The sequence below is a fragment of the Myotis myotis genome, unplaced genomic scaffold (assembly GCF_014108235.1).
Source record: "Myotis myotis isolate mMyoMyo1 unplaced genomic scaffold, mMyoMyo1.p scaffold_m19_p_16, whole genome shotgun sequence".
Lineage (NCBI taxonomy): Eukaryota > Metazoa > Chordata > Mammalia > Chiroptera > Vespertilionidae > Myotis > Myotis myotis.
Genome location: NW_023416320.1, coordinates 45,373,976 through 45,446,064, shown reverse-complemented (window position 1 = coordinate 45,446,064; position 72,089 = coordinate 45,373,976). Strand labels below are relative to the sequence as shown.

General features: G+C 41.5%; 1 protein-coding gene, 2 long non-coding RNA genes and 1 pseudogene across 3 annotated transcripts; 1 reads left to right on the top strand and 3 right to left on the bottom strand.

Annotated features, from left to right (window-relative positions):
* Positions 1-31,230: 31,230 nt before the first annotated feature.
* Positions 31,231-34,233, bottom strand: LOC118671004. The gene is made up of 2 exons (XR_004972552.1): positions 34,094-34,233; positions 31,231-31,453 (listed from the first exon to the last, which is right to left on the bottom strand). It is a non-coding gene; the product is annotated as an uncharacterized LOC118671004 (long non-coding RNA).
* A 194-nt stretch (positions 34,234-34,427) lies between these two features.
* On the top strand, positions 34,428-48,580 carry LOC118671005. The gene is made up of 3 exons (XR_004972553.1): positions 34,428-34,552; positions 35,313-35,530; positions 48,100-48,580. It is a non-coding gene; the product is annotated as an uncharacterized LOC118671005 (long non-coding RNA).
* On the bottom strand, positions 44,333-55,536 carry EFCAB1 (EF-hand calcium binding domain 1). Its single transcript, XM_036338711.1, has 6 exons — positions 55,392-55,536; positions 50,300-50,458; positions 49,326-49,430; positions 48,053-48,204; positions 47,675-47,779; positions 44,333-44,458 (listed from the first exon to the last, which is right to left on the bottom strand). The coding sequence occupies exons 1-6, from the start codon at positions 55,447-55,449 to the stop codon at positions 44,399-44,401; spliced, it is 639 nt and encodes a 212-aa protein (XP_036194604.1). The 5' UTR covers positions 55,450-55,536; the 3' UTR covers positions 44,333-44,398.
* A 10,225-nt stretch (positions 55,537-65,761) lies between these two features.
* Positions 65,762-66,136, bottom strand: LOC118671006 (annotated as a pseudogene).
* Between the last annotated feature and the right edge of the window lie 5,953 nt (positions 66,137-72,089).

The window sequence follows — 72,089 nt, the reverse complement described above, 5'->3', positions numbered from 1 at the left end:
GGAGAGAACATGGCAAAAGATCCTGGACAGAAACTGGCCTCAGAACCTAGAGACAGAACCTAGCGAGAGAACATGGCAAAAGATCCTGGACTGAACCTGACTACAGAAATTGGCAAGAGAACCTGACTAGAACCTGGTAACTGAACCTGGCTGGAGAACCTGGACAGAACCTGGCTGGGGAACCTAGCAAGAGAACATGGACACAGAACCTGGCTGGAGATCCTAACCAGAACTTCGCTGGAGATCCAGACCAGAACTTGGCTGGAGATCCTGGCTAGAGATTCTGGCTAGGCTGCTGATCAACTGAACGCTGTCCCCATGTCATTCCTTCTTCGCCAACTCCGTCCACACCTTTGGGGACCCCTGGACCTGCTGGGGTTGGACCCCGGCATAGTTCCTAGCTCCTTTTCATGAAACTGTGCTTCTCTGCTTCAGTGCAGTGCAGCCTGCCAGTGACCCACCAGTACCAACTGTAGTGTGCAAGCCATTATGCTTGGAAGCAGGACCTGAGAGAGCCAAGGTGGTGGTTCCCAAGCCTGTCCTAGCACTTATCATGTCCTGGAGGTAATTGTCTATGTGGCTCTTCACCTAACATGGGCATTCCCAGGTACTCACCTCTCCTTTGTCCTAGTAGCTATGCATGTCCTGTTATTAACTGTACACCTGTATCTCCATCTGCCACATACTGGACCATGCCTCCAGTAATTATGCATTCACTTGAGTTAATTTTTTCACTATTGGTCTCCATCATTGCAACAAATAGTTCTTATTGGCAGCGATCTTATTGCCCTTAAAACTTGCATTCACTATCATTTACATGATGCAATGCATATTTGTCCTGCAGGTGAAGAAAGGAACTTCTGGGCAGGATGGACATGAAGAGTGTCAGGTTCTGTCAGTGTTTGGGGGTGGAGTGCAGACCTAAGAGCTGGGGTTCAGGCATTCATGCCCTGAGGAGTCCCCAGTTCTCTGGTTTCAGGCCTTTGCTACCAATCTGAGCACACCCTGCAAGGAATGAAGAGGGATCCGGGCTGTGTGGTATGGTTATTGCTCGATAGCTGTAAGAAGTAGTAGTGGATCATTTTAAACCATTCCCATTTTAAGCTCCCAAATTTTAAGGCCTACCAGGTAAAGTAAATATAGGCTCCTTGCAAAACTTTAACATGCATGTGTCTATGTGTATAACAGATCAGAAAGTTACTATTATCTTGATCAATACAACATTTCGAGGATTGAGACAACTGGGTTGGGATTCATGGTTTCTAAAATCACTAGTTCTTCTAGTTTATAGGATAAATGTGGTGTAAAAAGCGATGCCCTTCAATTAAATCCTGCGACCCTATTCGTGTTATTTGATGCAATCAGGTTATTCTGGGCCTGCTTCCATATGTATGTGTTGATTACTTTCCCATGGTAATTTCACATTATTTCTTCAGATATCTGAAAACATTTCCTTGATCTCATGCTCTTATAGTTATGATTTGGTAACATTTTAATTTTAGCTAGAAGATGGATATTTCACTAATTTAAAATGGGTTATTGTGAGCCCAGATCCCAATCAGATCCAAAATTTTAAGTGCTCATAAAAACCTGAAACTCTGCAACGCCACCAGATCCCCATATGCAGAGAAAAACAATTTACATTTTTTTGGCACTTGAAGTGAACTTTCACAGGCGTTTCTGCCTGTATTGTTTGTTAAGCCTTCTACCATATTAATGTAGCTTTGGAAGAAAAGGGCTAAGTTAGGTTGAAATGTCACATTCAAAACACTGTGAGTATAAGGAATATATCCCCAGGGCCAAAAATCACCAATAAAAACAAATTATACGAGTTATGTAAACATTGGCCCTTGGGCAAGGAGGTGATGGGTTTTGGTGCAAAGGAAAATCTATCCCATTAAGTTAGAGACATGCAGTCTCTTACACAAGAGGAAGAGAAGCAGTTGGTAACATGTTAGGAATAGATGATTGGTCTAATAGTTAAGGCTTTTCTCCTACTATTTGAAGAGGTATTAAGTCTTTATTTAGAACTAGAAGCCCGATGCATGAAATTCGTGCAAGAGTAGGCCTTCGCAGTGAGGCAGCTGCCTGGGTCCCTCCCTCGCAGCCGTGGCAGCTGCAGCCCTGGCTTTGTCCCGGAAGGATGTCAGGGAGGACATCCGGTCTAATTAGCATAGTATGCTTTTATTATTATAGATTACGCATAAGGAACATTCTAGAGATGTCATTAACTCTCCAAGCTCATCTTTTACTGTTCTTTGGTACTACTCTTCAGAATTATTGGAATACTGAGCTACTGGCAATGCTTTGGGCCAGTTTTCTTATATATCAGCCTTTATATATGCTGCTGCTTTTCTCTCCAGAGAAAACTTTCCCTCTAGTCTCTCTCCTGCAGACTTGCCAGCCCAACGCATTTAAACCTGAAAGCTATTTCCTTTGGGCCTTTCCGGGACCCTTCAATTCTGGGTCAGTTTTCCTTTTCATGAGCTCCCATATACCTTATACTTAGTCCTAAAACACAATACCAGTTACAAGGCCATAAACCAGCTACAAAGAAAATCTCCCATTTTGCTATGCCAGCTTTTGTGACTGCCTGGCTCATCTCCATCCAGGATTAATTGTTCCATTATGTTGGCCTTAGGGACATTCTTAAGCACATTTTCAGTATTCCTAGGAAAACTTTCCTGCCACCTGTTTACAAAACTGTTGACAGCAATGAACTGATAATCTATACAGGGAATGTACAGTTTATTACAATTATGAGTGTATAAATAGCTTAGAATTTAGAATTAATATTTAAATGTGCTGAAAATTGTTGAGGAAAAATGCAGTGTTCTCATTTGGGGTGGTTGCTGTAAGGTAGTAATAGAATGAAACTTTCTTAATAGGCCTGGCAGTGGCCTCTGGTATCAAGCCACTAGGCAGAGGAATTCCCCAATTCTAAGACATGAAAAAATGTAGGTGACTTTTATGCAAGGTCAGTAGGTTATATCCACTGACTCCCCTGTATTTTCTGGCTCTAGAAGATTCTAGAGAGAAACATAAGTGGAGACCAGGGAATGCAGAAACAGGGCAATGATCCATCCAGAGATACTGGGTTTTATCTCTGATGCTCCATTGACTGTCGCTGCTCCTTCCCAGCCTTCTTAAGCTTGTAGTGCAGCCAATTCTTCTACTATAGCAGGTGCCTCACAGGCATTACGTAGGAGTCAGTGCGGTAACATAATGTGAATAAACGTTGGGTCTTCAGAGGATAAAAAGCTACAAAAATTCAAGGTATTTCTATAATTACATGGCCTAATGCTAAATTGAGACTCTACAGCTGTCTCTCTGTATTTATTCTTGGGGAATTAATATGTTGTGTTAAACTAAAGAAAGAGGGAAAAGCTAGAGCACTCAGCACATGTTCCTGAGGAGTGACTTATAAAGCATGTAATGCATTTAGAGAAAAACTCACTGTTTAATACAAATATTTTTTTTTTATTTAGGCTCAATTAGTTTACAAAATTACCTTTTTGTGGAGGTCTTTGAATAAATCCAGTTATGTTTCCTTATTAATTAGTGACCTGAAGTTAAAATGACTGCATAGTTTTTAGGGACAAGTCTATTTTATTATGCTTCCTCCACTTCATTCTTTTCTAAAAGCCAAACTCCTTGAACAGATGTGACTCAGATTTCTCCAAAATCTAAATAAGTGACCCCTGGAGAAAGAGAAAATTATAGCATGGAAAGTTTTCAGGGGAAAAAATACTTTGTTTTCAGAAATTTATACATGAAGAAAAATGAGATAAATGGGAGTTATGATGAAAATATTTATGCAACTTGAACTATAATATTCTCTTCCTAGTAATACTACAGTCATTCTGCTTTATCCATTTGGAAATTTTACTTTTGTAATTTTGGCCATCAGAAACTACAATATGTGCTCATTTGTTTATGACATGAAACTCTGCTTTACTTTGTATTTTAAAAAATTTAAATCTTTCTTCACACTCTATTCCTGTATCCATGACTACATGAGATGATTTTTAAAAAGCACCAGTATTTCTGAAAGCTGTAAAGTGTTTTAAATTACCCACCTAGGGAGAAATTATAATTATTGTTTCAATATGATTTGAAGCTTAAACTACTTAATATTTGGAAGTAGATTTTTTAAATCTATCAATTCCTTAAAAGATTTAGGCTTTATTTTCTCAATCCCGAACATTTAATTTTAAACTTTAGTCAAAACCATATACTCCATAATCTGTGAAAGATAACAGCTTATAAAAATTTCTAAGGAAAACAGGAATACAGAAGACAAGTAAGTGCTGAGGAAACCTTTGACTAATTTGCACTGAAATGCTTCAGATGATTTGAATTAACATGCTTCTGTCCTGCCTATTATCATTGAATATCAACCCATAAAGAAACAAAGATAGTGGGTGTAATTAAGAAACAGGAGCTCAGAAAAAAAAATAGCTCCTGAAAACAGGGGTGGGACATTCTATTTCCCTCTGTTTTTCAACATTTGTTCTGGGACAATTATAAAATATTTGCTGGGATGTAAAGTTGGAGGGACGGTAGGGAAATAAAAGAAAGGGGTACATATGCAAGAAGGGAGGAACTAGCACACATAAGAAAAATGAGCAAGACAGTTTTAGATCAAGCTGCTTGTTCTGGGTCTCACTGACCTTGGCAATTCTCAAAGGGTCATATTTTATATAGATGAACTGTCTTCAATTTCTTCTGCATCTTAGGAACATGCAAATGTTTTTTTCTCATGCTTTATCACTACATTCCTTATATCCTCAAAGTTTTATTATATTAAAAATGTTTTTTTGGTGTATTTATTTGAATCCATCTTGACATGGTATTTTTTTTCTTTTTTCTTTTTGCTTAAAGTATTACAAAGGGTATTACATATGTGTCCTTTTTTTCCCCCCCACCCTTGACAATCCCCTGGCCTCACCTACCCCCCAGTGTCTTATGTCCATTGGTTATACTTATATGCATGCATACAAGTCCTCCGGTTGACATGGTATTTTTCATTCTTAAAAATAATACATTTTGTTGTTTTGCCTGAACTTTTGAACCTCTAGTCTCTAACATGATACTGAAATTTTCCTGACATATTCCCCAACCACACTATATTTTAGAGGTAGAATAACATAATTAATTGAGTTTATGAGACATATGAAGTCATCCTCTTTAAATATCACTATTAACCACGATAGAGCACCCTCAATGCCATTTTATTGGTGAATTCTAATTTGAGGTCATCCTGGTAGATTACTCCACATCTGTACCAGGCAAACATTGCAAGTGATGTCATTTTCTTGACTTCATTTTCCCATTCTTTTAGAGTTTTATTAGTTTAGAAAAATACCTTCAGATGTAGTTAAAGATAAAGCAGGAAGATGGAAACACATCCTGCTTAGAACTTTTCTCAAGTAATTACAGATGAGAGATTGGGCAGCTCTTTAGCAAGTTCAAATGTCCGTAGGCACGCTGATCACTAGCTATATTGCCCCTGAAGCTGTAGGTGATGTGATTTTTCAATGTGTGGGAAATCCTACTTAATTTTCATGCTGCATATGATGGTAACACTTTGTCTCACAGTGAATTCCTCAAGATGTAATATATGTTTTTAGATGAGCTCAGACCACTGCTTTAATATCTTTAAGATCTTTGGCAGTAAGACAAAAATTAGTAAAGACTAATTGAGCTGCAAATACGAGAAAACACCTACAATAAAGAAATTTATGATTTCACAAAAAACAAGTTCAGAATTAAGGCATGTTTCAGATTGGTTGCTTTAACAGCTTCTGGTGTCTTAAGAACCAGGTGTCCTTTCCTTCTACCTTCTATGTTGGCCTTACCCTCAGGCTCTGAGACCAAGATGGTTGCAGATCTTCCAGGTATTACTTTCAGACCAAGAATGTCCAAAGTGGGAAATGGCCATATATTTCCAGCCTCTTTTCAAGAAGTCTAAAAAACTTTTCTTAGAAGCTTCCCATTATATATTATATTAGTGAGCCGGTGCACAGATTCATACACATCAAAAGGAAATTAATTAGAAGGTGGCTGGAGGGGCAGGACTGGGTGAGACATGCCGGACATGCCCTGGAGCCAACCTCCTGCAGTCCCTCCCCGGCATCTGCGGAGTGAGCAGGATCCCTCTGGCAGGTGGGGTCCCTCGGCCTGGTCTGTGGGGATCAGGCCGAAACTGGCTCTCCGACATCCCTTGAGGAGTCCCAGAGTGCAAGAGGGCACTCTGCAAAATTGCTGTCGTACAGGGTGTGGAACGTAAATGCAAGTGTGCAGCAAACCAGATTCGGGTCGACAGTGCCCCAGCAACAACATAACTCACGCCGGAAGGTGGAATTGTGCTGCCCCGTGAGGATTGGGCTCCCTCCTCTCTGGTTTCGGGGTGCATCATCTGAGAACCACCGCTGCCAAGTCACTACAGCTCAGCAGCTCCTGCATTGAATGTCTACTGCCTGGTGGTCAGTGCACATCATAGTGACCAGTCGGATGGTTGGACACTTAGCATATTAGCCATATATATATATATATATATATATATATATATATATATATATATATATATATAGGTTGCTTGGTCAAAAATGGATCACTTGCCTTGCTGAACCACTGGTATGATAAATATGACTGTTATTACTGACTTAAACTGGTCACCATTTATACCTAGATTTGGGTAGAGGGTGAGTAAACATACTCATATTGGTTGACATTTGAACTAAATATGGATGTTGCCTTCTGAGAATAAATGAAAAGGTAGGCAACCAGGAGTGTCTGCTAAACCTCACGCCATTTTGAGGAACATTTCAAAGAGAAATTAGTTTTCTAAATCCCCAAATTAAAACCACAGAAGGACTATCATATTGAAAAATAATAATTATGTCTTGCTTTTTTCTTTCCTTGCTTATATATGATGACTGTTCTTTATAGGTATCCATTGAGATGTCAGCATTTTCATATACAAAATAACTCATCATCAGTTAATAATGACTTATCTGAATAGAAAAGAAGCTACATGCCTCTCATTTACAAAACCATATTTATTTCTCATAAATTTCTCTGACATAGATACTAAGCCATTTTCCATGTAGACAAATCAAAACCTAAAGAGAATAAAGTCTTAAAGAAAGTCAAATGACCAGTCAGTAGGAATTCAAATTCAGTTTCTGGGTATTTTGAAGGCCTTAAATGAAATGAGTTAATGAGATCTTGGGTTTAAGTTTTTCATATAATATACTGCTCTCAAATTGAATTCCAGGAGAAATATTACGTTAATCTGCTTTACCAATCAGTTAAGATAGGATATAGTTCTAATTCTATCTTCTTATGGAGCAGTAACTTTTTTCCTTAGAGCTTATGAAGTTGGGCATTAAGCTTTTTCCTGCACATAATGATATGTGTCTATCCTTTTAAATGTGAGCATTTTAGAGTAGCTCTAGAGTAATCCAGAATTTGCTTCAATAATTAGATTAACGAGTGATTTCAGATTTTACTAGTGAAAAAATACTGGTACAAACTAGGCTGGACACTCAACAGATACCTCTGAGGGGTCAAATGGAAGTCATTGCTTTTTTTTAGCAATGTAATTAAGACATGTAAAAACAAGAATATGTATAAGAGTTGTCATGCTATGTGCTGAATGCCTAAGTAATAATAGCAAAAACTTACAATGGCATAGAACTTTAGAATTTAAGGTACCTCAATAAACTTCGTTCATCCTCATGGATGTTCTAGGACAGCTGTTATTACTCATTTTCCAGATGAGAGAACTCAGGTTCCAAGAGTGAGTGATTTACATGGCTGCAGAGTTATTTGAAACTGGGACATGAGCCACATCTTCCAGCACCTAGTCCAGAGGTTTTTCCATTCCATCATGCTGCTGAGCCTAGAGTGGGCACAGCTTATAGTTTCAGTGATTCCTGGAGCCACTTGCTGCAGCTCTACAGAACTTAGCTGGAGATCTCTCCCCATTGAATGCTCAGGGACTTCAGCCCCTGTGAGAGTGTTTACACAACAGAAATGGACAGAAATGTGTAGATGCTCCAAACCAGAGACTCACCATTCCTTTGTTCCTCAAAAAATTCTTGTTTTCCTGGCCGGTGTGGCTCAGCTGGCTGGGTGTCATCCCATGCACCGAAAAGTTGCCAATTTGGTTCCGGTGTCAGGGCACATGCGAGGGTTGTAGGCTCGGTCCCCAGTGGGGGGTGTGCAGGAGGCAGGCGATTGGTGTTGCTCTCCCGTGTTGGTGTTTCTCTCTTCTCCCTTTCTCTCTCTCTAAAAATCAATAAACTATTTTTTAAAAACCTTATTGTTAAACATTTACCAGAATACCACTGGCTAAAACTATGTCTGCATATATTTGCTAATTCAACTGGACATAAGTAATCCATTTCCTCTTTACTGATCAATATTATTTTGCAGGGTGAGCTTTGTATGTGTATAGAAAATAAAATTCCCAGTGTTTCCAATTTACCTCTCTTGGCGGTTGTGTTTGCAATTTGCACAAGTGGGCACATAAGATGTGCACAAAGCATTCATCTTCATTTTAAAAGTAGGTAGTATAAGCATGTTTTATTTAAAGAGCATGTTTCTTCTGAGCAGATTCAAACAATCTCTGGATTTTATTCTTGTGAATATTTTTATAAGTATTACCCTCTTTTCCTTTAAAAAAAAATAAAAAACAAACTGAAACAACACAACTGCATTGAATTCTTCAGTATTTAACATTCTAGGCCAGTAAACTAAAGGAAAACATAGGCAGCAGAACTGCAGGTGGGATTCTCACGGAGCAAGATGCTAGTTTGGTTGGAATAAGTGGAACTCCTCCAGATTTACTATCTTGAGTCTTTATCACAGTCGAGGCTTCCTCTGTCCAGTTGGGATTGCTACACAATGTAGGTGACACCAAACTTGCCCTCTGTGCCCCTACTAGCTGACTGCCTTATTGCAAATCCACACACTTGCTAGTTAAGGCTCAATAATCTCTTAAAACGTGTACTTTGGAGGGAGTAACCAGTTCAGCCAGTGCCACCACTAGAGCATCTGTGCAAATTCTCAAGACAGGTGCATTTTGGTTGGGAGAACTGGTGCGGATGCCTGGTGCGGAGCTGTAGGTGGCAGCAGAGGAGGCACTGCAGCCCCAGAAACACGGGCCAGGAGAATTGGGCAACAACTGTGATAAGCATTACTACCCTTTCCTTTTAATAAATGGTAGACAAACAGAAGCAACACACATGTGTTGAGTTCTTTGATATTTCACGTTTTGTAGGCAGCTGAACTGAAGGAGGGACTCTGCTGCCTGTACATCTCTTCTGCTACCTGTTACCCTGTCAACCGCCACGAAATCCCTGTGGACAGAGGCTGTACCTTATTCACTTGTGTGTCTTGATTTTTTAGCATAGAACCTGACCCACTGCAATACCAGTAATAATAATATTATCAATCCTAATAACATTAGAGACAGGAAAAACAACATTCTTGATAGACGCCAAGAACCATGCTAAGTTGTTTTATAACATGACCTCATTTTACTCATCACAGTCACCCTGGGAATTAGGCCTTATTATCCCTGTTGTGTAGATTAGGAAACAGAGGTTCTCAGAGGATATGACACTTGTTCAAGGCTGAGAAATTACTAATGGATGAAGTCTAGGTTAGCACCCAGGCCCTCCTAGTTAGGGACTAGGAGTTCTAAATAAATGCATAGTTTTGCCATGGAAATAATGCTCGTTGAATATCTTTGAGTAACTCTTCCTTTCTCAGTTATTATCTGAACACACAGACTTTATTTATGCAGGCTGTGCATTTTATGCTTCTTCTTTCCTTTAAGGTTGATCTTGACACAAAGAATAAAATAAACAAGAGTCCAATATGCCTATTCTCCAAACCCCCTATTGAAGGCAGCATCAAGGGCAAATACCAGACAGAAAGTAAGGGTGTTCTCCCACACTGAAAGCCGCTGGTAATGCCAAACTGGTGACATCCAGGGTCTGTTGAGCTACATTGCTGCCTTTCTGCTACATTTGACTGTACTGTATCCACCAGCCCTTCCTTCCTCAGGCTTCAGACTTCTGCAGAAGGCCCCACAGCTTGGCTTTGAAGTCAGACGGACTCTTTCCCCACTCCATAACCTGTTCCTGGGTATGCAGGGTACCTTTCCCACTCTGAGCCTCGGTCTCCCTACTCAGTGTGAGAAAGCAGTGGGACCTGCTGCCCGGGCTTGCTGCCAGTTCCATGAAGTGATGCTCCCGAGTGTTTAGTACCGTGCAGCGTCAGGTACCACTCGCCCATTTCCCATTCCAGGGTCACTTGTCAAATAAGAAACAGGGCTTGTTGTAGTCTGAGCCAGCCCTCTAAGGTCTCCGACTGCAGAGGCCCACAGGGCCATCCTTAGCCTCTCACCTCTGTTCCGAAGCAGCGGAACCCACGTTGTAGTAAAGAGGCAGAGACATTGGTGGCAGTTGTTGCCTTTGTGAAACCTGAGACTCCAACTGTAGTATCTAGGGAGTAAGCATCTTCTTCAAATTTATTACTAAGTCCCAAGTCTAATAATGAGCATCTACCTTTCTGTCTTTCCAACGAAGACTCCCAGCCAGCCAGGGGTGGGAGGATGTCTTATTCATTTCCAATGGCATACAGTAGGCATTCAGTAAATGTTAGCTGAGCAAATAAGTTATCACGTAATCACTCTTTAGTTCCGTAGAACCATATGAAATGTAGAAACCTCGGAAGAATGCTACCATTGCATTACTTCCTCTGAGACAGGAATCACCAAACTTTTTTTTTAAGGGACAGATAGTACATTTTTAGGGTTTGCAGATTATACTCCATTACAAATACTCAGCTCTGCCATTGAAGTGCAAAAGCAGCCATGGCTACACATAAATGCATAAGCATGGCTGTGCTCCAATAAAACTCAGTTTGCAAAAACAGGTGGCGGGTCAGGTTGGGTGCAGTAGTTGTAGCTTCCTACTCCTGCTTTAAGGGTTGGCAAAGATCTCACATTCTTTAAATTCAGAGCCATAGCAAATTTGCATAACAAATGTTTTCCAAACATAAAGGCTTCAAGCAACTATGCCTATCCTGGTTGGCAGGCTCAGCATATCATTCATTCATTCATTCATTCATTCATCTCATTATATTGGATTCTACTATGGTGAAGCACTTTTCTAGTTTCAAAAAAGAAACAATTCCAGAAATACAACTTTATTTTCATAATTAGTCCTGAGATACTTGGCCCCAGAAGTATGTTACTCATTTTCCCACTTTGTCTCCTCTGGCTTTGGGAAATTTCTTGAATGGCTTTTGCGCTATTCCTTATCCACCTGGCATCATCTATATCTCATTCTCAATTTAGCATGACCTCAATAATTCTGCTCACTGCAACTTTGTTTCTTTGCTTTGGGAACATGTTATGAGCTTTCTTGGACAAATCTCCTCTAAGATTGGAGCTAGAGCCAGGGATAGGAGCTTGTATTCTTTCACTGCCCCTTTGGGTTGATCTTCAGCTGAGCTCATGAGAAGAAGCTGACCACTAAGATTGGTGGTGGTCTCTTCTGAAAAAGCAAAGTGTGTGTGTGTGTGTGTGATTTTTAAAAATATATGATTAAAGTATTGTAAGAATATTTAAACAATAATTGGAATTATGAGGTATGTATCATCTATATATATAAAAGCCCAGCCATTGGAATGGCGGAACAGCCAGTCGTTATGATGCACACTGCGGCAGCCAACTGGCCTGATCCAGCCCCGATTGCCCCCGCCCCTCAACCTCCCTTAGCCCCTCCCCCTGGCCGGCCCACCTGACCGATGGCCAACCTACGGTCCCTGCCCCCTGATGGCTGGCCCCCCAAAAGGCCTTGATTGCTGGTTAGCCTGAGGGACCCCACCCAGGCACGAATTCAAGCACTGGGCCTCTAGTCATTATATATTTAGACAAGAATATAATTTAAAATGGATGAACTTGGACTATATTTTTTCATGCACAATGATACTGGAATGGAAGCATCTAAATCATTTTTAAGCATTGGCACTTTGGTAAATCATCTTTTGGTAATTATCGCCAAAGAAATTTATTTCTGGCGGAAACCAAGATGGCGGCATATGTTAACGCCGGAGATTGCTGCCTCGACCAACCACTTCAAAAAACAACTAAAAGTCGGAACAGACATCATCCAGAACCACAGGAAGGCTGGCTGAGTGGAAATTCTACAACTAGGAGGAAAGAGATTATCATACCCAGACTCAGAGGAGGCGCAGTGCTGAAGTGAAATACTAAGGTGCGGAGTGCACGTGGAGCTGGCTGGAGGCGGAGGGCGTGGTTGTTGTTTTCAATCGGGAGGGAGTTTCACACTCTGAGCTCCAGATCCGGGCGAGTCTCTAGGGACCCAGACTCAAACGGGAGAAGCGGGACTGTCCGGCTTCGGTTGGAACTTGAAGGCAGCTTTCTCTCCGAGGTTTGCAGCGGTTGCTGGGACTCTGTGAGGCAGAGCGCCTAGGGACAGAACTGAGAGCAGCCATAACTGCTTGCTCTGGCCCGCCCTGTAGATCCCCGGGGACCCGCCCTGCCCAAGCCCTGCGCAGAGCCATTTACCGTATAGCCTCAGGCAAATGCTAGATTAACACCGCGCTAGAGATCCAGCACAGAAGCTCTCCCACTGCAGACACAGCAGACTCTCATAGCTAGTTAGCCTGGAGGTCAAATCACCCCCGGTATTGCCGACAACAATCAAGGCTTAACTACAACAAGACTGCGCACAAAGACCACTAGGGGGTGCACCAAGAAAGCATAAAAAATGCGGAGACAAAGAAACAGGAAAAAACTGTCAATGGAGGATATTGAGTTCAGAACCACACTTTTAAGGTCTCTTAAGAACTGTCTAGAAGCCGCCGATAAATGTAGTGAGATCCTCAAGAAATCTAATGAGACCCTCGATGTTATGATAAAGAACCAACTAGAAATTAAGCATACACGGACTGAAATAATGAATACTATACAGACTCCCAACAGCAGACCAGAGGAGCGCAAGAATCAAGGCAAAGATTTGAAATGCGAAGAAGCAAAAAACACCCAACCAGAAAAGCAAAATGAAAAAAGAATCCGAAAATACGAAGATAGTGTAAGGAGCCTCTGGGACAGCTTCAAGCATACCAACATCAGAATTATAGGGGTGCCAGAAGATGAGAGAGAGCAAGATATTGAAAACCTATTTGAAGAAATAATGACAGAAAACTTCCCCCACCTGGTGAAAGAAATAGACTTCCAAGTCCAGGAAGCGCAGAGAACCCCAAACAAAAGGAATCCAAAGAGGACCACACCAAGACACATCATAATTAAAATGCCAAGAGCAAAAGACAAAGTGATAATCTTAAAAGTAGCAAGAGAAAGAAACTCAGTTACCTACAAGGGAATACCCATATGACTGTCAGCTGATTTCTCAACAGAAACTTTGCAGGCCAGAAGGGAGTGGCAAGAAATATTCAAAGTGATGAATGCCAAGAACCTACAACCAAGATTACTTTATCCAGCAAAGCTATCATTCAGAATTGAAGGTCAGATAAAGAGCTTCACAGATAAGGAAAAGCTAAAGGAGTTCATCACCACCAAACCAGCATTATATGAAATGCTGAAAGGTATCCTTTAAGAAGAGGAAGAAGAAGAAAAAGGTAAAGATACAAATTATGAACAACAAACATGCATCTATCAACAAGTGAATCTAAGAATCAAGTGAATAAATAACCTGGTGATCATAATAGAATCAGGGACATAGAAAGGGAATGGACTGACTATTCTTGGGGGGGAAAGGGGTGTGGGAGATGCGGGAAGAGACTGGACAAAACTCGTGCACCTATGGATGAGGACATTGGGTGGGGAGTGAGGGCGGAGGGTGGGGCAGGAACTGGGAGGAGGGGAGTTATGGGGGGAAAAAAGAGGAACAAATGTACTAATCTGAACAATAAAGATTTAATTAAAAAAAAGAAATTTATTTCTTAATTGGAGTTATTTATTTCTGTAAACAAACCAAAAAAATCCCTTGCCACCTCCTTAGGAAAAATGTTTTGGCAAATATAAGTCTTAAGATTGCCTAGAATTTTCATACACACAGAGGAAAACTAATAAAGACACTTAGTCAATGGTGTAATGGTAAATGTTTAGCAATTAGCTTTCTAGAAAAAATGTTTGCATATACATACATACATATATATATATATTTATATATATATGTATATATAATTTTATTATCATCCATCCTGTTATATATATGCACATAATTTATAAATAATAAATATGCATTACTCTTTATCATAAATTCCATTTAATTATCAAGCAATGCTTTTGTTGAGTTTTGCTGAAATCTTATTTCTGTAGCCAACCTAGCATTGCAGCAGATGTACAAATGCAATTCTGACATGCCTATGGGTTGATATTTTCATAATGAGGGTAGCAAGTAAGGTGAAAGTGAAACAATGAAAATGGATTCTGGAATTGCACTTGTTCAATGATGGCAGTGACTTTTTTTGCTAAATTGATAATAGAATTTGAAAACTGGAAGAATATTTTCTTTTGTTGTGCTATTTTATAATGTAACAGCTATATATACAACACACTTTTAAATGTAATTTGTATTCTAAATATTTGCTTCATCATTTTCTTCAGCCTGGTCAATCAATAAAACAATAAATCAAGGCCTGGTTTACTGCTGACTTCTGTGGCATAAATACTCCCATTGTGGCCCATTTCATGCTACCAATGATATATAATTAAGCACAGAGTTAGGACTAGATGCACCTTACTTCGCTATTATATAGTACTTCCACCATAAAGATATGATTGATGTAAAAATTCTCAAGAATATAGGACACAATAAAATGAAGTAAAATATATAGAAAGTGATGGTATTTGAGTTCTTATTACTTTTGCATTTAGTATAATTTATTAAGTTGTAAGTTTATATAATGTAATATTTCATAATGGTAAAGTTTAACAATTCCTAAAAATTTGACAAGTGTTTTTTGTAAGCTACTATAAATTTTCTGAAAATTTAATATGTTTCTATAGTGAGTCACTATAAGCTTGTTCCAGCTCTTGGCAAAACATATATTTTCCACTGATATTGTTAATTACCCAGTTGAGTTTGGCAAATGACTCAACAATTAAAATTAAATATAAATACAGTTTTTAAAAAGCCCTTTAAGAAGTTATAATGTTTTATTTGTAAAACATTGACAGTGACTCTTAACAAGATCAGTTTCTTATATTCTTTTCATGGAATTACCTTTGAACTCATAATGTATGTGGTGACTTTTATTGAAATATATCAAAATAGGTATACATATTGTAATAGTGAGCCAATTAATTGACCTAATTATTAATAGTAGATATTGTGAAATGAATATTGACATAAAACGCAGATTATAAATTTCATGGGTGTGGGCTGTGCCTAAATTCTTATACAATAACATGAATTATTCTTGGCAATTTGTATCTAAGATCATTATAGTCTATCATTATGATAATGTGTCATCAAGATTTAAACCACTTAATACAGGTAAAGTAATCATGAGATTAATATATTAAGAACTTGGACTCAAGTAGCAATTATTGAGTAAATACCAAAGTCAATGGATAAACATAGATATGAATACAATAAAGAAAATGTTATCTTAATGAGAAATCTTTAGGTCCATTGGTTGCTTTCAAATTTTTCTAAGGGATTCTCTAATTATTCAGGTTAAATTAACACAATATATTTCTTTAAATATTCATTTCTTTTTGTTTTACATTCCTATAAGAGATTTGCTACTTAATTAGGATGACTGTGTGTGTCTGTGTGCAAAAGGCCCAGTTCATGTCACTGCTGGTTTGCACAGGTGTGACTTTCCAGAAATAGGAAGTAATGAGAGAATAAATAGTGTATGAAGGAGATGAACCCCAATAACTATTGAGGGGGGATAGACAAAGGGGAACCCCAACTCTGGGCAGAGACTTCCCCACAAATTGGACAGGCTTTTCACAAAATTCTTCTGGGACCAGGCCAGGTGTGGCGGCCATGGGCGCCACCAGCATGCTGGGAAGCAGTTCAGCAGCTCCTCAGCTTGTGCCTAGAGCAGGGATGGGGGAGTAACTGCTCACAAACTGGCCACATCAGGCAATCTGTACAAGTGTCCTCGGTAGTCATATTTAAATATTTATCTTATGTTTTAAAAAACAAGTATAAATATTCTCTCCCTAATTTAAATCTCATTTCCCATATGTGACCTATTGGATTTAACCTCACCAGTAGGGTAGAATGCACTGCTTAAGTTTCTCTGGGCTGGTTGGCCTGTCAGGAGGAACTGGGAGCCCAGTAGTTGGGTTCTAACAGAATTCTTCCTGAACCTGAATGAGCAGGAACAACAACTCTGTAGTTGAGGTGCTGTCATTCACACTTTACGATCCCAGGCCTCAAAGACACAGGTAGACTCTATGGACAATAAACATAATTAATGAATTCATAGGGGACCGGGCCCATCCCTTCTTGGCATTGTTAAACCTGCAGCTTCAATCACTGTGAAAAGCTCGATCGCTCAGTTCCCAGGCCATAAGAGCAGTTCCCAGATTTAGCCTACCACAGTGAATCCTGCAGTTTCCTTTAATTGGTCTGTATATATGAATAATACGTACTCCAGTTATTATCATAGGAGGTGTGACACTTGGAACCTTTTTGTAGGAAGAGGGTCCAATTTCAGAACCAGTGACTGTTGGAAAATGATCCTGATTGCTAACCTCTTCACAACCCCTTCCCCACCAGCGTGAAACAAAACACACCATAAAAACAAAATTATCACACGCAAATGTTGGCCCTGGGGATGCAAGCAGGGTTACTGCAATCTTGGAGTATCCATTTCACAGGGCACTTGCCACATTTCAACAAATTTCATTCAATGACTGACATTATTACTGTCACATGGCTATAATACAAATAATAGCCAATACTAGATACTCTTTTAAGTACTTTTACTCATTTACTCCTCAAAACAACCCTAGCAAGTCAACACTACCTTCCCAAGTCAGAGATCTGACTGTCTGTAACCACAGGAAGGGTGAGCTCTGTGCTGTGCTCCAGTGAGTTGTGACACAGAGTTTGGAGATGCAGCATCCGACAGCCTCAGTGGCCGTCTACATGTAACAGAGTAATGAGTGCCAATGCACCTTTCACACGTCTGAAGAGGAGCGAGGAGGAGAGGGCCTTCCAGAGAAAGCAGTGTGAGCAGAGGCCTCAAGTTCTGCAAGACTGCAAAGGAACGCTAGCAGTTGTCACTCCATAGGTTTATCTTTTTCATTATTGTGATGAGAACAAATAACATGAGATCTACCCTCTTCAACTTCTAGCTGTACAGTACAGTATTGTTAACTATGAACACAATGCTGTAGGATCTATTCATTTTGCATAACTAAAATTTTATACCCAATAAAAAACTCACTATTCCCCCTCCCACAACCCAGGGCAACGGCCATTCCACTTTCTAAGAGTTTGACTACTTTAGACATCTCATAGAAGTGGACTAAGGCAATATTTTCATGTTGTGACTGGCTTATCTCACTTAGCATAATGTGCCCAAGAGTCATCCATGTGGTTGCCTAGGGCAGAATCTTCTTTTTTAAGGGTGAATAATATTCCACTGTATACACAACTTCTCTATTTTTTTTAAAATATTTTATTGATTTTTTACAGAGAAGAAGGTAGAGGGATAGAAAGTCAGAAACATCGATGAGAGAGATCGATCAGCTGCCTCCTGCACGCCCCACAGTGGGGACGTGCCTGCAACCAAGGTACATGCCCTTGACCGGAATCGAACCCGGGACCCTTGAATCCGCAGGCCGACGCTCTATCCACTGAGCCAAACCGGTTCGGCTTCTCTATCTATTGATGAATATTTGGTTTGTTTCCACAATTAAAAATAGAATTGCGATGTGATGTAGCAATTCCACTCCTGGTTATTTATTCAGAAGAACTGATATCAGGATCTTGAAAAGATAATGCATCCCTATGTTCACTGCAACTTTTGCACCTGCATTTGGGGAAGGTAGATTGGCCTCTTCAGTGTCTTGCAAAGTGCTCAGCCACAAGAGCTGCCACAAATACTTTGGAGGGTGTGTCACTTCAAAGCATCATGCTAGAACTTTGACACACACACACACAAATGTTTGAAAGCCAAGTGGATTTTGCCAAGGTTTTAGAGCTGGGATTTTAGGGAAGGATTATCTACTACATTATTCAAAGGCATCTCTGGTGTCTGGGCCTCACCCGAGGCCATGAGCCTTGCAGGACAGTGTCAGGAGCCAAGGTTACGTGTGAATTCCAGCTCTCACGTAGGGCTGCCTCTAACAAATTCTCCTGCATTGTAAACATTAGGGATAGGAACATGAGACATCAACATTCTCTGTAGGGCTCTTCTCCTGAAGAGATGCATGACATGATTGCATTTCGCAGAGGAAAGAAATGCATACGGCAAAACATCTCCCTGAGCTTACCTGGCCTTATATTCCTTTCTTTTGTTATTCTTTTTCTTGGTAAACTGATTTTCATAGAAATGAGAAATTTATTCTCTTGACTTTGAATTTGTCAAATGGGATGTTACATTCATTTGACAGTCCCAAAGGAAAAGAAGTGACATATTTGGTATTAAAACATTGCTTAAACTTCATTATCTGGAGATTTTTCTTCCAGCACCTTTTCCTCAGTTCTGGGTATATGAAATCCTGATGCTTTGACTGGGAACTGGAACAGATCTTGCAAGGGTTTGCTAGGGTGTAGAAATATTTCGGACTCATGAGAGGAGCAGACTAAACTTCATGCTATGATCTCCCACAGAGCAGAAGCCACCATCTCTGAGAAACCACCATTAGGAGCAAACTGGGCTCCTGCATGCTCTGACAATGTGACAGTGTAATTTTGGCCAGCAGTGGGGAGCGGGGTGGGTGTGCTCCAGGGCCACAAAGGAGGCTCAGATGGCTGTGGGTCTTCCCTGGGTGCCATTAGGAAGTGAGTTCACTCTGTGATTTCTCCTCGGACCTCAGACTTCCTGGCGATCAGAGCTGCCGGTTAACCTGGGAGAGCTGACTGAATATGAAAATGAGAAACATCACCACACACCAACCACACTGCGCAAGGCTCCTGTTACAGAGCTGCCAGCGGGAAGTCACCGTATGAGGTTTCAGCCTCCTGCTTCCCACAGTGGGTCTGAGACTTCTCCACAGCCCCCGTTTCTTATCTTTATATATTTGGGGAGGGGTGGGATGGTAGAAGGGTGTGTGTTCCATAGAGTGCGGGGAGTGAAGGCCAGGGCTGGCACTAGGACTAGACCCTATGGCCCAGGGAGAGGGTGGTCGTGGGTGGGGTGGGGTGGGGTGGGCCAGGACATGCCTAGGTCCTGCTGGTGGTCGTGGGGGCTGAGTGTGGGTGGCAGCTGCCTCCTGGCTCTTCCAGAGAGTCATGTGTCTGGGTCTCTGACTACTGAAAGCAACTAGCAACACGCCCAGACTCGCTTGTGTACTTGCCTCTGAGGATAATGACAGCGTTGCTGAAGGTGCCGAGCCCTGCTCTGAACTCAGAGCTCCGCAGGGGCAGGTGAGCAGGTGCATGGGGCTGGGGAAGGTGCGTCTTTGTGACCCTGAGGGTCCAGGAGGCATGTGGCTGCTCTCAGGTTCCATTCAAACTTCTAACTAGCAGCCAGCATGGGCCATTAGACAGCCCTCTGAGGATGTATAAAATAAAATTAAACTTGAGTCCTGAATAGTCTATATCTGTCTGGCTCTGAGAGAATATCCTTGGATTTATTTATTATTTGAGCACCTCATAAGAAAAATAGTATAAAATATAAGCAAATAAAGTGTGAATGTCCTCTAAAACATATGTATTCAATACAATTTATTAAAAATATGATTCTACACAAATATCTTTGTATTTGGAAATCACATGTTAGTTCTTAGCCTGTTCTCTGGCGTTTCAGTATAATGTAGAGTCCAAGTGGTTCACAGCAAACACTCAAGGCCTTTGGTAGTTTGAAATGGACGATCTAGCCCCCAAATCCGACGGGAGACAGGTGTCCTTCATCCTATTGGCAGACCAAATGGCCTGTGATAGTCTGCGACTACAAAACCAAATGGCATAGTACAGGGCCTTTCTTTCCACATGTACTTTTCATGCCAAAATTTAGATCACTCAAGCTCTGTAATGAGTTTTTAGCCAAAGGGTGTACAGATGCAACATACTTTAATATAATGGCTTTTAAAAATCTTATTTTATTTTGTGCATTTATAACATTTTTATGAGAAGGAAGTTTATAGGCCTCACAGAAGTCAAAGGGTTCACCCACAAAGACAGGCTAAGAGCCCCCAGTCAGGGGGCTGACCAGAACGGACACCAGTCACCACCATTCCTTAGGTCACTACCTCCTCTCAGCCTTCGCCTCCTCCCCCAACCCAGGGAGCCTCAGCCTGGACACCTGGCCCCTCAGAGGACATGCTCTCCCACTTCAGCTCACCCTGCGACTGGCAGTGGGAACTGTCCCTTTCTGTTATGAGAATCTGTGTGCATGCAGGAGTGCGGATTGGTCTTTGGTCCTAATGATCACTTGTCTGACTATGTGGGTCACACTTCTTGGAGGCTGAGCAGCCTTTAAGAACAGCGCCCGCTGGGCTCACACAGCCAGCCTGGTGGGCTGGGCCTTATGGTGCAGCGTCTTTTTCAGTCCTTCTGTATTGAGCTCTTCAGAAACCTGTAGCCCAGTCTCACCCACTGTGATAGTGCTGCCTGCGGAAGCCTAAGCTGCCCCGTTTTTGTTTTAGTATTTTTTGGGTGTGGAAAGTGCAAAGACAAATGTAAAATACAGTATTTGTTCAAAAAAATGTGTCAGGAAAATCAAGTATTAATTAACTTTGTGGGGTAGAATCAGGGATCCAAGCTTTTCTTTGCACGAAGGGCATCAACCCTCCACCCCCCAAATATAGTGGCCTTTCCCACCCACAGGCCTGCACCTAGCTCTCAGCTATGCTGTAGGGAACACACCTTGACTAGGATGAGAGAGGAAGGCCACTTTGCTAGGAGGTGCTTGCAAATGTAGATTCAAGACTCCTCTGGTTCCATTTGTGCATTCAGACCCGAGGCCACTGTTTTACGAAGAAGTTGGAGCAGTAGATCTGAAGACAGCAAGCTGTGAGTCAGAGATCTTCTGTGCTCTTTATTTGCTGAATTACCCTAGACCCGTTATTGGCCCCCGTTTCTTTATCTATAAAATGGGGTAATAACAGACATTTCCCTGCAGTCCCATTCGCATCAGCTGGCTGCGAGGCCTGAGAGTCATCGGGGTCTGGCTTTCCCGTTGACAGGATGAGACTTTAATCTACATGGTCTCCACTCGTCCTGACCTTACAAGATGGCACTTAGTGAGTTCTTGGTGTTTCAGTATTAAAATAGAGATTTAAATGCTGTTTCACGATCCTTTTCAGATGTGTGACATTCTGTTCTTAGTAAAGGGCTATGATGGGCCGTCCTCTGCTTTGGCTGGGACCAAGTCAGTCATGGCAGTTTGCTCACTGCTACGTCTCTCTGTTAATATTTTGACTGTTATTTAACATGTTAAACTGTTTGCTTATTTTTAATTGGCATTATTCCAGAGCCCTTGAGTTGTGGAGGTCTTTCTGAAATTCATGCTCTTCCTCCTCAGCTAAGAAGCCAGTTCTTTGACTTCATTCCTGTCTGGGTTATCTTTCCCATCTCCACGTGGAAGGAGGAGCAATGTATTGATTCTGGGAAGTCCCTCACCAATCAACATTTTTAACATGTTGCCTTGGAGGTGGCATCCCATAGGAACTTAGCACGTGCTCTCTCCCCCTCCCACTCCCTCTGAAGTCTCCTCCTGATGGCAGTTCGTGGCTTTGTTCAAACAGAGTCTGTGCCAGCAGAAGCAAGTGTGGTTTTCCTCATTATTATGGGGTTTTTTCACTTACTCTTTTTTCAAACGGAGAGCCCTTCAAACTGCAAATATTATGGGTGATAGTCTTTCCATGGTTTGGTGGAAGTGCAATGAGAAGACAAAGGAAAATGTGATTTAAGAACAAAATAGTGAAAATCTTTGTCATGAGGAATATTTCCTTACTTCTGTTTTCTTTCCAGGTCTCTTTCCAGGCAGGTTGCTTATTAAAGATACAGGTGTGTGTGTGTGTGTGTGTGTGTGTGTGTGTGTGTGTGTGTGTATGTGCATTCACACATGTGCACACATATGCATAGAAAACAAAGCAACTGAAACTTTGAGGGACTCCGCTTCGAGGAAATCTCTTTGCTATGGTTGATGCAGAGATAAAAGAACCCCCAGTCGTCTCTCAACTTAAGTGTGTGTGTTTTTCTTCGTTTACAGAAGTCTAAATATTCAGCAGTTTGTTGGTGATAATGATGCAGTCACTTTTTTAAAAAAAATTCTTTGAACTTTTTAAAGCCCTTTTGTGTTTTCCTGACTGTTACTCATAAGGCTGGGATAGGAAAAATGCAGGCAGGCTGGTGCCTGCTTCTGGGTACTCAAGTTTGAGCAATAGTATACCACACAAATCCAGCTCGTTTTTTACATCTATATTTTCCTGGTAGTGGTGGCAAGAAGTGGAACAGGTTTTCTGGGTACATCTTGTTCTCCAGTCAAGTAAATGATGTCCTCGCAGCCTTGTAAGTTGGAATTGAGTTCCTGACACAGGCTCTGTGTCCGGATGGGAGCTTCTTGTCTGTGTGAAAACAGTCCAGCAGGGCACTGGGCTCCAGGCGGCCCAGATCACTGTTCTAAACGGGCCCAGCCGCTGCCGCATCTACCTGAGAGCTGTGAGAAAGGGCTGCTGCCGCCACAGTGACTCTCTTGCTCCAGACGTCAAATCGACTCTGGGCTCTGATGTCTCACTTAGAACACGTGGTGCAATGCTCCTGGAAGAAGCTGCTGCTGCTTTTGAAGTGTCCTTGTGGCCAGGCCTGGCGGGCAAATGGCCAAGAGATGCTATCTGTCTAACATCTGCTATCATCTCTGCTGTGTGGGAGCTAATTAATGGCTGCGTTGGAATAATTAGGACTTTGCGCCATGGCACAACAGAAGCACACTTCGCTCCATTAAAACAAACATAATTACTGCACTGCACATATTAAAAGCCCCTTTTATCACTTCAGAACCTGCAGCATTTGGGAAGGTTTCCACGCAAAGTGTTTTCTCGGGTTCCACGGAATCAGCCCTCCCCTGGATGAGGGTCCCTCCTGGGGTGGGGACGGCATGCCAAGGGAAGCTGGACTTCATATCTTCCTCTGTGCTCCCTGACACTTCCGTCAGACCTCCGTTGTAGCATTCGTTCACTCTTCTACTTGGTCGCATATGGATTCTGTTTATCCTAAGCTGCTGGGTTTCTCAGGGCCAGAATTGTAACCTTGTCCACAGGCATTTCTCTCATGCAGACTCTGGAACCAAAGTCTCCTGACCTCTTTGAGCCTCAGTTTATTTATCCATTAGTTACCACATCTGCCCCCATCCACTTCCAGGATGGTTGTAAAAGGCAAATGAAGCCATAGATATAAAGTGATTGTAAAGTATTAAAATGACACACGAATCATAAAAAGCCTGCAGTGAGCTGGTTAAGGCACGGATACTCTTTAACCAGATCTGCAAATCATTTGGTTCAGTATGTGGCTCCTCATCAAGAAGTGACTGCATCATCACTACCACCAAACTGCTGAATATGTAGACTTCTGTAAGCTAAAGATACTTTTGAGAAATACATTTTGTTTTCATGGTAGCCAGGATAGCTCTAAAGAATGACAGTCCTGTTTACTAGAAACTCTAGCCTTCAGCTTCCTGAGAGATCGTTCCTTTAGAGCAGTGATCAGTGTGGTCTTTTTATCAATCAAATAGTCAATATTTATGGAACACCTATAACATGCCAGTTGATGCCAAAATATGAATGTGTAAGGGGAGAGTGGTGAATACAAGGCTTTCAAGTCTCTTAAATCTACAAAACTGACAAATTGATGTCAAAGACAAAAAAATATTGAGGGTTCAAAGGATGAGAAGATAATTCTTGCATACCTCTCTTATTTTCAATTTTTGGATTTTCTTGAAGAATATAGGTTGGGGATGTGCCATAAAAGTACAACTTGATATATACCTTCAAGAACAGATAGACTCTTAGCTGACAGAGGAAAGATGCATGAACTCATAAGCCAATTCATTGAAAGCACTGATGTGAATCATATTTTGGTATTTGCCTAAATATACCCAACCAGCTATTTCTTTCCCATGTGGCTGTGCACCCCATAGTATGTGTGAAGAGTATTCATGTTAACTGTCATTTGTAGGAATACCCAAGATTAACCAGAGATAAAAGTCTTCAAGGAACTGCATTGCACTGTGAGTAAAAGGGGAAATGGGAGATAAATTCTTCACAAATATCATCAGCTCCTCAATGAAGAAGTGTTTTGTTCTCCCATTTAGAATTTTAAGCTTGTAGAGAAGGGCCCAGATAGATTTGGTTTTCCTTAGATCTTAGCGGCACTCCTGGTGTGCTCTAACTTCCCAAGGATCCAGGCAACTTTCTTCTTCTTTTATTTTTTTTTATTTGAGAGAGAGAAAGATCAATCAGTTGCCTCCTGCTGGGGATGGATCCTGCAGTCCAGGCGTGTGCCCTGATGGGGAATTGAACTGGACCTTTTAGTGCACAGGACGACGCTCAACCAACTGAGCCTTATCAGCCAGGGCCAGTCAACTTTCTATCCTCTGCAAATTGGATTTACAGACCTTTCCCAGGCTGCCAATAGAAACTTTGCACAAGGGGAGAGGTTAACAGTTATTTATTGACATAGGTTGCAGATGAATAAGGTGTATTTTGTCCCTTAAAGAGCTCATCTTTTGAAGAATATAGAGATACACTAATAGGAAGTTGTACTATCAAGGACTGTATATAGCAATGGAATGACAGGAGGTTATGCTAACATCTCACCAATGACCACCAGAGAGAGTTTCTTGAAAGAGATAAGGCCAGAACTAAGTTTGGTGTGTATGAGAGTTACTCATAGGAAAAAAATAAAACAGAGAATGCTAGGAAGAGGGAATAAGGTACTGTCAATTCAAGTTGATAATTTGGGAGAAAAATGTAGGGATTATGGTAGTAGAAGTGTTTATGACATGAAAGATAAAGTGAAACGAGACTGGGGTTTGAGAGGTAGAAATTTACAAGATGGTGTTAAAAGTTTAAAATAATAAAGATGAAGATTTTGGAGGAAAATATGTTCCTGTAATGGCTAGGTCTGTGGTGTGGCATGCTTCTTGAGAGGGTAAGTTACCATGAAACTAGTAAAGGATGGATAGTCTACACAAGCATTTGTTATTCATGAGGGTAGAAGATCTTAATTCTGAGAATGTTTGGGAAAATTTTAGAGTCCATGAGTTTGGTTTGAAAACTACATGTATCTGTCACTTTAATGGGGAATTATTATATGCCAGACAAGGCAATGAAATGAATTATGGTCCCTGGACTCAGTGAAATCAACATTGATAAATGAGTGCAATGCCATATGATGCTATGAGAGGTCTGGACAATGGGCTCTGGGCCAGACTTCTTGGCAGAGAATGGAAAAATTTAGAGTGGAGGTGAATTTGATGTGAAGGGAGAGTAGGAATTTGTCAGGCAGGAAAATGTGAAAGGAAGGCTGAAAGAGGTGTGGAGGTGTGAGAGGCCTTGGGCCAGTCGGGTATGTGAGCGTAATGGCAAAAGTGACTGGAAGAAACTCCAGAAGTCCTTTATCATATTAAGATGTTCTAGTCTGTGCTAAGAATCTAGGCAACCTTTCAGAAACACCAAAAGTGCTATAACTTCTAACTGGCATGGACATTGTCCATTTCTAGGAATGTAACAGATACCTGTGGGGGAAGAAAGACTTTTCTCAGTCAGCATAATTTACCAGACAATATCTTATCCTATTGACCTGCACATTCACAGCTTCTAAAAGTTAAAATTTTGTGGCTAGCCATGTGCTAAATACTTATGAGTTTTGAAATCCTCAACACTACTTTACCTACAAGCATTATCCTGGTGTAATTCGTCAGTTGTCTACTCTTTCAGGGGATCATCTTAGAAAACAGAATATATATAATAAGTTAATTTTTAAGCTTCACAACGTTATTGATTTAACAGACTGTCATAACTTGTTCTAGCATTACCAATATAATAATCTCTCTTTGAATGAAATCAAACTTACAGTACATGTCAATTGGAGTCTACTTTTGTTCCCATTTAGAAGGTGTATTCCATGTAATACACTCACATGTATAGAATTCATGTAGAGGCATGGAATCAGCTCTTACTCTTCTGTAAGCGAAGAAATACTTATCACAGTAACTATTCCAGGGTGGAGGTGTCCGTGGTTGACTCCTTTTTGTTCTCCAAGAGGCCATTTTCAATTTTGTTTGGTGATCAATGAACAGGATGCTATTGAAGCCCATGAAATGATGGGTAGAATAAAAACACTGACACTTGCACTTGATTTCATAATTTATGCCATAGGCCAGTGGTCGGCAAACTCATTAGTCAACAGAGCCAAATATCAATTGTACAACGATTGAAATTTCTTTTGAGAGCCAAATTTTTTAAACTTAAACTATATAGGTAGGTACATTGTTATTAACTTAATTAGGATACTCCTAAGCTGGCCTTTGCTAAAAACGTCCTCAATCTGATTGAGGTACGTTCGCTGAGGTCAACCACTTCCAACTCTCCCATCCACACTCATCTTGTAGACTTGTTTCAGGTAGACGAGTGTGGATGGGAGAGTTGGAAGGAGTCGACCTCAGCGAACATACCTGAAAACAGTGTACCTTCCCCGTGCTGCATATCCGGCGGCCCGCCTGAGCCGTGTCTCCCCTTGCCTGACTGACTGACCGACCGACATCCCCCACTTCTTCTAATGCCACTTCTTCAAAATAGACTCGCCCAGGCTGAAAACCGACTTGTGCGCGCGGGCCACAAAGTTTCAATCGCACTGTATGTGCGCACCCACACATGGTATTTTGTGGAAGAGCCACACTCAAGGGGCCAAAGAGCCGCATGTGGCTCACGAGCTGCGGTTTGCCGACCACTGCCATAGGCCATTAGGGCTGCATTAGACATTGGAGAATTAACTCAGCCCCTCACTTTATGTTGTTGAGTACTAATGAAGTCACAATAACTTTCTAAAAACATTACCCTGAGTACACAATGCTTTTCAGATCCAACACAAAAAAAGTTTTTCCAATAATACCTTGGGATTCATTCATTTAGAAACTATTTATTAAATGTCTATATGTACAAGGCCAGGGAAGACATTAGGGAGGTCTTATGCATTCATGGATTTGCATTCTGGTAGAAGAAAATAAAAAGCATTAAATGCGTAGGAATTATTTTTAAAAGCATCATGTGGGAGCCAGGGCCAACCCTCCCTCTATGGATAAACATAAAAAAAAAACACCCTATCTTCCCTCATTAGCACTGAGATGGTTTAATAGAATAAATTGCAATGATAGTGCTGTTGCATATATCTGCTATAGTTTTGATAGGTTAACTGAGAGCTATGGCTCCCATTTTCTCACAGGAAAACTGATAGAAATATTAAATATTCTTTGAGGATTGACACCTTTTGGAGGAAGCAGAGTGTTAGATTAAAGTGTGTGTTAGAGCTCAGCCAGTGTGACTCAGTGGTTGAGTGTCCACTTACGAGCCAGGAGGTCATGGTTGGGTTTGATTCCTGGTCAGGGCACATGCCTGGGTAGCCGGCTAGGTGTGTAGGAGGCAGCCGATCAAAGCAATGATTCTCTCTCATCATTGCTGTTTCTATCTCTCTCTACCTCTTCCTTCCCCTCTGAAATCAAATATCTACACTAATAAAAGAGAAACATGGTAATTGGCGTACAGCCACTACCCTTCCCATTGGCTAATCCCCCTGTCACTCACAGAGTAGGGCCGAGATATGCAAATTAACTGGCAGCCAAGATGGTGGCCGGCAGCCAGGCAGCTGATGCGAACAGGGAGGCTTGCTTGCTTCAGTGACGGAGAACTCCAATGGTTCCCCGCCTGACTTGCCGGCCTCTCAGCTGCAACTTTAAGCAACTATGTTGCAAATAAAGAAGCTAAAAAAACCCCAGGAACCTGCTTTACTCAGCAGAGCTTCAGCCAGCCGGACCACAACATTGTATCAAATACAGACGGTAAACAAAGGCCAGAAACCTGTTTTCAGCAGCCGAGGCCTCAGAGCTAAAGCTGGCCCAGAATAAAAAAAGAAAAAAAGGAGCGGTTGGGAGCTTCAGTCCCAGCCTGAAAACAGCCCTCAGCCCCTCAGCCAGACTGGCCAGGCACCCCAGTGGGGACCCCACCCTGAAGGGTGTGTGACCAGCTGCAAACAGCCATCATCCCCTCACCCAGACTGGCCAGGCACCCCAGTGGGGACCCCCACCCTGATCCAGGACACCCTTCAGGGCAAACCAGCCAGCCCCACCCGTGCACCAGGCCTCTATCTTATATAGTAAAAGGGTAATATGCCTCCCAGCACCGGGATCAGCATGACAGGGGGCAGCGCCCAAACCCCCTGATTGCCCTGCAGCTCTGCGTGTAACAGGGGGCGGGGCCCCAACCCCCCCGCCCCCCACGGGCCCTGCTCTGTGTGTGACGGGGTAGAGCCATAACCTCCCCATTGGCCCTGCCCTGAGTATGAGAGTGGCGGCGCCCCAACCCCCTGATCGGCCCTGCTCTGTGGGTGTTAGAGGGCAGTGCTCCAACCCCCCCCCCCCACGGGCCCTGCTCTGTGTGTGATGGGGTAGAGCCATAACCTCCCCATCTGCCCTGCCCTGAGTGTGACAGGGGGCGGTGCCCCAACCCCCCTATCGGCCCTACTCTGTGAGTGACAGGGGGGAGCTCCCCAACCCCCTGATTGACCCTGCTCTGTGCATGACAGGGTATGGAGCCCCAACCCCCCTGATTGGCCCTGCTCTGTGCATGACAGGGGGTGGCGCCGCAACCTCCCCATCGACCCTGCCTTGAGTGTGACAGGGGACGGTGCCCCAACCCCCCAATCGGCCCTACCCTGAGCGTGACTGAGGGTAGCATCACAACCTCCCAATCTGCCCTGCTCTGTGCATGACAGGGGAAGGTGCCCCAACTCCCCAATCGGCCCTGCTCTGAGCCCAACCAGGGGCTGCACCTAGGGATTGGGCCTGCCTTCTGCCACCCGGGAGCAGGCCTAAGCCAGCAGGTCGTTATCTCCCGAGGGGTCCCAGACTGCGAGAGGGCACAGGCCGGTCTGAGGGACCCCCCCTTCCCCCGAGTGCACAAATTTTTGTGCACCGGGCCTCTAGTCTATATAATAAAGAGCCAGGGTCATAAGGACCAAAGGCTCGACCAGACCAGAAGTCAGTGCTGGTAGAAGACATTGACTGGGGTGTCTGCAGGCACCCCGACCCAGCACTGACTGCCTAGGGGGCTGCGGATCAGGTCCACAGAGAGGCCTGCAGAGAGAGAGGCAGGGTCTGATCCGTAGCCTCTGTGGCAGAAGTTTATCAGAACTTGCTTCTCTTTCTCTCCCTGTGCCTCCATTTCTCTCCAGGCCTCCACTGGGGCTGTAGCCCTGCCTTTCTGATCAGGCCCCGTTGATAGGCCCAGAGATGCTGACTGACAGAGAAACTGACCAATCAGAACCAAATTGGCCAGCTGAGGAGGGCAGTTGGGGGTGAGATCAGGCCTGCAGGGGAGGGCAGTTGGCAACCAGGCTGGCAGGGGAGGGAAGTTGGGGGTGAGGTTAGGCTGGCAAGGGAGAGCAGTTAGGAGTGATCAGGCAGGTAGAGAGGTTAGGGGCGATCAGGCAGGCAGGAAGAGGGGTTAGGGGAAATCAGGCAGGCAGGCAGGTGAGTGGTTAGAAGCCAGCAGTCCCAGATTGGCAGTAGGACACCCCCCGAGGGGCCCCTGATTGGAGTGGGTGCAGGCTGGACTGAGGGAACTCCCACTCCATGCATGAATTTTGTGCACTGGGCCTCTAGTATATATTATACTTATGTGTGTTATAAGTATGGGTCCCAGTCTAACTTTCTGATTTCATGTAAAAATCAGAAGAGAAGAGACACCTCCCAGAGAAGCTGAAAGTTCTTTCAACAAAGAACCTCTGAGCACTGACAGTGTGTATGAAACTGTGGATACTTACAATTTGCCAAGAGAACTCAAACAGCATTTGGAATGCTGGGGCTTTGAGCACGGAGGTGGAATGCTTACATAATCATTCTGCCCAAGGATGGCTGAAGTAGAAGGAAACAGATGGCTAGAGTGGGGGGCAGGAGGGCAGTGCTGAGTTGGAACCAACAAACTCCCCGTGTCCACCATGGCCTCTGGAGACAGGAGCGTCCTCCCAGGGGTCCGGGGCCTGCATGGGTGGGGCCGGTGGGGCAAGTCCCACCATCACCACTGCCCTGGCACAGTCTCACCTCCTCTGACTGCACCTCACTTCTGGAGTCAGAGCAGCTCGCATGTGTCATCAAAGCCCCAGAAGGGGAGACTCCACCAAACCACGCCCTCTCTCTCATCCCCTCCTGCTGAAAACTGTAATCTTGCAGGCAGACAATGAAGATAGGACAACTATTCAGAAAAGCTCGTGGCTTTGGAGACTCAGGACATGTCCCAACTGCACCTGCAGGTTTTCTTTTCCTGGGCCGATGGGCACTGGCTGCGCTGCACCTGCCGCAGGCCAGCGCCTTGCCTTTCAGTCACATACCTGGAGCTGGGCGTGCAGGCCCTGGCCTGCTCCACATCCTGCTCTGCCCGTGATGATATCTTCTGCACCCCACTAGCTTCTCAGCAGGCCTGCACAGCCAGGCGGCTGCTCTTACCTCTGCCATTTGATTTTCTGTAATTATGTGGCTATAAAAAGAGAGAGAAGCCCCAGCTTCGTTTCCTCTTGCTCCCTGCTACAGTCCATGATAAGACCTGGCTTTCCTTTATCCAATCTGATGCCTGTCGATTTCTTTCCTTATTTTCCTTACGGTTTTTAAAGAAGCACACAGATCTGGTATATATGGGCTCAAGTTGTGTGACATCTTGGATGAAAATGAAACCAATCATTTGTGGAAATAGTGGCTAGGTCTTTTCTACCAAAAGCAACATGAACTTTTCGTAAAAACCAGTGCTATTGACTGTTTTACCTTGAACATTTTAATGATATTTTCCAAGCTCTAAATGACATTTACAGGGATGTTTGTTCCGAAAGACAAGAGAGATACACTAAGAAAGAAGTAGCAGTACAAAACTCATAAGCAGTGAGCACACATGACAGGAGCAGGGGGTGTCTTCTCATGGTCTGCCTCCTTTGAGCTCTGTCAACAAGGGTTTCATATTGCTACTGTGATCTGTTGTTCAGTGCTGTAACAATGAGAAGATATTGCTATTAATGATGAAGCACTTTAATGCCACTAACTTATCTGACCAAAACAGTGATTGAAATACTCAGAGACGAAGTTTAACATCTTACTTCCTGCTTTTTCACTGGAACTTTTTACTTAGGCATTTGTCTGTGCTTCAAACTCTGTTTTGTGCAGGCCTGAAGGAAAGCTGTCCCCGCAGGGATGCTTGGCAGTTGGCCACTGTCAGTGGAGGTTGGTGGTGCAGGGAGGGAGTGCACTTCAGGTGAAGGGGGAGGGAGCAGAGCCCATAAGAGCCTGTTTATTCAAATACCCTTTCTCCTGACAACCTCTCACCCAGGGATGTGTGTGTGTGTGTGTGTGTGTGTGTGTGTGTGTGTGTGTGGCTGGGCCACATAACAGGGGCAGTGTAGGCTCACCAGGCAGGAAGAGGTGAAAATAAACAAGAAAATGTGTATCTTAGGGGAAGAGATATTTTCTTTAGAGATTAAATCAAGGCATGGGTACACAGCAAGCCACCAATTACTGAGGATGAGGGCCATACTGTTCAGAACCCAAAGGATGCCAGTGATTGTGTGGGTATAATGACATGCCACTGGGGTTTCTGGCATGGCTTCGGTACTCGCCGTGTTGCTCCTGAAGTTTCTGTGACTGTGCCCATGTATGTGAATGCATGTGTGAATGAGAGGCTGCTAGGAACACCTCATTTTCATGTGAATATTGGGGTAAAATCTCTTTTAAATATTCGATTTACTGGCAGGCCCTTATAACATTATCAGTTCCATTCCTCCCCAGTGTGTAAGCTCATGGTCTCCTCAGCCATGCAGGTCTGCTGCTTCCTTCGGCCGTCTTCACATATTCTAATGAGGAAAATGAGGCATCCTATTGGTGGACTTCCAGTCTAGCAAGACCTTTCCTTATTAGGTTTTCCCGATTATTTCACCAAATTATTTCTGGCTGCAATAAAGACCATTTCCAATTTTCAAATTTGTTTTTCCTTTGGGTGTGGCTACATTAGGTTAACATTTAAATGAAAACAGCTCCCCATTTGTTGTTGTTGTTGTTGATCATTGTTCTTTTAGGACTGAGGCCAATTAAATCAAACCCGAGTTTTCATTTCTTCAGACCAATTAAGTGATTTCTTTAGCAATGTGTGATGTATGTAAAGTTTGTGCTGCTCTCAGAGAGTCCGGGCTGGTTGGTCTGCAGAACGTCTCAAGTCGAATTTCTCACAAACACGTGTCACTGTAGGACCCAGTGAAATGGGGGCTCCAACCCAGCAGGGCTGGTGGGGCTCGAGACTCCGCATTCTAAGCAGCGCCCCCTGGGCTGGTACTGCTCTCCAGGCAGGGCAGTGCTGCAGCTGCTCCGCGGCCAAATAAGCCATCAGTCCGTCTGGGTTTGCCTTCTAGAGAAGGGAACTAATTCTCTGTTGAAGCATGGAGCCTCCATACAGTGTCCCCCTATCCTGAAGATGAGGTGGACACTGTGCTCTCCTATCACGCCTGACCACCTCCACCAGCTACTTGTCATTGATGTCACAATCCGAAGGAAAGGATGAACCCCAATCAGGTAAACCCACTCCCGACAGCTTTCTTATCCTCCCCCCACCCAGGTTCATCCAGCTGGGCCATGTGCCATTGGAATGGGATGCCCTGGGACACCACTGTGATTAAGGTGGCCCCTTCCTGCTCCCTACAGAGCCCTAAGCCTGCTTTGTTTATTATTATTCCTGGAGCCTGTGCTTAGCTGTTTCCCGCCCCTGTCCATCAGGACTGGTGTTTTCCTAAAATGCATCGCATTGTTGTTTTGCTGTCCTATGCACCTGGCAATTCCTAGATAAGGGTGAGGCTCATGCTGTTCTGCCTCTTTTCGCACCATTTCATCCTCATCCCTCTTGCTTCTCCTCTTCTTTCCTCTCTTGACCAATTTCCCTCTTTATTTCCCTCACATTCATCCAGCTTGAGGTTGTCCAGGAAAGGACAGCTGTGGGTGCTTCTCTATGGGCTCCTAGAGTGATTACAGTTGTAGTCCCTATCGTAGCAGGACTTTCATTGTTTATTTTTCAAGGTTATGGTTTCTTCTAGAGAAAAAATTAAGGAATCAACCTAGGAGGACCAGGTGGAGTTTGCGTGGCCTAGTTGTCTCAGCTGTTGGCTTGAGCCAGCCAGTTTGCTCACTGCACCTGCAGCCTTCATTATGGAAGAGTTACTTCACCAGTTGACCTTAAGGACCCAGTCAGTGTTCAGGAGCAGCCTTCGGCCTGAAAGATGTAGGCAAAGTCCCCAGAGTCATATATCTATTGCCTGTGATCCCCAGACTGTGTCCAGCTCACCTTTATTATCTGAGCCCTAATTGGGGTCTATAGCTTCTGTGAAGTGATTAGAAATGATCAACAAAGCAAGAGATCCTCTCCTTCAGGCAGGAGTAGAAGCTGAAACTATGCGCACATGTCTAGAGACTCATCTGCAAAACTGCAAGTAAGTGCAAAACAGGTGGGACTGAGGAGTTAAGACAAGAGTGTCAGAGCGGGAAAGTCCCACTGGGTGTAAATTTGAGTTCATGTGGGGACACACACACACACACACACACACACACACACTTAAATTAAGACCAGACCAAAAAATGCTTTAAAACTCACGTAGCAGTAGATCACCATTGAGTGGTTAGGGATAGATCTAGGAAAGGATTCCTTCAAAGTAGCCCGTGCTCTTCCATCACACTTTTTGTAAGGAGAAGGCCCTAGATGCTCAACCAATCGGGATTTCCATCTGATCAAGAGTCAGCAGCCTGTGAAAGCAGAGCATTCATTCCTAGCTATTCCTCGCTGAGCATTTTTGCAGGGAAGGTGTTTTGCCTGGTCTAATGAGGACTCTGAGTCATCTCCTCCCGGCAGCTGAACTGCACCTGTCTTGGCTCCTTCCAGGCATACCCGCGTAGGACGCTGATCCTTGGAGGCGTTCCAGCTCTGCTCAGGAATGGCAGCAGACCGGCTGCCAGTGGCACGGAGTGCTGTCTGAATGCTGCAAGGGAGCATGATATCCCAGCTCTTCTTGAGAAGGCGACACTGAATAAGAAAACAGGTCCAAAATCCAGAAAGGTAGCCAAAACACACAAACCTTTACAGAGTTAATCAGCTGCCTGTCATAATTATAAGAGCTCAGACCCCATTCTATGTGCTTACGATATCTATTCGCTTAAGTCTTCACAACCTTATGCGGTAGATATGCTGATGACCCCCACCGTGCAGAGGCACAGAGTGGTCAAGGCACCTGTCTGGCGCCACACAGGCAGGTGGTGAGACCAGAGCACCAGTCCCACCTGGCTGCAGAGCCCACCTTTCACCCTGGCCATGCTGCCTCTCCAGTGCAAAGGCTTATGGGGGTGCTGTGTGCGCATGGCTTCTGAGGAAGGGCATCCCTTTCCCGGCATGGTGCTAAGGAGTTCTTGCTCAATAAACTTTCCAGAATATGCATGCACTTGACAGTGATGGGTGTAGCTCTGAGGGCTGGGGTTGGACAAAGCAAAAGTCTTGGGGGCCCTCCAGCTCAGAAAGGCAGTGGTAGCCTTGCTGAGGCACAGGGGCAAGGGGGACTGGGGGTCAAGGGCTGCCCCTACCCACCTGGAGCTGGGAGACAAAAGAATTTCACCACCACTGGTTTCTTCTGTTCAAGGAACAAAAAGACTCAACACCCCCCACTCTCTCTGGGTTTTGGGGTCCCGCCTTAAATTGTTCTATATTATGATTTTATACTATAACTTTTGAAACCCCAAACCCCAGCACCCCGCAACACAGGGCCCTCCCCTTTCAGTATTTGAAGGGATTTAATATCCTTGCATTCTTCTCCATGAATCAACAGGTCCTGACAGGGCATGTGGTTGGAGCAGCCGCCTGCGTGCCTCGGGCAGACTGAAGCAGGCCAAGAATGAAAGGGGGCGGCACAGGGCGGCCAGCATCCAGTCACCTGAGAAAGAAGGAATTCAACCTGGAATAATCCCTCACACTCTTCACATGGGTGCATCTCTCGCCACCCCACCCAGATGCTCTCTGCCCTCCAGGAGCTCCAAAGGCCTAAAGGTCAGAGGAAAGATCCAAGCAAATATGTAGAGCCACCCCCAGCAAGTGGCTTCACGGGGCATCTGGACCTGGTGATAAGCTTGGACAGCCACCTCTTCTCTCGTTCTGGTAGCTTCCTCTGTCTAGTCCTCAGCTCTCCCTCCACACATCCTTTTCCTTTGGCTTCTCACCAGATGTAGTTGTCTGGGCTGTGCCATCACCTCATTGCCTTGGGTTACTGTTTTGAAGGGGTCAGATTATTCTTGCTGTCTTCTTTAATGTTTGTTTTGGACCGTTCTTCATGACCTAGCACTTCCTTTTCTGCCTCACTAGATCTTTTCCTCGTGTCACCATCAGTCATAGCACAGTCCCTCACCCTCAGGTCCCTTCTTCCCTTGACCACAGCCATTGCCCTAGCAACTACTATAACCCTGAGTTAAATTTATAAAATAGAAAATTTCATCGTTCCCATATCCTGATCCCTCCATTCTCTAATAGTCTTTTTCTGAATGAGGGGGTGAGGGAAGGCAGGAAGTCCCCTTGGCCGAGTATTGGGAGCTTGGAAAAGACACATGGGTCTCTTTCTCCTGTTTCTAGCTGAACATGATAGTTGTTTAGTTAAAAACTTCCTCTGATTACAGGTCATGAGAGGGACTAAGAGGCCCTTTATCAAAGAACCTCTGAGCACTGACAGTGTGTATGAAACTGTGGGTACCTAGGATGTGCCAAGAGAACTCAAACAGCATTTGGAATTCTGGGGCTTTTGAGCACGGAGGTGGAATGCTTACATAATCATTCTGCCCAAGGATGGCTGAAGTAGAAGGAAGCAGATGGCCAGAGTGGGGGGCAGGAGGGCAGAGCTGAGTTGGAACCAACAAACTCCCCGTGTCCACCATGGCCTCTGGAGACAGGAGCGTCCTCCCAGGGGTCCGGGGCCTGCATGGGTGGGGCCGGTGGGGCAAGTCCCACCATCACCACTGCCCTGGCACAGTCTCACCTCCTCTGACTGCACCTCACTTCTGGAGTCAGAGCAGCTCGCATGTGTCATCAAAGCCCCAGAAGGGGAGACTCCACCAAACCACGCCCTCTCTCTCATCCCCTCCTGCTGAAAACTGTAATCTTGCAGGCAGACAATGAAGATAGGACAACTATTCAGAAAAGCTCGTGGCTTTGGAGACTCAGGACATGTCCCAACTGCACCTGCAGGTTTTCTTTTCCTGGGCCGATGGGCACTGGCTGCGCTGCACCTGCCGCAGGCCAGCGCCTTGCCTTTCAGTCACATACCTGGAGCTGGGCGTGCAGGCCCTGGCCTGCTCCACATCCTGCTCTGCCCGTGATGATATCTTCTGCACCCCACTAGCTTCTCAGCAGGCCTGCACAGCCGGGTGGCTGCTCTTAAATCCACCATTTGGTTTTCTGTAATTATATGTAAAGGGAGAGAAAAGCACGCCACCCTTATCTCACCTACTTAGCTGTTTTCTTTTCTTCTTCTTCTTCTTCGTTTTTTTAAGTGTTTTTACTGATGAGAGAGAGAGAGAGAGAGAGAGAGAGAGAGAGAGAGAGAGAGAGAGAGAGAAACATAGATGAGAGAGAAATATCAATCCATTGCCTGTTGCCTGCCCCCTACTGGAGATGAAGCCTGAAACCTGGGCATGTGTCCTGACTTGGATTTGAACTGGTGACCTCTAAGGGCATGGGAAGATGCTCAGCTAACTGAGCCACACTGGACACAGCTTAGCTGTTTGCTTTTTAAAAATTCATGCCATAAAACTTTGCCCCTACTCAGTTAATCTTTTTCTTTATTTCACATCCTCTTGACCTCCTTTTCTCTCCTGGTTCTCCTTTTCCTCCTCTTCTACCCACTTCCCTCCTCCTCCTCTTCCTCCTCCTCCCCCTCCTCCTCCTCCTCCTCCTCCTCCTCCTCCTCCTCCTCCTCCTCCTCCTCCTTCTCCTCCTCCTCCTCCTCTTCTTCCTCCTCCTCTTCCTCCTCCTTCTCTCCTTCCTCCTCCCCACTCAAGACAACAGCACATCTGATATCTTAGATTGTGTGCTCCTTGCATGGAGAGATTATGTCTTCTTCTGCATATTGCTCTTGTCATTTACTGTACAGCCTGCAGATGTTGGATGTATTGGCATGTGCACAACATACATAAATCCACACATGATGATTTTTAGGGTTCTTAGAAATGAAAAGCGTGAGCCCGCTTCCTAATGACGATTCTCAGGGCTGCTGCATCTTTTCTACACTTACATGAATCAGAATAGAGCACTGAGTCGTATTTAGAAATCCCAAGAGGCAAGCAGCCTGTTTTGTACTTGGTCAAATTTACACTGTCCAGTTTAAGAACATAGCAAGTAAACCAAGGTATGAATTTGGTCAGATGGATCTCACATGACTTGGATTCAAGTTAGTTTATTGAATGGGATTTTAGACTTTTATACTTTCTTACAAACCATGCATTTCATTAATTTCTCTTTATTATTTCAGCACCTTAGAGCCAGAATAACAGACACATTAAGTCTTGAATGTGGTTAATCAGGACCACAGTCGTCAGTCCTATGGTTCCAATTGCTTTAGAATTGTTGGTATTTTCCCAGAAGGAGAAATTCAAGGAGCTCTAATGTGTCTGTTAAATGGGATAAACTACCATTTGTATGTGACTTTGAGATGACGGGGAAGTGTGTGTGTGTGTGTGTGTGTGTGTGTGTGTGTGTGTGTGTGTGATGACGGGGAAGTGTGTGTGTGTGTGTGTGTGCGTGTGTGATGACGGGGAAGTGTGTGTGTGTGTGTGTGTGTGTGTGTGATGACGGGGAAGTGTGTGTGTGTGTGTGTGTGTGTGTGTGATGATGGGGAAGTGTGTGTGTGTGTGTGTGTGTGTGTGATGACGGGGAAGTGTGTGTGTGTGTGTGTGTGTGTGTGTGTAATGACGGGGAAGTGTGTGTGTGTGTGTGTGTGTGTGTGTGTGTGTGTGATGACGGGGAAGTGTGTGTGTGTGTGTGTGTGTGTGTGATGACGGGGAAGTGTGTGTGTGTGTGTGTGTGTGTGAGATGACGGGGAAGTGTGTGTGTGTGTGTGTGTGATGACAGGGAAGTGTGTGTGTGTGTGTGTGTGTGTGTGTGTGTGTGAATTACTAGAAGTCATTTCACTAACACTAACTCTATAAGAGTGTAATTTTCATGAAAATTCTAGTTATGCTTACATTGGAGTTTTATCCTAGCTTTTTGAGAGTCATTTCTGTTAGATTATTAAAGATATTTTTGAGATATCCTTCTACTTCCTTTCACTGGCTGAGTAACTTAGGCATTAGCATATATTTAGTCACATGAAAGGGCCCAGAAGCCAAGGTTTTTATTTCCAGGTTGTTGGTGTCCTTATTTAATCATTACTTAGGAGCTGCTATTGAGAATGCAAGCATACTCCAAGACGGCACACATTTCCCTGGCTATTAAGCTATGTATTTATATCAGAGTTTACAAAATAGTATCATGGACATTATCTCATTCAATTCTTGCAAAAATCCTGTGAGATGAAGGCAGGGAATAGGTATTATTCCCATTTTACATGAAGTGTAATTTTTGGAATGTTTTATAGACTATAAATAGGGTCACCATACATTATGCTTTTGTCTGGGACAACCCAAGTTATGCTGTTCTCGTGTAATTTTTAGCATCAACTTCTCTCAGTATTATGTTTGGATGACAGATACTATGGTCCCTAACAATCTATAAATCACTTTTCACTTGTATTAGGCTTTCAAAATTCATGTAGTCTGTGCAAGGCAATATGATAGCTCATGACAATAAGAGACAATCAGAGATACAACCTGGTTAAGGGCCTGGGCTGCAAGCCCAAGACACAACTCTACTAGTTGTACATCCTTAGGCTAATTACTGTCACTGAGTAAGTGCCAGGTAATCATTTCTTGTGTTTGCTGCTTGATCACATGGCTTCTTCTCATTGGCGGCATCTTCTTGTTCAGATAGAAGTCTTTCTCTGAACAAATGCCCAGGTGCCCAAAGAAACATCCCTTGTCCTTTTTTATGAGGAGTCCAGCCCTTTTCACTCCTTCCTGAATGACCTCTGCCATCCTCCTCATAAACCAGTAGTGACCTCAGCTTCTGTGGTTGGTTGACACACTTTTGTCCCTGTGCTGACCTTAGAGTCATAGGGTCTGACAGCCTGGCTACTATTCACAAACATCTGGACTCTTGGCAAGGCAAGGTTCCAGCCTAAGTTTCAGATTGATATTGGTACCAAACATGGATGCATTTACTTCCAAACTGGACACTTCAAGAAAAAAAAATTCCAAAATTCCAAGGTATTTCAGATGACAAGAGTGCCCTGAAGAGAGTTGGCCATGGTCTCACTCACATGCATACACATTACATAGCACCACCAGGTAGTCTTGAAGGTACAATTTGAAGATTCTTCAGGAGCCTGGAGCTTTAAATTACTCCAAACCTCAGGGGGTATGCATAGCAAGAAGAATAAATATTGCTTTAGAAAAAGGTTTCTAACATTAGAACTAGATGAGGTCTGCTCTTGGCTTTGCTCTTTACCAGTGTGGGACATTGAGGAAGTCTCTTAATTTTCCTAAACTCCAATTTTCTCAACCTGTGTATGGAACTGTTAATATTTATGTTTGCCTCTTAGGATAGATGTGATAAATGAGTGAAATAATGAATGTAATATTTAGCATAATCCAAGAACAAAGGTGTTCATTGAATTTTTGTGTAATGTATTGTAGGGATTATGGGGATTGTTTTACTCTACTTTCTGATTCTACTGTTATATCTGAAAGATTCATTAAGGAATACTTGACCAAATGGTTTTAATTAATCTTCTGGATTGGCCTGTGCTGTGGGACTAACTCCTTCTACCAGGAGGTAGTGACTCCAATTCTTGATGTCACTTGCAGAGAGAACTTGTAAGTCCTCTGCTGAAGTGCATGCCATTCTCCATCTTTAGGTCCCCTGTTGCCTGGTTTTAAGCTGTGGTGTCCCTTGGGACACACAAAGACTTTAGAGATGGGGATAGGAGATAGGAAGGAGCAACTCGGGTTAAGGCAAGACAGACTGCGTTTCACACAATTTATTCAATGCCCTTTAAGTTGACAAACTTCTCACCCAGGGAACTCTCTGTGAGTCTGGTTGGACCACATAATAGAGCCAGTGTGGGATGACCAGGCAGGAGAAGGTGAAAATAAACAAGAGGATGTGTGTCTTAGAGGAAGAAATATATTCTTGACAGATTAGGTAGGAGGCATGAGGTACACAGAAAGCCACAAATTACCAGTGAGGGAACTGAGAGCAATGAACTACTGCAGAAGGTAATGGCACTCTGATAAAGACATTTCCAATGTAGGAGCATGCTTTGCTTCACACAGAATATTCCACCGTTAGACTGCTTTCCTCTGTTGCTCCCCCTGTGAAACTGAGCAAGTTTCCTTCAGATACATCTCATGAGAAGGGGGCTTTGATTGGCGTGGCTGTATTCAGGTGGCTCCTCCTTCAATGGTAACTGAGGCTGGAAATACTTCAAGAGATCATTTGCTTTACTCTAACAGAAAGGGTGGCTGCAAAATCAGAAAAGGTAAATATTTTACTTCTACCTCTTTTTGAACTATTACCCACCAATCTTGACAATTTGATGAACTGTAATTAACACATACATGGATTATAGTTTTATTTTATTGTGTATCTTTCATAGTCTCTCCATGTCAAATGCAATTCCCACCCTTTCTTTGCCATACTTGGTGAGAAATAATCATCAGTTCTGGATGACTATGGGGGAATTAGAGGCTTATTCTGTGAGGAAATGGACCCAGTTAGATTAAATGCACTAGGAAAAATGGACAACCTAAGGAACAGCACAGAGAAACATCTTATAGACATTACTATCCTTTTAGTTTCACAGTATATTTAATTTCCTTTAATAATATTCTTTAACTACAAATTATATATCTTTTTTGAGGGGAGAAGAAGGCAGGAGAGGGACTGTCACAGTGAATCTAAACAGTGATAACTGTCACACAGCATAGAGTCTTACCATATAATATGAACAAGGTGAGGGCAGAGCAACTGACCTAGAATATTTTAACCCTCATGGCTTAGCACAAAGCAGGAACTTAGTGAATGTTTTGGGTGATTTTATAATGCAAGCAATTGCTGGTTTGGCTTCTTACAAGTGCAATCTTGTACCCAAAGATATTTACAGGTTAAGAATGCAGGACTACCCGAATGCAGTGGCAGTTTTAAAATCCTGTCGTTTAAAAAAAGTACTTGATTGTCTCCCAAACAGAATCTCTCCAAGCTGCTTGCGGGGCGATGCTCTGCTCTCCCAGAGGGGCCTGGCCTGCTTTCTGCTCCTCTTTGCAGAGCACGGGGAGGAGACGGGGAAGCCAAAGCGTTGAGAAGTCAGTGAGAGGAAGGTTACACTCAATCTTCCAAACTACACTTGTTCATCCATCGTCCTAATGAGTCACCCTGAAGGCAGGCAAACATGGGGCTGAGAAACACTGTCTGTACCTCGCGGGATAAGGACTCAGGACAAGACTGGCGGCAGAGCTCAGAGTAAGAGGGAAGAAATCTCGTCTTCAAAGGTCCTCTGTACTCAGGTGACCCTGCTATTAAGTTGAGTAAAATTTCAGTGTTAAAATCACTTATGAGTTCTACAGTAGTGAAATGAAGGGCTCCAGAAATCTAGGTATACTAGCAGAGGGAATGATTTGGGCAGATTATGATGAGGAATAACTGAGGGGTGTGAACAGAGCCTATGAGACCTTACGGTCAAGTACTAACATCATCTTAGGTTTCACTTAAATTATTTAGAATTCTTTTAAGACTTTTTTTTTTTTAGTTTTAAATAATATGTAATAAAACAGGGTTATTCACTTGGAAATTGATTTTTTAATCAAACTACAATAAAAAGTTTAGGTACAGCTGTATAAGATTAGTTCTTTAAATGATACATTAAAATCATGGCCAATTATGGTGCATGATGTTAGCAAAGAAGTTCAAAGAATGTGCTCTGCATGGAAAGGAATCGGCCTCTCATGCATTGAGCACAGTAGGCCTTTCTGGAGGGTAATCTGGTAACATGTACTACAAATCTCAAGATCACAGTGGCCTCTAACTCAACATTCCTCTATTTACAAACTTACCCCAAGTAAGTAACCAATAATGCATGTGAGAAGATTTGTCTATAAGAATAGTTCATTTCAGAAATTATTTATAATAGCAAAAATGTGTGAACCAACACATGTCAGTGGCAGGGAAGTGGTTGAGTGAGTCTGTAGTGATGGGACACCAGGCAGCCATTACAAGTGAGGCTGTAGACAAACATCTAATGACCTGAGAAAATGTTCATGAGATCGTGGTGCACAAAACCAGCAGCTTCCAAAAGAGCATTTTCAATGTGATCACCTAAAAACATACAGGGTGCCTTAAGAGAACCTGAAAGAATCTATCTCAGAATATTAATGAATAATTTAAATTTATTTGTTGAATTTCCTAAACTTCTGAAGTATTCTTCAGTTAATCTCTGTTACTTTATAATCAGAAAAATACAATTACAAAATGAAAAGCATTGTGTATTGCATTATTTATACGTACTCAAGATAGAAAAATTGTGTCAAAGTCCATCTCAATAACAATCTAAAATTTTAGGAAAATACTTGGACAGTGAAATGTCTTTATTTCTTGGAATTGCTTATTCCACTTATTTGTAACTGTCCATTTTTTTTTAATACAATGTACTCGTTTGCTTCATCTTACATAGTAAAAGGTATTTAATATCCCCAAAGCTTCTAAATATTTACATATTGACAGAAGAGATATTAGCTGCTTGGGCATGTTTACTAAAGAGATAGACAACAACTCAAAGAGCATAACTAAGCCCGTCTTTTCATGCTTCCACCCAACGCCCACAGGCACCTGCTGGAAGTGGGGGGCAGAGGGGAAGTCAGGTCCCCTTATAAGGGAGTATGCAAGGGGAATCCAAGGCAGTGACGGGGACAGAGTAGAGCTGACGTAGGAAGCAGAGGGAGCCAGAACAGGCTTGCCAACTGAGTGTACAGGGGAAGGGGGCAACCAAGATGACTCCAGAAATAAACTGAAAGCTGTGCCCATGCATCATTCATTAAACTCAAGAAACAGCACTTTCCTCTTCCCCGGCTTGCCAAGAGTTTGGATTTATCTTATTGTACTTTGTACTTTTCAACCCACAGTATTTATTGAGAGCCGTTCTGTGCAGAGGACTGTACTGTTATGACAGTACATGGGTATGATGACCCCCAGCCCTCAGATACTTACAATCTAGTCAGGTTGAATGACAAAGCCTCAAACAATAATAAAGATCATATTAAAATATGCAACATGTTTCTTTCATTTCTTTAAATCTCCCCCAGTGCCTAGCAGAATGGTATTTAAATGTTAAATTCCAATGTCTTTCAATACCATCTTAATTATTTACTGTTCCAAAAACATTCAGTAATTTCTATGATTTTTAATTTTATTATATCTAGCATTTTTCTGACATGAAAAATATTTGCCTTAATAATTGCCTTATATAATTCAAGATTATATAATTTGACTATTCATTTCATTAATACAAACTTTTCTGATAGTTACATGCTTCAACATATGTCTAGGTATAAAATACCTCTAGCAATGTTAAACCCAAACCCAACAACATCTAATAAGAAACTTGTCTTACATCCCTTTTACTTGGTTCTTACACCAAAGTTGAATGATATGTGTAAGTGAACAACATTCCCTACCCAAACACACAATTCAATATCATCTTTCTAAGTAGAAAAAATATATATACAATACATATACACCTCCTTTTTTATACTCATTTGAGGCAACACAGACAGTGTTAGTTATTCACATATCAATGAATTCATTTGGATCTTTGAATACGTGGGCTTCAAATTCCATTTGGCTCTGTAAAATAAAAGTGCTAAAATTAGTACAGGCTTACGAAAAAAGGCAGAACAAAACAAGATATTCCGTATGTCTCCTTTGAAGAGACACAAGATAACAACATCAAGAACTTGTGATGGTCATGCATTTTCTGTTCACTTACAGATGGTGACAGTACAGATTATATTCCAAGTACAATACTTAGTGTGGGGCTACAAGATGAGCAAGACTACACGACCCAGATCTTCAGGAGCCTCCAGTCTAGTGGCAGAAACCATCCAGAAACTGATGAGCTTAATTCACTGAAGTGAGGGCTGCAATAAAGTAAACACACGGTAGACTCTGGGAGGCCAGGAGGACTAATTATGTCACAGCCAGTCGGTAACAGGTAGCAGACATGCTTCCTAGAGCAAGAGAAGCTGAACAAACAGTTGGGCATAGGGAGGGAATGTAGTCTATCTAGTAAGACAAAAACCCAAAAGCTGGATGCTTGGGATTAATAGGGAGAGTGTGGTGTGGTGACCTCAGCAAGAGCAGCTTCAAGTGTGGAGAGGAAGAAGTAATGGTAGTGTAGGTTGCAAATATGGACAATTCTTTCAAGACATTTGACTTTGAAAAACAAAGCCATTGGACAGAAAATAAAAGTAGTTGTGTAATTAAGGTAAGATCTCTCTTTTCCTTTCCTTCCTTGCTTCCTTCCTCTTTCTTTTGCTCCCTCCTTTCCTCCCTCCCTCCTTCCTTTCTACTTCTTTTTTTCTATTCCTTTCTTTTCCAAATGGGACAGGTTTAGACCTGTTTAAATCCTGATAAGAAAGTTTTAATAGTGAGGGAAGAGGCTGAAGATATAGGGTAAAAATAAAGCTTAATGATGAAGTAGTTCTTGAGAAGATGTAAGGGTCTAGATAGATCCAAAACTTCCCATCAGGCACTTCTGAGGTCTATCCATTCAGCCATCCATCCATCCACTGAACATGGTACCTACCATGTACTATGCACAGTATATGGGGCAATATGGTAGAAACAAGACCAAGTTCCCATCCTCAGGGAGCTTATATCTATATGGTGACACACACAGTAAGTATTTGAGTATATATAGTCTATGTAATGACAAGAACTATGAAGTAAGATTACAGAATAAAGGAGGAGGGTAGTTAAGATGGCCGATGGTATTTGAGCATAATGAGGAAATGGCACTTGAATAGAGACTGAATGAGATGACAGTCTGAGGCATGTGAAGGTCTGTGGAAAGGACCTTGTAACTGACCTTTGAGCTCGGCGTGTCAGCATTTTGAAAAACCCTAACTTAACTCTGGTGCCATGTCACATATAGAAATTTTTGATATTTGCAACCATAGTAAAACAAAGACTTATATTTTTGATATTTATTTTATATATTTAAATGCCATTTAACAAAGAAAAATCAACCAAAATAATGAGTTCGCGTGTCACCTCTGACACACGTGTCATAAGTTCGCCATCACTGTTCTAGACAGAGGCTATAGTAACTGGAAAAGGAACTAGGGAGGAATAGCAAGGTAGCTGGGGTAGGTCCAGGGGTAAAAAAGATTGAGGGAGAGTGGGAGAAGTGGTTCGAGAGAGAGAAAGGGGCCACTGTATAAGACTTCAGAATCCATTTGTGTTTTTAAATATACTGGATATTGTGAAGAATAGTCAGTATGGGGACAACAGTGGAAGCAAGAAGGCTAATGATCTAGGGTATGTGACAGATGCTGGCAACAATTTATGTTTGTGGTCAACAGACCTGTTGAAAAGAGGTTATATTCAAGGGTGCATTTTTAAGGAACAGCTAAAGGTGCAATTGGAGAAAAATTAAGGATTACTCCTAAGGTTTTGATTGATTAACTGAATATATGGGGTATCATTTATTGAGACAGAGAAGACGGGGAGGGGCAAATTTGGGGGGAAAACCAATAATTTATTGAGATTATCTATTGGATATGTTGAGTAGGCACCTGGAGATACAGACTAGAGACTGGGGGAAGGTGTATTGTAATATTTATATACCAAATCATTCTACCTGCTTAAAATTTTCCAATGAATCCTCAGGCACTCAAGACAAAATCCAAACTCCAAGCTCCCTTGGGATTGGCCCTTCTATGCATCTCCAGCATCATCACTCATCACCAGTTTCATACCACACCAAATACTCTTTGAATACAGATTCATTTCTCTCTCTTGTGCGTGTCATGCCTTCTCTTTGCTTAGATTATTCATTATTCGTCCCCATTTTGACCTAGCTGACTATTGTGTCCTTGAAGCCTAGCCTTCCTTGTCCCACCAGCCATTTACCAGTCATTTGATACAGCTGGTTTTGATGCGCTCTTTGTGAGCACCACAATATTCTATACATATCTCTATGGACTCTAGAACCAGGGGACCCAGGGTACTTCATAATTGTTGCATGAACTTGGACAAGTGGGCTAAACTCTTCAAACCTCAGTTTCCTCATCTGTAAAATGAGAATAATAATACTACCTACTTCATAGGGTTGATAAGGGAATTAAATGAGGTGATGTGGATGATAGTGCTTATAACAGTGGATGGCATAGATGAAACCCGTATAAGTCATTAACTATTATTATAATACTTATCATACTGTAGAGTAATTATTTTCATGTTGACGTTCCTCCTAAAAAATATGTACCCTTGAGCACTTCAATTAAGCCTTTCATATGTGCTTCTGGTCCACTGTAAGCTTCAATAATTGTTTCTACATAAATGAATGAGTTAATGAGTTAAACAATAGCATTCGGCCACAATAGTACTATAAAATGAACCATCAAGTTCTTCTTCAGTGGGCTTTCTCTATCTATAAGCTATTCTCTGTGGCTGAAGGTTATTTGTTTTATCCATCACTCACCAAACCAAGAAGACTTGGTTGTTGATCCTACATTATATTTTGGTCACTGTTCAGTAAAAAATAATACCTTTCTTCCTTTTTTAAATACCTACCCTAGGATGTGTTTTTTTGATTTTATAGAGAGGGAGAGAGAGAGAAAGAGAGAGGGAGAGAGAGAGAGAGAGAGAGAGAGAGAGAGAGAGAGAGAGAGAGAGAAGTGATAGAGAAACATTGATCAGTTGCCTCCTTCACATGCTCCAACCAAGGATGGGACCCATAATCCAAGTATGTGCCCTGACTGGGAATCAAACCTGCAGCCTTTTAGTGCCTGAATGGTGCTCAAATCCCCTGGCCAGTGTAACAATATCTTTCTTTACCTTTGGATCAGGTAGACATGGTCCAAAAGCTTCCAGTAGAAGAGTTTCTTCTCTCACAGCTTGTTCATAGTCTGAGAAGGACAGTTTCCCATCATGGTCATGATCCTAGGAGTGACCAGCCGTATATGCGTCAACATGTAAAATACTTATTGCAGATACAACTGTCTTTTCATGGTCAAGTGTTAGTGGAAAAAAGGTATTAGAGAAATGAGACTAGTTAAATTGTAATGAACTATCAATATTATAAAAAAAGAGCATAATCTAGGTGTTTGATTTCACCAAGCAGAAAACTGATAGTTACTATCATTTGAATTATTATTTTTATCCCACAATTAGCCTTTAACTTTTAATATAAAACTGTAAATTATACATATTTACCATTTTCTTAAGTGTTATTTCAACCAAATCTTTGATTCCTTCATCAGGGTCTTCTTCAGATGGCTGTTTAAGAAGGCTGTTCTTCAACATGTGGAACATTTCCTCCTTTGAAATGAATCCATCACCATTCAAATCAAACACTTCAAAGCAATCTTTTAAAAAATAGCCAATTAGGAATTTGATACTATCCTTAAGGTAACATTTGTTCTGAAAAAGTTTTCAAGACCAAGGTCTATATTGATGTTCTTATCAATGCCACAGGCCTTAACACAATCTAATCTCCATAATAAATGCTTAATGTTCACTTGTTGAATATATGCAACAATCCTTAGAAAAAATTTCATTACAATCAGCTATGGAGAAGCATGACAAGAGACAATAAGTTGGCATAATACTCCCCAGGTATTATGTTGAGTGAAATAAGCCAATCAGAAAAAGACAAGTATCACATCATCTCACTTATAGGTGGAATCTAATGAACTGATGAACAAAAAAGACCCAGAGACATAGAAACATGCAACAGACTGAAGATCCTCAAAGGGAAGCGGGGGGGGGGGGGGGGGGGTTGGGGGGGAGGGGGAGGAGTAGGGGGGAGTGATTAATCAAATAACTTATATGCATATTATGCAAATATGCATAATACATGGTCACAGACATAGTGTGGTGAATGCCTGGCGGTGGGGGGGATTGAATTGTGGAGGGGGTCAATGGGGGAAAAACAAGGGACATCTGTAATACTTTCAACAATAAATATAAATTTAAAAAAGAAAATTAAGGTAAAAAAGAAGCAATAAGTTGAAATTTTTCATCTTGAAACTCGTGGAAAACTGACTGACATATAATTCTTTTATTTTTATTTAAAAAATTTAATGTTGACATAATTCTTAAACAGATTTCATCAAAATTAAGAATTAACTAAGAATCAGAGCACTAGAATCAATATCCCCTACTTTTATGGTTATAATTCAAGTACTTAAATATGCAAAAACATAATCTTAAGACCTTTAATGTAAATGTACATATACATTATTAGCACCTATAACATGTGCTTATCTAGTCTTGCTTGACATGAATTACTCTTCAAAATCTCTTGATTTTTCTTTTAATGAATTTTTTTCAACCTTTAGCATTGACTTGGGAATTCCAACCAACCAACCAACCAACCAACCAACAGACAACCTACTTCACTGGCTGGGTTGGAAGAAATTGATTTAAAATGTTTTAGATATGTTAGGCATAATGTGCAAACCAGTAGGATAACCTGAAATCTTACATTTCATTTTTTCTTCCAAAGTTCCTCGAAGAAACAGTGATAATCCATATACCCACTCTGATACACTTACACAACCATCATTGTCTTTATCAAAACCTCGGAATACTAAAAAGAAAAAGAAGGGCAATGTAATACTTGTGGTGCATTTTTACTCTCAGTAATCTACATTGGTACTACTCACTTTTAAAATTTAAACAAAACTTCAGGATCATATGGTCCAACATTCCCATTTGACAAAGGAAGAAACTAACTTTCACATTTTCTCCTCATATTTTGTGGGAACAAAGTAAATTCTGAATATCTAAATATGTTAATAACTAATTATTAACATATAACTGTTGATATATTAAATGTGTTGCTATATTAACATAAAATATATAATTTTGTACCTTTGATACTCAACAAATGTAATGCTTTATTACATGGTAGACGGGACTATATCTTGATTCTTATTGAAATACTTTCAATGATGTAAAGAAACTTAAATGTCCTTTTAAAACTATTCTTCTTATTATTATATTTATTAAGTAAAAATAGAAATAATTTAGGTTTTCTGTTTTAAAGTAAGGGAAACCTAATTATTCAAGCTGACTCTGTCCACTTCTTAAATACACAAAATAGAGTGGATACTATTTCCATCCCTATGATCTTTTTCTTTTTAAAAAAATTTAATTTATTGGGGTTACATTGGTTAACACAATTACATAGTTGTAAGGTATATAATTCTGTAATACATTATCTACATATTGTATTGTGTGTTCAAACCCCAACTCATGTCTTTTTCCATCACCATTTATCCCCCCCTTAGCCCCCCTCACTCTCATTTCCCTTTCCTATGATATTTTTCTTGAATATAAAGATTTAAATTTTATATTTGAATGAAATTGGGAATATAGAACATTAAGGTTTTACAAACAGTAAGTCCAACTCAATAATTTTTTTTCAGTTATGGCTGGATTTGTATTTCTCCTTACCTCTGTCCATAATCATGTCATCTGTCATTCCAAATGTCACATGCAAGAAGTTTCTAAATGCATTACGATCCAGTCCATTGACCACACCTTGTCGCTCTATTATATCTCCCACCAAGTTATAATAAAGTTTTATAAGACACTTCACTTCAAATTTATTAACTGTGGAAAAATAAAGTTAAGATATAACAAAAATGTGTTTTAATCTTTAATTTCTAACTTAAATTTTGCATTAATGAATTTATAGACTAACATTTTAAAGCCATCAGATATGTAGCTGGCAGCAATCCTATGGTATTTTTTTAATCCTTATCCGAGGCTATGTTTTTACTGATTTTAGAGAGGGGGAAGAGAGAGAGAGAGGAGAGAGAGAGAGAGAGAGAGAGAGAGAGAGAGAGAGAGAGAGAGAGAGAGAGAAAGAGAGAGAGAGAGAGAGAGAGAGAGAGAGAGAGAGAGAGAGAGAGAGAATTGCCTCCCCTACACATCCCCATCAGGGATCCAACTGCAACCTAGGTATGTGGTATGTGCCCTGACCTGGAATCATCCCCAACCTTGTAGATTACAGGGGGTTATGGGTATGTTCCAACCAACTGAGCTACCCAGCCAGGGCAGAAGACATATCTGTTTTGAGATTCATGACCCTTAAGTTAACAGAGGATGGCTACTACAGAGGATTCTCCACTAAAATGAGAGAAAAAGCCTTCCCTCCAATATCCAACAGGTGCAAGTTCAGTCACACTTAGGAAAAAAGAAGACAGTATCAGTCAAGTTACCTGAATAATGATCATGGGGTCCAATTCTAAACTTTAAAAGGCAGTAGGGATATGATTCAAAGTAAGTACGGTAATGTTTAAGAATGCTAACTTTCCTTGCATTTTGATTACAGGCAATCATGAGACTTGTAATTTAGCATTCCCCTGGAAATAGATACCAGGCTCCTGAAAGTCAGGAGCCAATTTTTATTTCATATTAGCCTTAGTAAATCCATAATTGAGATTTTGGAAACTAAAATCACCCATTTTCCAATAAAAAAGTGTTTAAACATATTTTAGCACTCTTGTAGCTCTTATTGCAGATGAAATGAAATTAACATGCAATTATTCAGCAGTACTTTGAATGAAGGCAATTTATATTGAAAGGATACACACACATTCACATTTGTCAACACACATCATTGTATAAAGGGTGGTGTTTTTAAAGAGTGAGATAATTATTTGTGTTCCAATTCCCATTTCAGATATGTTAAGTGGAAGGGTTATTGCCTAGCATTAAGAACAAAAAAGTGAGTCCTAACCAATTTGGCTCAATGGATAGAGCATCAGCCTGCGGACTGAAGGGTCCCAGGTTCGATTCCGGTCAAGGGCATGTACCTTGGTTGTGGGCACATCCCCAGTGGGGGGTGTGCAGGAGGCAGCTGATTGATGTTTCTCTCTCATCGATGTTTCTAACTCTCTATCCCTCTCCCTTCCTCTCTGTAAAAAATCAATAAAAAAATATATTTTTTAAAAAAAGAATAAAAAAGTGAGTTTAAATATGAATTATAGGTAGAAGATGGGGATGAGTTTATTTCAAAACAAGACAGAGTATTTTTTAAAACAAGGACAAAACCTGCATGCATGTAAAAGAAGACAGAACATAGAAATGGAGAAATCACATCTAATCCTACAGGTCAGGACAGGCCTGAGTATGATTTCTGGTTTGGGATACCAAAATGTAAGAGGGATATTAAAAACCTTGAAAAACAAATGATATAGTCAATAAATTAAATAATAGACAAGAGTATAATGATTATAATTTTTAAAAGAGCTGTTAGTTGCAGTAGGAAATGGTATACCAGTTTGTCAAAAAGTTAAACACAGAAATTCTGTGTAATCCAGTGATTCACTTCTGGGTATATACCCAGAGAACTGAAAGCAGGGCCTCAAATATTTGTACACCAAGCATGTCAAACTCAAAGGCTGCCATGGGCCAAATAAACAAGGTTTAAGTTTATGTGGGCAGCAAAAAAAAAAGCTTCAATTTTCATAGAAACATAGGTTTATTTCAATAGAGACATGCTGAATAAAAAGGGCTGAAATAAATGAGTAATCGTTCACATAAAATAATGAAACATTTTAATAAAAATTAATATTTTTTTCTTGAACATTAACTTAACAGACACTGAATAACTGCACAAATTATTAAGCGTAATGCAAATAAACCTATTTTTCTTGTTCTCTGAAAGTGAAATATTTCCTGTTGCGCACATCAAACAAGTCAGTCCAAAACTAATGATGTGGCAATCATCTGCTAAAATATTTGCTTCTAGTATTAGTGGAGAGAATGGTGTGCCTGCACATAAGGCGCATAAGGGAAATGAATGCAACATGATTACAGTAATCAGGCATTAGCGAACGTTGTAGTTCGTTATTAATAACTAGAGGCCCAGTGCATGAAATTCGTGCACTGGTAGAGTCCCTAGCAGCTGCCGGCCGGGGCCTGACCTCCCTTCCCCTGGTTGGCTCTGCCCCCTGGTCGAATTCCCAGACAATTCATGGTTGAGGGGACAATTTGTATACTATGCTTTTATTATATAGGATTATGTATAACAGAATATTGTAAAAATTAAGTTACAAAATTTTTATTAAAATATTTCTTACATACCATTATATTGGCTGGGCCACAAAAAATATTCATTGTGGGCCACATGTGGCTCCCAGGCCTCGAGTTTGATATGATTGTTGCACACCAAAGATCATAGCAACATTATTCACAGTAGCCAAAAGTGGAAGCAATCAAGTGTCCACTGGTGAATGAATGGATAAAAAATATAGTAAATGCATACTATGGGTGATTATTTGGTTTTATAAAGGAAGGAAATTTTGGCACATGCTATAGCATGGATGAAACTTGAAAACTTTATGATGAGTGAAATAAGCCAAACACAAAAGAACAAATACTATATGATTTCACTTATATGATATACCTAGAGTGATGAAATTAATAGAGACAGAAAGTAGAATGGTAGTTGCCAGGGGTTTGGGGAAGTGGAAAATGGGGAGTTATACTATAATGGGTATAGAGTTTCAGTTGGGAAAGATAAAAATGTTCTGGAGTTTAATGGTGGTAACGGTTGTGCAACAATTTGAATAAATTGAATACACAGAGCTGTACAATTAAAATAGTAAAATTTAACCACAATTTTAAAATATTCTCAAAGTAAAAAGGCTGTTGGCTAGTTGGGAAAGAAAAGACTGCTTAAAGAATGACTATACAACATCCCCTTCACTCAGCATTTTATGTTTCATCTTTTCCATCTCGGCTGAAATAAAGATTAAAGAATATTAGCTTAATTTATTACCCAAGGATACAGGATTAGCCATAAGAAAACTTTTCTTGCTGAAATGTTTCTTAAGTTCTAGAATACAATACTAAATACAGTTAAGAAAAATTCAAGGATGGGCTTTCATTTTTTGGGGTTGGTTTGATTGTTCTTCAGATCATATCTGTAAAGTCGCAGATTAACTATATGACCACTGAAGATACTTTCTTCTCTGATTCCACAAAATTTATCCATTTAATCCTAATGGGATTATCATCTGCCAACTGAAAGGAAATATAACTTTAGGTGAAAGGTCCTCTGTTTAAAGGAATTTAATGTCAAGGACTTGAAACTCTTTCTATAGAATTTAACTAGTAATCATCCAAGTTTTTCAGGCTCACTTTAAAATGTTTATATAAGTACAAAACGCAAAAGAGTGTATCCTGCCATGTGTTTCTTTATCTTTTAATACACTCACCTCTTAATTATTCACAGAATGTCTGTTTGCAAACGTACTGAACAGGAAGCAAATTAAATTCAGCATTGTATATTGAAATTATTGCATTTTCTATTCAAAGTGTTTACCAGATGTTTTAGAGGGTGTGGTCTTCTCCCAGAAATGGAAGTATTTTAAGAAAAACAACAACAGAACAAACTCTCATCATATTATAATAACCATAATAATGCCTTAAATGACAGGATGACTATTTTTCTAAGAAGTTTAAGATGCTTATACACACTCTAATTTTCATTTACAGCACCACTCCACTAAGAGAGCCTTTCTTACTACTCATTGCATTAAGTACACATACAATTAAAAGAAACGAGATCCTGTAATCTCTAGAACTACATAAAAACACGTTTGTTCCTCCTTCTTTGCACAGTGGGAGTGGTCTTGGGATTATGTCTTCTTCTATTTCCACAGGTGGCCAGTAGTTTTGCAATCAGCATACAATTCATAAGCTTGCTCATTGGACAACACTGTCTTCACCTAAACCATGTCCTTATCTTCCTGGCCCAGGTACAGTTCTGTTTTTCAGTCTGAATATAATTCTAAAGTTACCTAGGAAATTCTAGGACCGCCTTTTAGAATGTGCCATTGGAGCAGATACCTTTAATAAGCGCTCATCTTGTCACTGGCAAAGTACCCTGCAACCCCACCAGCAACTGGAAAGTGGAAGCCTGGAGCTGGGAACAGATTCTTTACCATGTGTTTAGCTTCGGTGAGCTCTTTGGGCCCACTTCCCTTCCAGCTCTGACATAGGTTTGCTTCCTAAGGGTGTTCAGTCCTTGATAACCAGTTTCCCTTATGGATCTCTTGGTAAGTATCCGGTATTGAACCCTGTCATTTCACTTGCTCTAGAAAGGTAGAATGCAGGTGTATGTTGCTTGTGATACTTTTCTCGACTCCCTGGTTTTTAATAGTCACTTTACACCTATGACCGAGTCTAAAACCACATGTGTCTCCTGGGTATATAAATCACGTTTCTGTAATGTAAGGGTAAATTAAGAAGAGCGCTTGAGAAGCAAGTAAGTGTACTTGTGGGAGTGCAATCCTAGATGCCTGGACACCTGGATAGCGATCCTTAAGTTGATTGGCAGGCGTGGAGCCTGCTCCGAAAAGCTAACATCCAGGTATTCCCGTCCAGGCTTCTCTTTAAGGGTGGTGGAGGCGGCTCCAGGGCCCTAAGGCTGGGAGTTAGGAAGCAGGTTGGGCAGAAAATTTTACCACCCCGTAGGGCAGGAGACCTGGACCAGGAGCCTATGCTAATCCAGCACTTGATTCGTACTTACAATGCTTGCAATTTTTAGTTAAGGTGTCCGTCAACTTCTGCAACTTCTTGCGGTTCATGCCGCGCGGGCAGAGGCGGGTGTCTAGGGATGCGGCTGCCGGGACCCTCGCTGTGCCTGGGCCTGGGCCGGGGAAAAGCGCTCTGGGTCTCCATCGCCCCACACCTGCTGTGCTCTAACACACAAAGTGGCCATGGCAACGCCCTGGCCGGCCGCTGATTGGTTCCCTGGCGCGCGCAGTGTGCGTGCACCGCGCTAACAAACAACGTAGCCATGGCAACGGCTGGGCCAGCTTCTGATTCGCTCCTGGGGCTGGGGAGCGCGGCCCTACTTGGAGGGTCCTGGCCGAACACAATTGCGGACTGTGTTCTGATTGACGTCGGAATTCTGATTTTTCAGCTGTTGCTGTCTTTTGGGTTCACAGCACCTTTGATGGACTGCACGGGGATTCATCAAGGTCTAAAATATCTTGTGCACGCTGTGTGAAGGGTGTTTGGGGTGGTGAGCGTTGTACCCAGGGAAGCTTAAAATCTACTGGGAGATTTGGGGAACTTGGAGGAGCTTCCAGAATTAGCAGGTGTGTAATCCAGACGGTTGTTTTATGGGGTACAGAAGGGTGAGAAGAACTTGGAATAGGTTTTTTCTCTCCCTCTTCCCTCCCCCTTATTCTGGGGTGAGGCTGTCAGTAGAATCTGGGAAAAAGCCACTAGCAATTTTTAAGCTAGTTAAAGGGGCAGCCTTCCCAATAAACAGACTGACAACTGACACTTATCTGTGGGGTTGAGCCCAATCTTGCTTTTCTGGAAAATATTCCTTTAAGTAAAACTGAAGGAATTTTTTACTTATTTGACAGACAAGTCTGCAAACAAAGAATAGTTCTTACATCTTTAATGTGGGAAGGCTTTCTGCTCTTCTTAACCACAGATGGAACACCATCTTTGAATTAGGACAACAATAAAATGGGTTCGTTCAGCCAGTAGTACAAAACCTACAGTATTGTCTAGTGTATCTACTTGTTTAACGTTAGAGGGGAAATACCTTGGAATACGAATTATTTTATAGTATACATACTGTCATTGTTAGTCTGAAAACAGAAAAATTCTGCCAACCATGAGTAACAATCCAATATAAAATAGTTTCACCTGGCTGGTGTGGCTCAGTGCCTGAACATCGACCCATAAACCAGGAGGTCATAGTTAATGTGAATCTTCCAGGTCAGACACATGCCTGGGTTGTGGGCTCAATCCCCAGTAGGGAGCATGCAGTAGGCACCCAATTGATGTTTCTCTCTTATCGATGTTTCTATCTCTTTATCCCTCTCTCTTCCTCTCTCTCTAAAAAATCAATTAAAAAATAGTTTCAGTGTTGAGGTCTCTGATTTTTTCCTTGTTTTATTTATTTGTTGAATAAAAAATTGGGATGCTGTTTGACACCAGAGTCAATGATGCTTGGTGAAGGCAGGGACTGTATTATCCTAAAGAAAATTTCCTGCCAACAGTTAACCAATATATAATGATAGTGATTATGAGTTTCCAACAGTTTTCTGGTTAAATAGTATTCCTATATGTCTTCTTATCTAGCAGCTGTGACATTTCTGATGAGATTACAGACAACAACTGGGGAGAACTGGACATATTCTAATTACACTCACCTGTGAAACCATAGTGGCTTTTGTTAGATTATAAAATTGTAGGAAATATTTAATTCATAGAGGTTATTGTAGTGCTCATTTCAAAAGACATGGAGCCAAAAGAATGGTTGTCGATAGTTACAATAAAAGAAACTGTAGGTCTGTTTCTGCTTGTGGGTCTATTAAGAACCTTCCTTCTACTAGGTTTTCTGAAGGGACCTCTATTGGCACATCTTGGGGAGTAGGACTCCTCTGGTGGGGTCACAATGATGGGCCTCTTCAGGTATAACTGAAGATACACTCAGTGCTTGTTGGGGAACACCGATGGGTGAATTAAACAGTTCTTAATTCACAAGCTTCAGGCCTAGGACCCATCGACCATGTTCCCTTGAAGTGGAAAAAATGAAGTAAGGACAAAACCACGGAAAGTTGAAATTAAGGATCAAAAATACCCTGGCTGCTGTAGCTCAGTTGGCTGAGCACTGTCCATGCACCAAAGGGCTGCCAGTTCAATTCCCAGTCAGGTTCAATTCCACAAACCCACGTTATGGGTTCCAACACATGTATCGGGGTGTGTATGGGAGGCAACTGATTGATGTTTCTCTCTCACATCCACTTTAATGTTTCTCTCCCTCTGCCTTCCTCTGTCTCTAAATCAATAAAAATGTATTTTAAAAAAGAAACAAATCTGTTCTACCAAGCAGAATTACTTAACCTGCTAATAAAACTTTTGAGGTGTCCTCTTTACATTCTTCCTCCTTCCCATATTCTTTCATCCATGCTATTCTTTTAGCAGAAAATTTCCAAGCGCATTGTTCTATAAAACTCACTTCTCTGAGAGAGTGGCCTACAGAATTATACTTCCTATGAGGTCTTGAAAACCCTCAGGGAAAACAAGGTATTGTTTACAGGCAGTTTTGTCAACATATTCTCAAACTTTAGAACTTTCTTCACATTTTTTGTGAAGTTTTTGCACTTAGTATTTGCAGAGTTTAGAGACAAGAGGTAGGCCTGAGAGACTCAACTAATCACATTTCAAGGCAAATTGAAATTTCTATTCTCGTGTTGATTAGATATAGGATTGCTTTCCCCTCAGGGCTTTTTCAGCGTAAGGCAATTAAGCCAGAACAGTTACCTCATATCAAATCAATTGATAATGGAATAATAAAAAACTGTGTTTAATTTGTACTGTACACAAATTTTACTGTGCATGAAATGATCATAGAACTTTCCAAAATTCAAGCGACTTTGAGATGGTTACTTTTGTAAATGAAAAGTACATAAAAGTGACTATTAATGCTATAAATATTTCTAATTCTGTGTGCAAAACAATCTCCCCTTGGACTCACAATTAGTTGGAGTTCTGCCATGATAAATAATTTGGACCTTGAATTGATGAAAGTGTTTTATTTAATGTGAACCCTTTATGATAAAGGCATTTGGAAACTGTTTAGGAAATGACATCATAGAACTGATTTCCAAGTATATTACTAACCTATTATGAAATTACTTCAATAAAAGAAAAATATAAAGGTTAGCTATCTATCTATGCAATTTCAATTTCATTTAACCAGTTTTATTTTGTAGAGATAGTGATGAGAAGTTATGAGGTGATTTTAGGCAATTATTTGGGTGGTTGAATCTCCCCTGCTCTCTTACCACTTTTCCTTTTGGCTGCTCTGCTGAAATGACAGTCTGCTTTCAGTACCTCCAACCACCCAGCTGTCTCACCCCAGGCTTTCTGCATATTCTTCTCCCATCCCCAGAGGAAACGTGAGTTTTTGACTCCCCATATAAAGTGAATCCCTCCATACCCTGTGGTCTTTTCTCTGCCTCTGGACCAGTTTCTTTCCACTGCTTGTCACAGTGACTGACAGCTTTCTTTCTCTAATCTCTCCTCCCCCCTGGATTGTCAACTACATGACCCCCCCCCCCCCGTCTTCTTTTGTGCTCTCACTCTCACTCACATTCTGTTTTCCTGTGTTTATGTCTATTTGTATCTCTTATCTATCACCTATCCCAGTGGTCGGCAAACTGATTAGTCAACAGAGCCAAATATCAACAGTACAATGATTGAAATTTCTTTTGAGAGCCAAATTTTTTAAACTTAAACTATATAGGGTAGGTACATTGTTATTAACTTAATTAGGGTACTCCTAAGGCTTAGGAAGAGCCACACTCAAGGGGCCAAAGAGCTGCATGTGGCTCGAGAGCCACAGTTTGCCAACCACGGACCTATCCTTCTATACCTCTGAAGCTTGATAACACATTCCACTTTCTATTGTCTGTATTAAGGGAGAGTGATGGGAGAAATCACCTGAGCAGAGATGATCCTCCCTCACCACCACACCCCCGACCCCCGCCCGCCGCATAGCACCCCTTCATGGAGAGCCCTGTGAATACATACCAGGCCTGTAAAGGGGTAAGTACTAAAGAAGAGCTTGTCTCAAAATATACTGTCAATATTCACTGGTGTTAATACATTTCTACATAAGTTTTTTAAAGTCATAATCAAGAAGTAAGGTAAGTGCCTAAGGCTTACTAAGGATAGGATTCTTATATCTTTTTTTGTGGTGTGTTTTTTTAAACCTCACCAGAGGATATTTTTTCCATTGATTTTCAGATGGAGTGGAAGGGATAGAGGAAGGAGAGACACACATTGGTTGCCTCCAGCAATTGCCACATGGGGCTGGGGATCAAACCTGAAACCAAGGTACATGCCCTTGACCTGGAATCGAACCCTAGATCTTTTGGTCCATGGACTGACGCTGTAACTACTAAGCCAAACTGGCCAGGGAAGGATTCTTATATCCTACATGTAATTTATGAAGTTGTAAATTAAGATGTGGCATGCGAGAAGTAATTAATGTGATGCCAGTTATGTCAACGGGCTGAGTAAGGAAGCTGCTCCTCCCGGCCTTAAGGGGATGACCAAGAAATCCCACAGCACCCTCTGGGCTCCTTCCCACGGAGTGCTGGGTCATGGGCACCCAACTGCCCTATCCACATAACCACCACAGGGCCAGGAAGGGCCTGCCTCTTTCCAGGGAGCCTGGAGCTCCTGGTGGCATTCTGACACTACTCATGGCAGCTGTCACATACCTCCTACACAAAACCAGACCAGGCTTATCCTCTCACACCATGCCTGGCACTGCCGAGACCTCTGAAACAATGCCGACCAGAAAAGCGCATGTACCATCCAAATACTTGAGACCCGGCCCTTGTAACCACATTCCTTGCTTCCATTATTCTTGATCACCCAGAGAACAGGAAGCTCCCATAATTACTTTTCTCCAATGATCTTACCCCTTTAGGAGACTTTATTTTTTAGCCTAGATCTGTCTAACCCCTTTCAACTATACCCAACACATTTCTTTTCCATTGTGAACATTTACCTTACACGATCCATCTTTGCACAGGGCACCTCTACATTGTTCTTCTCTGAAACCTGTTTCTCCCCTAAAAATACTGCTTCTTTTATGATAGTCCATACCTACACACTCCCAGCCAGGAGGAAGTCAAAATTCTTTTGCAGTATCATATTAGTTATGTCTTGTCTTCTCAGCTATCCTCTCAGGAAGTGCAGGCATGCTCACTACCTCCACTGCTGCACCTCCTGTTTTATCCATCCTTTTTGCCCTTGCCTACCTCCCGCAATAGCCCACTGTCTCCTACCTGATGCTTCTTTAAGCCATCCAAAGGATTTCCAAAGTGATTTAGCTAAAACACAAAGCCAGTCAGTCATGTCTTCCTACTGCTTAATATTGAAATGCCTTCTGGGTGCCTGCAAGATATATCCAAGCCTCTTGGCGTGGTTTCCACAGTTCCCCAGGGCCTGGCCTCTGCCTGGCTTATAAGCCTCTCCTCTCACATGCTCCTGTCTATTTAATGGCTGGAGCTCCAGCAGACATCTTAGATAGACCATGAGGTTCATGGAGGCCAGGAACCCATTCAGAGTGAAGGGGCAGAACTAAAAGGTGCTGTTTCCCTTATAGATCCAGGCACTCCTGGATGGGGATGTGAAATAGGCTTCTATCTCAGTCATCCTATTGATATTGGAGGGTTTTCAGTTACTTTAAATTATACCTAATCCTACTAAGACAGTCTTTAAAATGAGAAAATTGGACTTATTTTCTTTAAGTCCTTCCAGCTTTGTGATTCTTGAAAACGAAAGTAAAGTTGACATGAGATCCATCTACTCTCATGGTCTCTTTACTAGGTTGAAATTTATGATAATGTCAAGCAGTTGACCATTTTTGACCTACAAAAACCTGCAATCTCATATCAACCTAATGTGTCATGATATCTTTTCATATTGCTCAATATTTCAAATGATTAAAAGCAAAGCCAAGATTTCATCTGCAAATTCAAAGTGGCTTTATTGTTCTTCAGTCACTCAAATTTCTATGATTCCCATTCTAGATTTTTGGTCTAGATTTTTGGTATGCTATCGAGAGAAGTTTGGGATATTTTTTCTTTCAAGTGTCTCCCATATTGGTGGGGAAATAGTAAATGGCTGTCCCCAAACAGTCCACACCTGGAGAGGGTGCTGCTCTGTTCTCACTGCTTGGGGATGACTGACCGAGAAAACCCTGGTGATGTGTTCTCTGGCCTTTCATTAAAATTAATATTGCCAACCAGACCACTCAGAGAACACGTTGTCTAGCACTTGAGAAACGTAATCATGTTTAAAGAAAATCTTTCCTGCTCAAGTGTAATTGTTAACATGGGGTTACATACTAGTATAGGAGGTTTCAGAGACATTCTCTTTGAAGTATAGAGACACAGGCAAATCAAAAAAGATGATTTCACAGTATAAGTTGTAGAAAGGATATGGTCAACATTGTTATCTTTATATTTGCAGATATGCTTTTATTCTGTTTCAGGGAGGAGGACTTTTAAGATGACAAATTCCAGGAAAGTCATGGGATCCGTTTCCATGTGGTACACTGATGGCATTAGTTCCTTTATTTAACCAATATTCTGGATGCTGGGTCTATGGCAAGTGAGTCACATTAGATACTCATGGGTTATGTTCCACTCCTGCTTGCTGGGCTCTAACCACCCCTGGCCATGTGATGAGTGGTGTATATGCTAGTCCAGTAAGACTGTATTTTGAACTCTGTGGGACCCTACAGGAATTCAGTCCCTGGGACATGCTAGTCCAGGCAATGCTTCCAAAAATCTAGAGTGGGGAGGGCTCAGTTTGTTCACTTATTCAAATACGATGATGAGATAAAATAGGACCTGAATTATTATAAAACAATGGGCTCTCTGCAGAAGTGAGAAGAACAGAGAGGTGACAGGTTCCAGCAGTCCTTTCCAGAGGTGCATTGATAGAATGTCACAGTTAATCTGTGGGGCAGCAGGCCTGGGACACAAGTACATTCTTTTAGTTTGCATCATATTCCCAATGTTATGCCTCATTGTTTTAAAGGCAGGAAGGAATGATCAGCCTTTGGAGAGGATAACAGAAGCGGGATGTGTACTTACTAGTATATGCTATTGACTTGCTCATTCATTCATTCAGTCAGTCAACAAGTACATGTTGAGCCCTTACTGTAATCTAAGTGTCAGCTGGGACATTGACATACAATACTGAGTAGACATACATGATCCCTCTCAGGACACTTATAACTTAGTGAAAAGACAGATGCTGATTAAATAATTTAAAAAGCAGGTAACTGCAAGCTGTGCAATGTATTATGAGAGAAAAATTCAAGTAATCTTGAAAGAGGTACTGGTGAGAGGCCATTGTTACTTTTGATTAAGATAATCTGACAAGAATAACATAGTACCCAAAATACAACCACCATCAGTTTAGTGCTTTGCAAGCAGATAGATATGAATATAATATCTGCCCCATCATTAACCAGCCAAGTGATACTGGCAACTTACAAACCTTTCCATGTTCATTTTCCACGTTGAACGATGACCAAAGAGATAATGCTCACCTCTAACAGCAGCTGGTAAGATAAACTTCAGCAATAACTGAAGCATTTAGGTCACTATCTGGCAAACAGTAAGCTGCACTCAGTGCCTTGTTAGATGTTATCATTGCCAGTGGTGGTAGGCTACCTGTGGAAGCAACATTATGTTCCCCAAGAAGATTCATGCCCCAATCCCCAGGACTGTGTATTTGTTACCTTAGATGCAAAAGAGGCATTGTAGATGTCATCAAGGTTACTAATAACAGTGTACCTTAAAATAAGGAGATTATATTGGATTATCCAGCTAGGTTCAATGTAATCACATGAGGGAAAGGTAGAAGGGGAAGGCAAGATATTCACAGCACAAGAAGGACTGCACATGCGATTGCTGGCTTGAAGATGGAGGGGGCTACATATCAGGGAAATGAGAACATCAGTCCTACAACCATAAAGGAATTCATACTGCCAACAACCTGAATGAGTCTGGGAGATCTTCTCCCAGAGCCTCCAGATGGCTGGCATTTTCATTTCTGCCCATTAGGCTCTGAACAGAGAACCCAGTAGAGCCTGGCAGAACTTTGTGCTATTGTTTTAAGCCGCTAAATTTGTGGTATTTTGTAACAGAGCATTAGGCAATGAATACACCATTTCCATTTTTTTGAACTTCAACAGGTATTGTAATAATAAAATCCAAATCTCAAAAAATATTGAAAAATTTTATTGAGATAATTTACATAAAATAAAGATCACAGACTTTAGTCTATAATTTGATGAGTTTTGAAATGAAACATTCATGTGACCATTCACAATAACCATGCTATAGAATGTTCCATCACGACATAGCATCTACTCCTACCCCTTGGCAGAGAACCCCTCCCCTACCACCCTAGCAACACTGATGTACATGTTGTTTCTTTGTTTTTTTCTAGTGTCATATAAATATCATCAAGTAGTTTTGTACCTGGCTTCTTTTACTTAGCATAACTTCTTTGGAGACATGTTCATGCTTTTGTATGCATCATTTATTTTATTGCTGAGCAGTGTTCCATTGTATAGATGTATGTATCACATTTATTCACCAATTGGTGCACATGTGCACTATTTTTAATTTTTGACTATTACTAATAAAGCTGCCATGGACATTCAAGTGCAAGTCGGTGAGATCATATGTACTTACTTCTCTTGGGTAAATACTTAGGAACAGGATTTTGGGGTCAAATGATAAATATAGGTTTAACTATGAGGGACTATTAAACTGTTTTTTATGGTGGACATACCATTCTGTATTCAAACAAGCAATGTAGAAGAGTCCCATTTGCTTCTACTCCTCACCAGCACTTAATAGTGCCAGTGTTCTTAATTTTTGTCATTCTGTGCAGGTGTATAGTGGTAACTCTTTGTGATTTTAACTTGCATTTCCCTATTGACTAGTGGATTGTATGACTTCAATATTGGGTTGTAAATATTTATATATTATGGATGGAATACTTCTATCAGATACTAGGCTGTAACTTATTTTATTTTCTTACTTGTGGCTTTTGAGAAGAGTTTTGAGTTTTGATAAAGTTTAATTTGTCATATCTTTACAGTTTATGCTTTTTGTGTCCAATCTAAAAAACTTTACTTGCCTAACCCAAAGCCATAAAAAAATTTTTTCTGTATTTTTTACATGGTTTATGGTTTTTATCTCTTACATTTATATTTCTGGTCCCTTCAGTTAATTTCTGTATATGTGTGAGGTAAAGGTTGATGTACATTATTTTTCATACTAGAGGTCCAGTGCACGAAATTTGTGCACTGGGGGTGAGGGTCCCCTCAGCCCAGCCTCTCTAATCCAGGACCCCTTGGGGGATGTCTGGCTGCCGGTAATCCCTCTCACAATTCTGGATTGCTGGCTCCTAATCACTCACCTGCCTGCCTACCTGGTTTCCCCTAACTGCCCCCCCCGCCAGCCTGATCACCCCTCACTGCCTCTGCGTGCCAGCCTGGTCACCCCTAACTGCCCCCCCGCCAGCCTGGTTGCCCCCAACTGCCCCCCCTGCTAACCTGGTCACCCCTAACTGTCCCCCTTGCTGGCCTGGTCATCCCACGCAGCCTGCTGTTCAGTTGTTTGGTCGTCCCTCACTAACCCCCCTGCCGGCCTGGTCACCCCACACAGCCTGCTGTTCAGTCATTTAGTCATCCCTTACTAACCTCCCTGCCTGCCTGACTGTAGGCAGCCATTTTGTGAGAGTGTGAGGGTTAATTTGCATATCATTTCTTTATTATATAGGATAGTTATTCAATTTATATAAAAAACTATCAATTTTCCACTGCATTACTTTGGCATTTTTGGTAAATGATTACATAAATGTTGGTTTATTTTTGGACTCTCTATGCTATTTCATTGATCACTATGTCTATCCTTATGCCAATATCACATTCTGTTGTTTTCTGTAGTTTTATAATTTTCAAAATGGGTAGTGTAAGTTCTTTAATAATGTTCTTTTTCAAAATATTTTTGATTAATTAACATCCTTTTCATTTCATATGAATTTTAAATCAGTTTGCCAACTTCCCCAATAAATTTTGCTGAGATTTTTAATTGGGATTGTATCATACTTATATAGCAATTTGGGTAGCATTTACATCTTAACAATATTAATTTTTTTATTCATGGACATAATATATCTCTCCATTTATTTAATTTTTCATTAGTTTCTCTCAGCATTGACAAGGTTTTAAGTGTATACTTCAAAGCTTTTTTTTTTTTACATTTTCCCAACAAGTATTTTTAAGCCATGATTCAGGATTCTAGGGGGGATGTACCCAGGACCCCCTTCACCTCCCTAGGAGAAGGATGGAGGACAGAGGACAGGTGGGGTGCACTCAGTTCAGATCTTCCCAGGAAATGTGCCTTCTGCCCTGTGGTCAACCCAGGCCGAAAACCAGGATATGGGCACAGGGATTGTACACACGCCGGTACCATTCACACACAGAGGCAATCACCCCCTTTAGCAGTCATTGCCTTCTCACAGCAGTGGAAATCCAGGTAGTTCTGTGAACAGTTCCTGGTCTGGTTCTGGTTGGGAAGCCGCTGTCAAAAGGAGAAGTCCGGTAGTTCTTGGTTTTTGTCTTGATGTCTTCTGCCATGTTGCTGATTCCTAAAGACGCCCCTGAAGCCGCTCGCAGCTCAGTGTAACCTCAGCAAAGAGCCAGAGCATCTTTGTTATATGTATTCATAGGTATTGTCAATGCTAATATGAATGCAATGTTTAGTATTACAATTGTTTTTTGATAGTACATAAAATATAATTGATATTTGTATATTGATATAGTATCCTGAAACTGTCTAAACCCATATATTATTTTTATCATTTTGTTTGTAGATTACTTAAAGTTTTTCACATTGATGATTATATTGGCTACAAATAAAGGAAGTTTGACTTCTTTTCCAATGTGTATACCATTTTTCTTTTTCTTTCTTTACTGGCGAAACACATTCTAACACAGGCCATGAACCAAGGATTTCTATTTTTTACTCCTTTCAGTGTAATGTAGAAGAGAAGTGCCAAAAGTAGAAATCCAGTCTTCCTATGTTGGAGAGAATGGGCCCAAAATTTCACTACTAAATATGATGTTGGCTGTAGATTTTTTTATAGATGTCCTATGTCAGATTAAGAAGTTGTCTTCTGTTCTAAATTTCCTAAGAGTGTTTATCGTCAGTGAGTTGTTGATTTTTTTTCTTCTTTTTGCTCACCCACTGTTGCTGGCAGTGGCATAGATATTTATCAGATAAGGGCTACATATCACAGAAAAAATCAACAAATCAAGAATGCTTTTCTTTTAGCAAAAGAAATGATTTGCAGGTCATTCTGAAATTTGACAGCTTCTGTACACTGTGCCATGCCCTGATCAGTAAATATCAGTGTGGTGCAGAAGGTTCAAATCACTCTCCCCACTCATTATGCATTATTATCAAGGTTTCATGATAAACATTTGATGTTTTTATAAAACCAATCCCATTACTAGCTTTATTCACTTTGAATCTAACTTCCTTATACAAGTACTTTGCCTATGAACTATGTAATAGATTCAGTAAAGGACCCATGTCACAGACCATGTTCTAAATGTACGTTTCCCAGGAAGCTGGTAAGAAAACATGGCTAAACCTCCCAAGAACTCTGCTGTGGCTGCTAAGTGGCCAGAAAGGGTTCTTGTAGATTATTTTTATTATTTAAAGTATTACAGATGTTGCCCCTTTTCAACTTTTCCCCCCACTGTTCCCTTCCACCCAGTTCTCTCCCCACCGCAGGACTTCACCTCCCCATTGTGTGTGTCCATGGGCAATGCATGGACCTCCCCTTGCTGAGATTAATCAGTCTATTCCATGCTTCCATATCTCTGGATCTATTTTGTTCATCTATGTATTGTGTTCATTAGACTCCACATATAAGTGAGATCATGTGATACTTACCTTTCTCTGACTGATTTATTTCAATTAGTATAAGTAGCAGGACACAAAATTAACATCCAAAAATTGATGGCATTTGTATACACCAATAGTGAACTCTCAGAAAGAGAAACTAAAAAAAAAAAAATTCCCATTAATCATTGCAACAAAAAAATAAGATACCTCGGAATAAACCTAACCAAGGAGGTAAAAGACCTGTACTCAGAAAACTACAGGACATTGAAAATAGAAATAGAGAAAAACAAACAAACAAAAGGAAGAACGTATCGTGTTCATGGATTGGAAGAATTAACACCATTAAAACGTCCATACTACCCAAAGAAATCTATAGCTTCAATGCATTCCTTATTAAAATACCAGCAGTATATTTCACAGATCTAGAACAAATACTCCAGAAATGTATATGGAAGCAAAAAAGACCTTGAATAGCCTCAGCAATCTTGAAAAAGAACAAAGAAGGAGGGATCACAACACTGGAAATCAAATTTATTACAAAACCATTGTAATCAAAACAGCCAGTTACTGGTACAAGAACAGGCATATAGATCAATGGAACAGAACAGAGAACCCAGAAATTGTCATCTGCTTTTTAGGCCTCGGTGGCAAGTCCACCTCAGTTTAGCTAGACCTTCACTTTCTCTTTTACATTGCATACTTTTTTAATGAATAGAAGTTATCTTCTGTTTCCATACGTAGTTTAGCTACACTTGAAGAGGTAGAACCAAGTGATTATTTTAGTAAATTATCAATTTTACACATTTGACTTTATTTTATTGAGAGAGCTTTAGGAGAATCAAATATATTTTTCTTCTTCTTAATTCATCCTTGGTGAAATCAGTTTCTGATTTAGGTCAAGTTTTTCCTTTGGCAAATCTAAGAGTCTCTTATTAAAGCTGTGATTGCATACACATGACTGTTCAAGAAATAGGTCAAGGTACACAGGCTGATGTTGTTTCTGCCTTTCCCCAAAGTATCCAGCATGTTAGAAATTGTGTCATTTGACTCTGTGTCAGTGAAACGTCATAATTTATATATCTTTTTGGATTCCCCTGAAGCAGAATTATTCAGTTCAGACCAAGGATCTATGAAACAAAGTATGATGAATACTGATTTTAGAGAACATGGTTAACAAGACAATTGCTATCAATGATGTAGAGGAGAAAGACTAAATTACTGACTAAGCAGCATTTTATAATCACTATGTATTAACTGATTGGTTTTCTGAAGATGGCAATGATGCATTTGAGAAAGTGGCTGTTGTGGCTGGGAATGTGAGTGTTGCTAGGATTAAGAAGTGTAATGGGACTAGCAGGTACTTGGGACATTAGAAGACACCAGTAAATCTCAGTAGAGTGATTCAACTTAAGGTGTACTTGAATTAATCAATGGCTAATCAGAAAAGTGGTTCAGTGATAAGCCCATGTTGCATTAAGTCATTGGGGGATCCTGTAATTCCAAATTCAATGCATGAACTTAAATATTGTCCCTCTTAGTGGTCAGAGAACCTTGCCTTTAAAGAAAATGTAGCTAAGTGTTGTAGAGCCTTTTATGTTGATCAATTCTGAAGTGTTTCTTCTTGTTCCAGATTTCAAGTTTTTAAATGTCTGTTTCAGAGTCTTTTGTTTGAACTGTTTACATCATCATGCACATATTAAAACATAGTTTATCATTGTTTGTTTATATATCAACCTAAGCAAGTCATAGATAGCCCAGTCATTTCTTATTTAGATTAAAACATGGTTCATTTCAATGTTTCCATTTTTACCAGCAAAACGCTGGACAATGGACAAGTGCAATACAAAGGGTGACTTATAAAAAAGCCCCTCTGATGCCAGGAACAACAGCACAGAGGGAAAGTTCTCCCATTTCCCACTCTGGCTTTGCATACGATCTTCTGTAAGGCTTCACTTTAAAAAATAAGGCCGCCTTTAGTAGTAGATTTGGGAGTTTCAGATCAACAAGTACATTTTGAAGCACTTTCAGGATTATTCTCCTAACAGTTGCTGAGAAGTTGTTATTTAATGCGAACCTCCAAGGGCAATGTAAACTTCCATGAAGGGATCTCCCCTCCAGCTGGCTTCGTCCTGTGCCATCCCTGATTTGTTGGACCTTCTTTTAGACAGAACCGCTTGGATAGAGTCCTTGCTCCTACGCATGCCGGCCTTCCTGAGTGCATCAAATACATGCAGTGCCCATGTTTACATTTACAGAAGTATCAGACAGAGCTCAGCTGCAAATAACCAAATGTTACCTCTAAGATGGTCACAAAATGCCCCCCCCCCTGTATTTTCCTTCTTACCACCAACTAGTAAGAGGTATGATTGTCACCATCAGAAGAGAATTTGCTAATTTAGAGAGCTACAAATTTCCCAAATACCAAATACGCCCCCAAGCTGGTTGCATGGTGCCTCCCTTCATCTGGTCCAGCTCATACCCAACATTTCTACAGCCTTCTGGTCTCCAGTCTGCTTTCATACTCACTATTTTATTTCATACCCAAACATACCTTCTCAAAGCATTTCCTGATTTCCTAGGGCAAGAAGCTGGTGATCAGAATGATGAATTGTTTAGTGTCCAAACCAGCCAATCATAGGTAGAGTTGGACTTGAACCAGGAATGATGGTGGCTTCACATCCGTTGCACACTCCCCAGAATCATAGCTCTCTGTCATCCTGATTTCCTGCTCAGTGTGAGATTGAATGGTTTTTATCTCTCTGCTGACTTTCTGCTAGCCCTTGTAGCATGGATCCCACCAGCTAATCCATCATATCTCTCAGGTGAGCACAAGGATCCTGTAATGTATTTCTTGTGGGGTTTTTTTATTATTATTAATTTCAACATTAGTTATTTTGATACAAGTTCCTTAAGAACAATTCCTGGGAAAGCTGTCCACTTCTGATGGAATGGTGGCCAAGTCTATTGCTGGTACTCAAAGTCTATTATTTACCTCCACAGGGTAATAGATTTGTAGTTGGGCACAAGGCTGCCCAGACAGACCATAGCTTCCACCTCCCATATGGGTAGGAATGGCAGTACAAACAAAAGAGATTTGTACCACCTTGGGCTCTATGACTTAAGATACCCAAGCAAGTTTACTTTTCCCTTCCCTTGAGTTGGGATAGAGAGCTTTCCTGCCATCTGTACTCAATTATGCAGGGGATGGTAGAGAACTCAAATCTCATCTCTGTAGGGTCTCATGGGACAGAGCCACCTGCTGGCCTAGAAAGCTCACCTAGGATCTGAGAGAAATCACTTACCTGTTTTAAGTCACTAGATTATTATTGGATCTCTTTTATTATAGCAGCCAAACTTAGCCAAGCTAATGTAGCTTGCTGTGCTAGGTGGTGTTCTAGGACCAAACCAATGAAAACCACCCTCATGAAGCTCTCCTTCTACTGCAGGAGAAAGATAGCAAACATACTCTGTTAGATAGTTATGTGTGCCATGGGGGCCAAAGGGGTAAGGACGGGAGAGAAAAGCATCAGGGAAAGGGTGAAATTTTAGATAGGGGGCAGGGAAGGTCTCAGGTAAAAGAGACTGATTAATAGACATCTAAAGACTATGTGAGAGCTAGCCATACGCAGAAGACATTTTTTGGAGAAAGCACTGCAGGGAGAGGGAACAGCCGGCGCAAAGGTCCCAGGTTAGGACCAAATCTGGCCGCTTGAGAAAGTGGGAGGAGGTCACCAGCTGTTTGTTTCTATGGACTAAATCACTGCAAATCTTAGTGGCTTAAAAGCGCAGTCAGTTGTTAGCTCTCACTTCTGTGGGTTAGCAGCGGTGGTTTGGCTTAGCTGAATAGCCCTTTCACTGGTCTTATGGGAACTGATGGCTCAAAAGGACGGAGATAGTCTGAAGTGGCTCCACTCTGGGATTGGTGCTGGCTGTTGGCTGGATTTCTATCTCACCAGGTGGTCTCTCACCTTCAAGGAAGCTACCTCATTTTTTTTTTTGCACAGACATTAATGGCAGCAGAAAGAGCTAGTGTGGTGCTGCCAGCTACCTGGAGCTATGACTCTGCAGTCCCTCACCTGCTCTTTTGCCACTTTCTACTTATCAAAGCAAGTCACAAGGCCAGTACGAACCCAAGGGGTGGAGCAGTAAGTTGCACCTCTTACTGGGAGTAATGGCCAAGTCACACTGAAAGGAGTGTTTTGGAAAGGTTGGATGAACCCCTGTGGCCATCTTTCCACTTTCCACTGCAAGGGTAAGTGAGGAAGGCAAGGTTAAAAGTAAATGGGGCTTGAGCACATGGATCTTCTGGTTCCAGTGACTTTGTCAAGATAATACACTTCAGATTTTGGCCAGTTATATTAGGCTTTCTCTAAAAATCATTGGAAATAGATTGCCTAAATGAATATTGTGACTATTATGTAACAGGAAGGTATCTGACTATTAGCCAGGCAGAACAGTATCACTATGACATTACTATGACTAAATATATGCATGTAGCCTGTATTTGGGGTTTACTGGCATTGGGCTCAAATCTTTTATCCCTTATGTCACTTAATTCAGAACAGCAGTGCATGGTGTTCACCAATTCCCAGAAAGGATACGTTTCTTTCCTAAGATGGCACACGTGGGCAGAGCTGGGATCTCTACCTACACCCATCAAAACATAAAGCCTGAGCCTTCTGCCCTGATCCGCTGTGGCCACTGAGATCCGGGCATGGCTCAGAGCTACCAGA

Excerpts from the sequence above, each read along its gene's own strand:
- EFCAB1 (XM_036338711.1), bottom strand. The coding sequence starts at position 55,449 with ATGAACCGCAAGAAGTTGCAGAAGTTGACGGACACCTTAACTAAAAAT. Across the intron at positions 49,431-50,299 it reads TGACATGATTATGGACAGAG|TATTCCGAGGTTTTGATAAA; the intron begins GTAAGGAGAAAT and ends TTTTCTTTTTAG. Across the intron at positions 48,205-49,325 it reads TTTGGAAGAAAAAATGAAAT|ATTGCTTTGAAGTGTTTGAT; the intron begins GTAAGATTTCAG and ends ATTTTTTAAAAG.